Source organism: Trachemys scripta, chromosome 3, assembly GCF_013100865.1.
Source record: "Trachemys scripta elegans isolate TJP31775 chromosome 3, CAS_Tse_1.0, whole genome shotgun sequence".
In the NCBI taxonomy this organism is placed as follows: Eukaryota; Metazoa; Chordata; order Testudines; family Emydidae; genus Trachemys; species Trachemys scripta.
Genome location: NC_048300.1, coordinates 55320216 through 55391932, shown reverse-complemented (window position 1 = coordinate 55391932; position 71717 = coordinate 55320216). Strand labels below are relative to the sequence as shown.

The following is a 71717-nucleotide window of genomic DNA, read 5'->3' as shown; positions in this document are numbered from 1 at the left end:
CCTACTGAGAGTAAACAGCTGTCTTTCATCTGGTTGTTTTCTCTCAGTCTTGTTTCATTTACATTCACTGTGCTTGGAACACAACACATCCTGCAAGTGGCTTTGGTAATAAATGTTTCTTCTTGGAAATGAATTTGTAATCTTGAGTTGATTTTAAAAAACATATTTTAATGGGTGAGAAGAGAGATTTTTGACTGTGAGAGTCAAAGCATTTTGTGTAGAAACCTACTCAGAAAAATGTAAGCTTTGCTGGGGAAAGAGACCGATAATCAGGACATTTTGCACTCCTCTGAGATTTGCTTAGATTCACCTATGACTTTGGCTATCAAATCAACCTCTTGCAATTAAGTCATCACTGCATTTCTGCCACATAAAGCGGTGGGTTTTGAGTTACAGTAACTCCTCACTTAATGTCCTCCCGCTTAACGTTGTTTCACAGTTACGTCGCTGCTCCATTAGGGAACATGCTCATTTAAAGTTGTGCAATGCTCCCTTATAACGTTGTTTGGCTGCCTGCTGTGTCCTCTGCTTGTAAGATTCTGTGGAAGAGCAGCGACTTTACAAGGGAGCATTGCACAAGTTCCTCTTCTCTGCGACTTCCCCGTCCTTCCCAGCACTTCCCCCACTGACGAAGTGGGTATTTACCCACGAAAGCTTATGCTCCAAGATGTCTGTTAGTCTATAAGGTGCCACAGGACTCTTAGGGTACATCTACACTACAGCGGGGAGTCGATTTAAGATACGCAAATTCAGCTACGTGAATAGCGTAGCTGAATTCGACGTATTACAGCCGACTTACCCCGTTGTGAGGACGGCGGCAAAATCGACTTCTGCCGCTTTTTGTCGGCGGCGCTTACTACCACCTCCGCTGGTGGAGTTAGAGCGCCGATTCGGGGATCGATTGTCGCGTCCCAACGGGACGCGATAAATCGATCCCCGAGAGGTCGATTTCTACCCGCCGATTCAGGCGGGTAGTATAGACCAGGCCTAAGTCTAGATCTGTAAAAAGCAACAAACACGGCTACCCCTCTGATACAATCTCTTCTTTGGTTGTTCTAAAGTCCTGCTCAGTAGTCTGGATGTTCTGTAGGTTACAAAAGTAGCCCTCTGACGTGGGTTAAAAGACCTTCTGTTCTTTCCCCTTTCTGCACGTTTTAATTAGCCTTTTACTCAGCGTGGACCTAGTGAAACTAGACCGGTCAATTTCACTTTCAAACCACTGTCACTTTCTGGTTTCTATGCAGCAGTTCACAATCCACCCCACCCCATTCTGCTCAATCTGTAGTGATAGATCTTTCCTTCTCAAGAAAATATTTCTATTTGTGTTTGGTTTATACAAAGCCTGCTCCCCCTCCTCCTCCCTTTCATTTATTTATTTGCCAAAACATAGACCAAACCCTGCAATCTTTACTCTGGCAAAGCACCCATTGGAGTTCCAGGGAGCTTCTTCAGCAGGCTGCAGTACTTGGCGCCTTAAATGCTGGGCTTACATTACTTGATTGTGTCCTTTTAAAATTAACTTAAGGGTAGTTATCCCTATGATTATGTTACATTGCTATGCAGGCAGGAATGAGCTGAGTCTTTTTTTCCATTGGCGTGCCAGCTGGGGGCAAAATTAAATGAATATCTCCCAGATCTGCATTCCCAGCATGGAGTTCACTGCTCCACATCTATCTGTCAGTTTCCATCATAAGCCAGGGCCCTTGCTGGCCCCAACATTTCTAAATTAGCTTCCCTTTTTGGTGTTTAAATGAAAAGAGACATCTAATTTGTGAGCGAAAGCGTTTGTCATTTCTTAGGGGGATCCAGACATGCAGAATACAATTAACGTCTCCAAAGAACGTCGTACAGAGGTTCAGCAGCAGCTGACGGGGAAAATTAAATGAAAACAAATAAAATCAGTTGTTCTAATACCGTAACTCAAGTGGCAAGTGTAATCTTCTCTTTTTATCTGAGGTTGGAATTGCTTTCCGACAACAGCTTTCATTATGAAAATGTGGCACTTCTCAGCCCCAGAATATTAAGGCAACACATGCCCACAGGGGCCCAGATCATTTTAGCGAGGAACAAACAATGCAGAATGCAGCGTTTGTTTTTTTTTTTCAAGCTAACACCTGCTTTGCAGCAAATGAACAATTGTAATAAGTATTACAACTCACACATTCCAGTGCAATGCATCCCAGCCCAGCTATCTTTTCCTCTTTCCAGCCAGAGGAGTCTTCCTGCCAGCTCTGGCTTTTAGGACCCACAAAACCCATGGGCACAGGTAGATTACAGGGCCTGGTTTGTAGGGTATGTCTAGCTCTCAGCATGGTCCTGGATTCTTCATGGGACTGTGGGGGCTGCGTAAGCAGGGCTAATAGAGTGTAAATATATGGATTCCCTGCTGGGCCACTTGGAATAAAGGCCTGATCACATCATGTGGGGGAGGGGACAAGAGAGAAAAAAAGACTATCCACTATCTCCTCCTGACCACAGGGAAGGAGACAGTAAGTAGAGGAGCTCAGATGCAATGGTGCTGGAGCATAGTAGAAGACACACAGCAGAACAGAGACAAGAAGGAGGGAGTGTAGAGAATGAGGATTTATTGGTGGGGGAAAGAGGAATCCTAGAAATGAGCAATGGAAAGGTTCTGTTAATTATACTTACCTGTATTTCTTAAAGCACTTCACAGACAAAGGGAAGTATCTTTAGCCCCCATTTTACAGCTGAGGACACTGAGACATAGAACACTTAAGTGACTTGCCCAGAGTCACACAGTAAGTCAGTGGCAGAGCTGGAAGAATAATGCAGTGCTTCTAACTCCCAGCCTGCCCTACTGGAGCACACTGGCTGCCTGTTAGCCCCTCTCTAGAAGCAAGCTGGCTAGTCCCTTGCAGTATTCTCTGTGTTTGGCCAGTCTAGTTTTTACTAGCTACTAGAGACTGAATGAATGGGGTCACTGTGCCAGAAAAATTACTTCATTGGGGGCTCAACTAAGTTCTAAATCCAATCTTCTTCTCAACCCCTTTCCTAGCGGGTAAGCATCTGACATGGTCACTGGGCTTCTATGTGAAAATCTAAGTCTTGATATATAACCTCGCTCTTAAGATAGACTGTATAACTCCTATTGGAGGTAGTGACATGGTTTTTATGTGCCTATGATCCTTTAATTCAGTGGGGACTGTGCAGAATGGTGACACAGTGGCTCCCCAGAGATGAACATCCAGATACACACTGGAAGACCATAGTAAAAGCTACTAGCTTTAAGGATCCTACCTTTTCTCCAACAAGTCACCAGCCTTGTCTTGCCAGAGCTGGGAGTTACCAAATCAAATGGCTATAAACAGTTAAAAAGTGACTTGATTCCTGTGAAAGGGGGGGTTATAAGAGGACTGGCCAAGATAGAAAGACATGCTTCCTTCCTCCCTCAAAGCAGGGAGGAAGTGTACTGGTTTGAGTGTTCTGGGAAGAGATTGTCACCCAGGCAGAATGTGACTTTGCAGAGGAGTCCATAAGAAGTTATAAAACCAGGGTCCCCCCTGGGAAGATGGTTAGATAGCCAGTAAGCCAGACAAGCAGATAGCTCTTAAAATAATAAAACAGACTGTTTTTCTGTCTTCTGTTGTAATAAATAAGAGTTTGCTTTAGGAAGGCTGTCTGGTCACTGGGTACCACTGTCACTGGTCCCGGAGAGGACAGAATCGCCGGGGCAGTCAGATCTGCTGAGGTAATCACAGTTGATACACAGGGGCCTGTCACCCAGATAGAGGTAATGGCTCAAGGCCTGAGACGTGTGTATGGGTGGGCGGGTGGGGGAGGAATCTGCTCAATGAGACCAGGAGGAGTCAGAGGTGCAGTTAGCTTGGTAACTGTAACAGCATCAACATCGCTAAAGCACAAGTCTCCCTGTGGACCCCTGTTCAGCAGGCTCTGCAGAGAAGCCAAGGACTGAACGTGAGTGTGACTTATCTTCCCTCTAGGTTACGACTGAATCGTAGTGCCTAGCATGTTGGTAAGACAACAGCCATCACTTAAGTGGGGGCCCATCTGGGATTTCAAATGCTATGGAGCTCAGATGCTTGGAATTAGCGTCCTCTGTCCGGGTGAAATGTTACCCATGGGCCATTCTGTGTTGTGTGTGGACCCCCACGCCCCCTTATGTGCTTCATACACAGAGAATATGGACCTGTTACAGAAGCTGGCTCTTCAGTCCAGGTTGTAGAGCCATTCATGCTTCTAGCTCTGGAGTGTCCCCAGTTCAAGCCCCACCATTGGCCAAGATGGCATCCATCCCACTTACCTGCTGCTGTCTGTGCAGTACCTGCTCTGGAGATGAACAGAGGATTTCAATTGTCAGAGCTCCCCCTGCAGCACCTTTCAGTAGCATTCCATTCACTTATGAAAACAAAGCTGGCAGGAGACCGCAGTATAAGCTGTAGAGTTCAGTATGGAATATTGATATTGCTTTGTGCTAGATAATAAATCTGTATGCACCTTGCTTGGAAACCAAATGGAGACCTTAAATGGGATGGAAGAGAGCAAAGAGGATGTCACAATTCACATACACCCCACGCAGAAAGGAAAAAGGCCTGAAACTGACAAGATCAAAAGGAAATATAGAAGCCAGTGCATGGGAACTGACTCTGAAAATATGTGAAATAATTTCTCTGCCTCTTGGGCATTTTTATTTTCTTGAGTAATCCCACTATGGTTGGAGAGAACCAGGGAAACAGCAATACCTTTTTGTCGAGAGTTTTCTTTGTGCTTTTCCCTCCACAGGATCCTTGGAATGAAATCAAGACACTGCCACTCCCTCCTCCACAATCTCATATTCACACTCTTTAAAGATGCACTTCAAGGCATGCACGTGCACTCTCTCTCTCTCTCATTATTTATATAAATACTACCAAGTAAGCTAACATAGTGGAATCCAATTTTGCTGGATGAAAGATTATTGGTGATAACCATGTGTCTTCCTTTCTCCCTTCCTATCTCTCTCATTAAGTTCAGGAACGGGCATTTCCTGTTAGCAAATAGAATAATCTTTCCACGAGACAGAGGGCAATTTTTATTTAATTTCTGAAAGTAGCATTGACACTCACTGAAATTGTGTTTAAAGATCACCTGGTGAAATGCTAAAGAGGGAGAATGCCTATGGGAAATGGCAATCAGAGATTTCTCACTAGGGACTCTGAAGTGAGTTTGAAAAAAATAAAAACTCTCCTAAAAATTAACTTATTTCACTGTGACAAGAAGTTGATAACTTTTTCCTTTCCACTCCCTAACATGATGCATAAAAATCACAGGACATCTTAAATGTGAAGTGTTTTCTTCAATAAACAGCTACTACATACAGACCATCAAACAGGCTTCCACTCAGCTCACATTCCAGCTTTGTCTGTCTTGTTTGCCAGGGACCACAGTTTGCCTGCTATGCTATACAGTGCACAGACCCATGTAGTGGCTGAATAATATCACTGCAAGTAAATATTACAAATGCTTAACACTTTTTTCTTTTGATGTTTGTGTGTGCGGAGTCTGTGCTGGTGAAAACTAGCCAGACTGATATCTCTGATTATTGAAACCTCCTCTGTATCCAGAGAAAACAGGTTTAGTATGAACAGTGTAAGCTAACCTACACATACTGGCTGCCTCAACAGTGTCTCTCAATGCTGCTCTGAGGGGAGAGGGCCATTCAGTCTCCATTCATTCCTTGGCTACTCTAGGAGGCTGCCTGCAAGGGAGCCAATTAATGTTAATGATGGCAGTGAGGGTTCAGTGACGTGGACATTTGTGTATGAAGAACTGATGGATACTGTCAGAGCAGCGACATATAAAATCATTCACATAGCAGTGAAATCCTGCCAGCTAGTTAGAGGCATTCTGGTGTCCAGAGACAAGTATTGAAATTCCTGCTATCTAACCAGTCACAATAAGTATTTCTAATGTACCTATCACTGGGTTATACTGTGCTGATCCAGCAATGCCCTTAACTAAATGCTTAACTCAAAGCATGTGCAGAATCTCATTGAAGTAAATAAGACTGCTCACATGCTTATAGTCAAGCATGTACTTAGCTGTTCTGCAGGATCAAACCTTATGAGTGCTCAGCGCTAACCTTTCCACTGTGGTATCTAAGTGCAATGGATACGCCACTTCCTGACAATTCTCCTGGCCAGGCACCCCCTGTAGCAGACATATTGTCAATCACTCGAAATATAAGAAAAGGCCTAAGTTCCTCTGGCTGCTGTAAATGATATTTGCATCAATATTTGGCACCAGGATCTGATGATGACAGAGATATTGGATTCTAATTGTAGTGCCTTCCTAACAGCCTTTCATTGATGCATCAGGATCTAGGGGAGAAGAAAAAAGCTGCATTTTTTAGCAGACACTGTTAAGCACAACAGCAATGCAAGACGTTTCCTTGCAGGTTTCTGAAGAGACACACTTAGGGCTTGTCTACACTTACTGTGCTGCACTGGTCCAGCTGCACCACTGTAGTGCTTAGTGCAAATGCGACCTACCCTAAAGGGAGAGCTTCTCCCATTAGCATAGGTGATACTCCTGCCCAAGGAGTGGTAGCTATATCAACAAGAGAAGCTCTCCCAAGAGTCAGCTCGATATAACATCACTCAGAGGTGTGGATTTTCCACACCCCTGAGTGACGTACTTCTACCAACATAAGTTCCTAGTGTAGACCAAGCCCAAATTCTCCATTAACATTTATGAGAGCCCCAAAACACCTTGATGGAATTAGAGACTTACTGTTGGACTTATCGGTGCTGACTCAGTTACCCCAGGGGAGGGAGTGGCACTTAATCACTGCTCTTGAAGTGTCTTTTCTTCTGATGGCTGCCCTGGCAATGAAAGTATCGTGCACTTTTAGGTTCTCAAACAGCCACTTCTGAAGCTGTCTTATTTATGAGAACCACTTGGCAGCAAGTTTCCATTGGCAAAGCATGCCAAAACCAGAGCCATCACTTGGGCACCTCCATTCCCCTCAGTGCTAGTGACCAGTAAATAGCTCATCAAAGACCATCTTTGCCACCATTATTATTCCTAGAGTTTGTGGCTGAATTCACTACTTGTGACAGTGAAATGGGATAAGAAGAGTTGGTACAGTTATAGTGCTGACAGGTGCTATATACATTTTCACCATACACAATGTACACATTCCTGACCTCTGCCGTCCCTTGTTATTCCAGCTTTGGATACGCTCATGCTTCTGTCAGTACCCTTCATAGAATCATAGGAGATTAGGGTTGGAAGAGACCTCAGGAGGTCATCTAGTCCAACCCCCTGCTGAAAGCAGGACCAACCCCAACTACATTGTCCCAGCCAGGGCTTTGTCAAGCCAGGCCTTAAAAACCTCTAAGGATGGTTACCACCTCCCTAGGTAACCCATTCCAGTGCTTCACCACCTTCCTAGTGAAAAAGTTTTTCCTAATATCCAATCTAAACCTCCCCCATTGCAACTTGAGACCATTGCTCCTTTTTCTGTCATCTGCCACTACTGAGAACAGCCAAGCTCCATCCTCTTTGGAACCCCCCTTCAGGTAGTTGAAGGTTGCTATCAAATCCCCCTCACTCTTCTCTTCAGCAGACTAAATAAGTCCAGTTTCCTCAGCCTCTCCTTGTAAGTGATGTGTCCCAGCCCCCTAATCATTTTCGTTGCCCTCCGCTGGACTCTCTGCAATTTGTCCACATCCTTTCTGTAGTGGGAGGCCCAAAACTGGACGCAATACTCCAGATGCGGCCTTACCAGTGCCGAATAGAGGGGAATAATCACTTCCCTTGATCTGCTGGCAATGTTTCTAATAATACAGCCCAATATGCCGTTAGCCTTCTTGGCAACAAGGCACACTGCTGACTCATATCCAGCTTCTTGTCCACTGTAATCCCCAGGGCCTTTTCTGAAGAACTGCTGCTTAGCCAGTTGGTCTCCAGCCTGTAGCAGTGCATGGGATTCTTCAAACCCAACCTGCAGCAGGAGCCTTTCCTATGTCATACTTGAGCTACCCCAATAGCAGTCCCAGTGCCTATCAATCCTGATACGCAACACCCCCAAACTATGCTGCTCTGCCAATGCCCTGAGTCATCAGATCTTAAGCATTCTGGGAGGAAAATTGGCAGTAAAGGTTTTATCATGCCGGTATTCACATTTAGCTCTGTGACTTCATCTGCTACGATCACCCACATCTTTGATATGTATAAGCCTTAATCACTGATCTATCCCCATTTCTTCAGATTGTTGCTATGTAAAATATTCCCTGACTTCATAAGAGTAGGTCTTGCTTTAAGGCAACTCTGAACAGGTACAGTTCCCACCCTGCTCCAAAGAGTACAGCCCCATTTTATAAAGTCCATATTTACCCTCTTCCTGGGGTTTGGTCTTATTGGTAACTGAAATAACATAACTCATAACCTAACCTTCCTTAAGTGTTGCTGTTTTAGAATTTCCTTACCGGCCCTCACTGTCTTTGCCTCTCATTCCTTCTGCTATTAAGAGAGGGGGAATTCAGCCCTTCTAAATTCCTAGAATAGAGCTAATTGGACATATCTCATCTAACCTCAGCATGAGTCAGCAAAAATACCTCCACATCCAGATGTGTACTTACCCCCCCTAGTACTTACCCCCCTGTTAGAGATGTGTGAACACTTTTGGGTCTAGGCTCCAAACTTGCCATGGAGCATAGACAATATCAAGATAATGAAGGATTTATGAATCCAGACAGATGGCAGATCCATGCCTATGGGCCGAGTGCCAAGTTACAAAACAAATATCCTTCTGACCTGCATCTGAGCATCCTCACCTCCCATTCATTTCAGGCAGCCACAGCACCTGGCATGCGCAGGCCCTCAGCCAGTATCCTTCACACTAGGAATTCTGTACCAGTGGAACCCTCATGGGGGATGTGTCTTGGAAACACATGCTGCATCCACACAGGAGAACTGCAGCTCACCAATCCTGCAAAATTAAAATGAATGGCAAGGTACTGAAGGGAGAGGCAAAGGAATTACACTGGAATGAGCTGTAGTTACAGCACTGAAGGAGCTAAAGAGCCCCTGCTGATCTGTTTCATAAAGCTCATTTTTTAAAAGACACTTGAAGCCAGTGCACAAAAGTCGCTGAGGCTAGAAGAGCAATTTTGTTCTAAACATTTAAAGCAGGGGATCTTTTTTATTCAAGATTTTAATTTCTTCTCCAGTTTCTATGAGTCTCATCCTTTTGTTGGAGACTAGGGTTTGTTGAGGTGAACTGGTTTTGTCAGTCTTTTCCATCGGAAAATTCAGTCAGTGGCTAGACAGCCACATTTGTATTGTCTCGAATTATTGTCTGAAATGACACTGTATGAACTTGAGAGGTGGCAGCTGAATGGTCAGAACTGGGGGCCAGGCTTCCTTGGTTCTACACTTTTGCTGCTGAAAGCTAGGCACCTAAATCCATATTTAGGAACCTAAGCCAGTAGTCTGGTTTGCAGATGCTGCGCACCTATGGTTAGTGGGTGTTGTAGATACTCAGCCCCTCTGAAATTCAGGCCAAAACAAAGATTGAGATGCTGTACTCTCAATGTAACCCTCAATGGGGGCATCAAAGGGCACATACCTTTGTTTGGCTCTTTATGGTGCATAAGAAAGTCCTGAAAGTTGTTTTTTGCTTTGTTTTAAGTCACGAACCTTTTATTAAAGATTAACAAAATCAATATGGGTGAGATGTTTTACATAAAGAGTCCAGAGTTACAAGTACATAGGTTTCTTTTTTACTTCAAGTCTTAGGGGAAGATTCTATAGTTACTGGAGAATTAGTGAAATGATATCAAAAGAGGCCATTTAAAATTCTGCTGTCTGTTTTGTTAACACCCATTGGACTCCAGTCACTAATGATTGAGAGAGGATGTTTCTGTTAAAGGTCCAACATCACTCTCCCTTCAGTGGAGGGGAAAGAGTTTGCACTACGCACGCTCTGATCACCTCAAGATTTCTTTTGGCGAAGCCAGAAAATACCAAACTTGACATTCCTGTTGTTTCCAGGGTTAAAAACATAAGACCAAAAACAAAACAAAAGTAGGGTTTATTGTTTTAAAAAACAATTACTTTTATGGCCTTCCTTATCCACCATAAAAAAAAAAGGCAGAAAAAGGACAAACCTGACTTTTTAAGGAGTCCTTTCCTGGTCACCTCTAATATGTACCCAGCTTTGCAAATTTTGGCTAATACACACTCAAATTCACTCTCCGCCCACACACAGCATGGTCCTGCTCCCACTGAATGGCAACATTTTCTTTGATGCAATAAAAGCAGGACCAGCCCCAAGTAGTGGAACACCCCTAAGGCATTTGAGGGGATACTAATGGAGCTGTTTGCAAATTAAGATACTTCCTTGAATGGCATTTGGAAAGAAAATGGGGTGGAAACAGGACTCTCAGACCTTGTCTTCACTGCTAAAATTGTATAGTTTTTTTACCTCAGGCAAACACACACGAGCTATCCTGAGGTAAAAGCAATATTCCATTTTATCATGAGGCAAACTCACTGAGGTCAGCCCTATACACCTGCTTGGGGCTGACTTCATGGTAAAACTCAAGTGTCTTGTCTTCATGGCATTTTTCCTCAGGATAGCTCATGCACATTAGTTTCCAGGAGGTAAAACACGCAACTTTTTTAGAAGTAAAAACAAGGTCTCACTCATTAAGTCCACAGTAACATAGCCAAGTTGTTTGGCAAACTTTAACCCTTCCTTCCCAAACCCTCAGGACCAGACAGAGGGCGGGCCAGTGGTGCTGTAAGATCACTGTCTCCTTGCACTCCTTCTCTTTGATGGCAGTCTGAATGCCAGCTCAAGGCTGAATGGTGCTTGTATGCAGGGCTTGCAAAAGGAAGAATTTTCCCATGCCTGCTCCTGATTAAAACAGTAGTAGGCAGAGGAGACCAGGAAGGATTTGTTTTGCTGCATTTCCTCCACAAGAGGATGTGCCTTCACGCATAGTAGAGTTGACTATCCCCAGACCCTACTCCTTCTGGGATTCCAGCTGTCGTCCAGTTTCACACTGCATGGTATCCTGCACATCCAACTGAGAGGAGAATTGTTTATTTGCATTCATTACAGCAAAACCACAGTCTTTAGGCCCAGCCCAAGGGCTACAGTGGTGACCGCCATCTTCCTCACAAGTCTAGCAACAGGCTCCATGCTCTACTCGCACAAAGGCACAGAATGCTGCCTGGAGTTCAATCTCTGACGAGCGAGATCTGCACCAGGCCCTTTTTCAGCTCTGTCCTCCTCTGGGGGCTGCACTACAGATGAATAAGCCTCATGTATAAGCCAGGATTTCATGGTCTATTTCTCCTGGGACATGAGCTTGCCCAGCTGTATGCCTGATGGGATGCAATCTGCAGAACAGATCAGGAGGGAAGTTGGCAGATGAATGGTAGAAGTTCAAAACTCACCTGAGATGCAATCTCCACGCGCTCCTCAGCTGAACATAAGTCATCAGCATTTGATCTACACAGACCAGTGAATTATAGGGAACAGCTAGAGCATCCCCTGGGTGGAAAAACCCCACACTGGGAACTGGAAACTCCATGAGTTCTCCCCACCAGCCAGTGTGCCACCCAAAGCCCTCTTATAAGAGGAGTCCCATGTAAAGAAGGGACAAACTGACCCAATGGCACTGATCAAATTCCCCTAAATGAAGCACTACCATCATCTAAACCTCAGCCCTTCTATATGGCATCTTTCATTCAAGGGTTTCACAGCACCTCCAAATTTCAGTTTGATATTTAAGAAAAGCTTTTTAAAATGACATTTTTAAAATAATTGTCAGAAAAAAAATTGCTTCCCAGCCAGGTCTATTTTATTTATGAGAGAGAAAAAAGGCAGCAGGGTTTAGTGAGAAGTTGGATATGGCGGAAAGAGAAGAGTCAAATAGGACCCCAAAGCTGAGGTGAGGAGAGAATGGACTTCTCAACCGTGACGAAAAGAAGAGGAAGCAGAGGAGGACTACAGGAAAGGATGGGTAGTTCAGGGTTGGAGATGTTGAGCTCAAGGGGGTCAGTCATTCAGAAGGAGAGGTCAGAAAGAGCTGGGGATATAAGAGAGGTCAAGGGTGGAAAGGTAGATTGGAGAATCATTGGCATGGAGGTCATAGCAAAGGAAGAAAAAGTTGAGGGAGAAATGGACAGGCTGGAAACCTAAAGGACATCAACAAAAGGGGAAGACCCTTTAGAACATCAAATCCTCCTCTTTGCTTCCCCTCCCCCCCACTGGGCAGGTTCTAGCCCCAGATACCAGGCATCTTGCTTATTTCACCAACGCTGCAACTCTGCAAAAACTATCAATCATCAGCCTTGGAACAGAAGTGACTCAAAGCCAGGCTGCTCCCGCAGATGATCTTGCATCAGGAGGGTGGCTCTGTGAACAGAGGCTGTCTGCAGTCCAATGAATCTGTGTCCTCCAAAAAGGAGAGGACTGGGACAAACAAGAACAAAGCGCTTGTACCAAGGGATCCTATTGCACTTCATACCGCACACATCGCTGGGCCCAGAGACCATCAACACTCAAAGGGGTGACTTTCCAGCGGAGAGTCATCCCCTCCACCCCTGCCCCATCAACAGCAGCAACAGGAACACAGCACCGAGCAGACCCCAGAGGAGATTTCATCAGTGTGAATAATAATAAGGTAGTTTTCTTTCTTTCGGGTGTTTCCATAGCAACAAATGGAGGCGATTCTAATCTCCAGTTTAAAACCCCCACTGAAAATGACAGAGTTTTGGTTTTTTTAAACAAATTCCTGCACTGAAATTTGCCTCCTGTCTATAGGCTTGTCCTAATTCACACATGTGCAGCCAGTGCCACCGTGTGACCAAAGGCGAAAATTTCACCCCAGCCCCAAAAATGTAAAACTCAAGTGCCTCTAGCATCAGGTTTTAGGATCACGTAAAGAGATGGAGAAGACTTAGGGGAGCATTGAGTCCACACTCCTATATGGCAGAGCATAGCCCCATCACAGAGTTCTCATCAGATATTAAATGCTCTCATTTCTAGCAGGTTGAATAGTTGAGGCCATCACATATTCTAAAAGGCAGCAGAATCCTGTATTGCAAGGATCCCAGCCACAGATCCAGTGCCAGTGTTAGGATTAAAGCACTTGCCTCTAGGATTCTGACTTAGAGTTGCATGTAAAAGCCACTATCTTGATGTTAGCCGAGAACTTCATTTACCTTTGGCTCCCTATTACAACCCAAGGCTGGCCCCAGTTCAGCCACTGGTATCCCCGAGGGCAGCGTGGGGGAAACGTTCAGGAGGGGGAAACTGAGATCTCAGCATGTACATAATGGGAATGTCTCTTTGCTCCCACTCCACCATTCCCAATCAAGCATCCCCCAGACATGATGCTCAAAGTTAAAAGCAAAACTCCTATTGACTTCAAAGGGAGCACAACTGGGCTCACTGTTTTCATCCATTTTTCCCCATTAAGTGAGAGGGTATTAGGTTGAACCTGAGGGTAAATTGCTATAGTCCAGCTACTGGAGTAGAATGGCGTTAAAATCAGGACATGAGTTAGCTCCTGCTTCGGTGCCACTGTTCAAGCTGGGGCCTTGATCTGGTCTGGTGATTATTTTCTTCTTCCTAGGACAGAGTGAGGAGATTGCGAGGCTGGCCCATGAGTTGCTGAGTCAATACAGTGCTACAGTCCCAGGTTTAGGCTTGTGCTGACTGCAGATTTAGCATGAGTCACTTGTTTTGTGTCTGAGCAATATTGCCCCCCTTGTGGTTGGTCCAAAGAGCAGATATGGGACTTATTACTACTGTTGGCTAAAGGAGATCTTCTTTAGGCCAAGTGACAGAGCCCTTCACTTTTGTAACTTCCCTGCTTTACTCCACATTCTATTTTTAACTGTCTGATGAGGTCACCTAGTCTGAGCAATAACTCTTCCATCCCTCAATTACTGGGGGATCATCCTCCCCATCAGTCACTGCAATCCAAGCACTACTTACTCCACGATGGGACAGGAACGTGCTCTCTTCTCTCTCTCAATCGGCAGCACTAGCAGGCTAGCATGTGAGACAGGTGGCAGCCATGCCTGACTAAGGCTCCTTGGTGCTAATACAATAAAGAATAATAAGGCTTCTGAGGCACTGAATTGCTTATGCTGCAGAAGCAACAGAGCCCCAGTACATCATCTTAGGCTCACAGGGGCTAATTCTTCTGGCACTAATGTAAATTGGGTGGTACCCCATGGAAATGCACTGGAGTCATATTCCCTACCCTCACCCCCTTTTTCTATGGTGTTTCTAATGCCCACATGCCTACTCAGCTCTCAAACAGACAAGTGCTACAAACCACTGGGGCGCTCTCTGTGCTACAGCACTATTATTACAGCTTACCCAAGTTCAAAAGCTGGAGGGATGTTTACAGGGAAGCTTTCATTTTAACCCAATCCCCATTTCACGCCTTCCCCCCCCCCCCCCCACCACCACCATTCTGAAAATTTCACCTTTGGGACTGAAAATTCAAGAGATGGAATTTTTATTTTCTTGGGAACTCCCTTCAATAAAGTAAAAAGAAAAGGATTTGCATTTCAAGCCACCTTTTGCTCCCCTGTAACACAGCCCAAATTGCATATTTCACTTTTATACATTTTAAAAAATCATTTTAACTAAAATACCCTTCATCACCCACTAGACACATGCCTTAGCCTCAGCAATGAGCCTCTAATCAGATTTGTCCCTCCTCCCTCTGTTTTGATACCCATTCTCTTTGCAACTTTTAAGTTCTTCCAGGTGGGGAAATCTCGATCTTTCTGTAAAGCATCAGGCACATCTAAGGCAGCAAGGCTGGTCTTGAAGTTACGGTTCAAGCTACAGCGGGATTCTGAGCTGCATACAAAGGCTCCTGTGTAGGTGTTTGCAGGGAACCTTATATTGCCTCAGGCAAACCCTCGTCTGACATTGGTATCCAGATGGGAGGATAGGGAGAGCTTTCAAGAGAGAAAAGATTTGAGACCTCAGCATGCATTTTATATATATATATATATATAGAGAGAGAGAGAGAGAGAGAGGGACCCTATCTGAACTGCCCTTCCTCCATCCCTAATCAAAACACCCTACAAATATAGCATGGAGCAGGCTCACCCAGTCAATATCAATATTCACTATTGACTTAGACAGCAGGGCAGATCCCTGCCGAGACCAGAGCTTTGTCAATATTCTGCACTTTGACTGGCCATCCACACTATCACTCGCAGCCAAAAACAGAGGCGAGGAAGAACAGGCAGCCAGTGAAACTGGAGGATTCTGAAAAGGTTAATTCAGCACAGCCCTTTCCCAAGAATCAACAAAAATAAACAGTGGGAGAGCTCCTTTTCATGATCAAGTTGTTAATGCACCAATTCTACCATAATCTCACTATACCCATGGGGCTATGGACTCCTCAGACACAGCACTAGCTGCTATGAGCCCCAGCATGCATTAATGCATAGTGAAATCTTGTTTGATTCCTCAAAAGAGCACATGGCAAATAATATGGACAAAGTGAGGCTTGAAATGTCACTATTTTGTGCATGATAAATGTCTTTGTAAATCTATGGACTGTTCCAGGGGAATTACTTGCCCAGAATTTAAAGTTTCCATCTGTAAAAGAGAAAGAAGCACCAAGCAGACAAATGTCAGAAGCGACACTTAGTATAAGGGGGGGAGGGAGAAGATAAAGATTTTAATAGCTCAGTAGTTTGAGCACTGGCCTGCTAAACCCAGGGTTGAGAGTTCAATCCTTGAGAGGGCCATTTAGGGATCTGGGGCAAAAATCTGTCTGGGGATTGGTCCTGCTTTGAGCAGGGGGTTAGACTAGATGACCTCCTGAGGTCCCTTCCAACCCTGATATTCTATGAATATACTATGAATATACTTTGCCATCATTTTAAAATATACAAAGTACACTGGTGCATTTCTAATCTCTGCATAAACAACCCTCAAAAAAGAGAATCAATAGCACATCTCTGCCACTGCAGAATCAATACAGGGTGAATTTCCACTGTATTTAAATATACATTTGAAGCATGCAGGCCTGACTTGTTACAAAGTGTGTATTATGGGGGAAATGAGTGTGGAAGGGAAGCAAAATACAAAAACATGATTTAAAATGAGAGAAGTACGTGTACTTGGGCAATCTAAAAAAGCACTTATGACTGAGGTTTAAGAGATTCTTCTAAAGCTCCAGAGAGTGGCAGATACACTATTCTTTCATCCTTAGCCAGTTAAAAGTCCTGAAAACATTCAGTGGCTGGGGCTTTCCTTCCCCATTCCATCCAGCAACAATCCCACCCAGTTATAATAGTTCCCATAATACGTTTCACCAGAGTATCTCAACGTGCTCTATGGATATTAATTAAGCCTCACATCACCACTGGAAGGCAGGTATTACTTGTGATTACTTGTGCACTCCATATTGTTTATGGAAATATGCTTATGAATGATGTAACTGGGATATGCTTTATGCAAAAGGTCTCTTGTAAGGTATCATAACAAAGGTTATAACCCACTGAATACATTCCTCCTATTTGTATGCATGTATCATTCTTGTATCAAGCTAGAAATATGAAGTATAACTCTGAGGTCCTATTGTAATTATGCAAAGTGTGGGCCATTAAGGGTGGTTTAGAATCTTGATGGCTCCCACTGACTAGGACAATTGGTTGTAAATGGTTTATTTACCTGAAAGCCTTCCTGTGTACCTGTGGGCCAACCCAAGAAAAATTGAGACTAGGGGTCTTACAGTGACATGTGACCATGTCACGTATACTGGAATCCATCTTAAAACTGGTACTTTTCCATTTAGAAGGAGGGGTGGGGACCCAGAGAGACAAAAGATTCCTCCCTTGTACCAAAGCTATAAAAGGGGGTGGAACAGGATTAAGAAGGCTGCCAGTCATGAGAAAGACTCTGCTTACCAACTGAGATGTCTGCTTGAACTAACAAGAACTGTACCAGGGGAAAGGATTGGGCCCAGATTAGGAAGGAGTCTAGTCAGTGAAAGAAGCTTATTGGAACATCTCTGAGGGGGAGATGTTACCTGTAATTAGTTTCTTAATGTATTAGGCTTAGACTTGCACGTTTTGTTTTATTTTGCTTTATGACTTACTTTGTTCTGTTTTTACTTGAAACCACTTAAATCCTACTTTTTATACTTAATCACTTACTCTGTGTTTATTAATAAACAAAAGTGATTTTATTAATACCTGGGGGAGCAAACAGCTGTGCATTTCTCTCTATCAGTGTTATAAAAGGCAGACAATTCATGAGTTTACCCTGTATAAGCTTTATACAGAGTAAAGCGTATTTATTTGGGGTTTGGATCCCATTGGGAGCTGGGTGCTGGAGACAGGTAACTTGCTGAGATGTTTTCAGTTAAGTCTGCAGTTTTGGGAGCATGGACCAGACCCTGGATCTGTGTTGCAGCAGGCTAGTGTGTCTGGCTCAACAAGACAGGGTTCTGGAAGTCCCAAGCTGGCAGGGGAAACGAGCTCAGAGGTAATTTCAGCACATCAGGTGACAGTCCCAAGGGGGTCTCTGTGACCAAACCCATTACATTACTTTTCCCTTTTTACAAGTGGGGAAACAAAATCAGGGGGGGGTTGCATCTTCCCTAGGTTAGAGGAGTCACTGACAGAGCTGGGAACAAAACAAAGATTTCCCATTTCCCAAATTCTCTGTTTAACCAACCATGCTTTAAATATTTGGATAGTTCTTTAACCACTAGACAGAACCTTTAACATTGAGACAACAGTTTTTAACACTGATGTCCATGAAACTCTATGGCCACTGAGTCTTATTAGAAACACAGGAGAGTTTTATTTGTTTGGCTTCTATTTCTGTACAATGAACATGAAAAACAATCAAGAAAGAGAATTAGGGCCATGAATGGTATATGAACAAACAAAAACACTGTGCCTGGAGCTTGTTCTTTCAGAAGATTAATGTGCAATTGTAAGGACAAATATGAGGCTCAGTAAACCTCCCTTGAACCTTCCAATGGGTTATAGGTATAGAGCCGGTTTAAGCCAGTGTTTCTACTTGACTCATGATCATTCCAGCTTTTGTTAAGAGAGACACTCAATGAATCAAATTAAAAGCTCTGAGTTGAACATTAGCTGTGGATCCACAGAACAAAAATAATTATTGCTATCAATCAGCTGCACCATTAAAAGAAAACAGGAACCAAAACAGAAGCTATTTCAAATGTCAAGATAGCAGCTTCAAACAGGGCAACTCAGTTGGGTTGAAATTGCCACATACAATCCAACAAAATAAAGGAAACCATTTATTACCAGGGCCAGTGCTAGGTAAGGCTAATTGCTTCTGGTTCCACTTTGAGAAGCTCACTGTCAAGATGCAGCCTTGACTCCCCTGGCTCAGTGAGTATAAACAGCCACTGTCAACAAGACTACTAGCCTGCTTTCTCTCCCGCACTCCAATCCCGCCAGAGATCTGGTGACACTGCCACGTTTGTAGGATGGGGATGGTTCCCATTTTGAGTTCTCCTGCAATCTCGTGGATGGGGATGCAAAGCAGAGCCTAATGGGAAGAGGAGTCATGGGCAGAATGAAGATGGGTGGGTTGATGTGCACTGCAGATCGAACCTCACATGATAATTTCACAGACTGTTCCCCAAAACCCAGGGCCAGCACTGGTTATTATAGTCCCCAAGGTACCAAGGGCCCTATTGGCTCATTTCAAGTCACTGTCACACATTAGCAGGATTCGAAAGAAAAAAAGTCCTCTTCCCTTTCACATCTTCTTCATCTTCTTCTTGCAGCGTTGGTTGAAGACAGGCGAGGAGCCCATCAGGCTGTCAGGAGAATGAGAACCATAACTGCTCTCAGATCCATTGGGGCTCTGCGGCATCCCAGCTTCGCTCATGCCCGACATGGGCTCCTCAAAGACATCGCTGCCTAGGACCCCGTGCCCATGAACATTGCCCTCCTCACTTTCCTGAGGCTCCATTTTCACTTGAGCCAAGTTCCAGAGAGGGGAAGCATTGACCTCGGCACCTGGAGAGAGACAGAGTACTCATTAAGCACCAAGTAAAGAGTGCATGGGAACAGATGTACAGGTGCAAAGAACAGCAGGATCAGTGGAGAAAGAACAAGAGCAGGCTAACCCCTAAGGCTGGGCTCACGAGGCTGGAGACAGAACAGCTGTGAAACAAAAAAACAAAGCATATAAATGCAGTATTTCCTTTGATCACCTCCCTCCTACGGCAGGGGCTGACTAAGCCTGCACTGCCCCTCGCCTCTTTTCACTGCAGCCCTCTGCGGAATTTCCCAAGAGAATGAGTCAGTTTTAGAAGGGCCAGGCATCCTCCAAGAACTCAATAGCATCAGCTAGTGCCAAGAGCACAGGGGTCAGGCCAAGATGCCCAGGCCCTGCATGGAGTCCGAACTTGGAGGACACTGCAGTATCACCATGGGGTGATGCCTTTATGGCCTCTGTAGGCCCTATAGTGTTCTGGTCCAACCTGTTCTGTGAAGAGATGGGAAATGGGGGAATCCTCTCCTCAGTGACTCCCTGAGGCCGTAAAGGCAGCACCCTATGGAGATACTGCTGTGCCCCCCAAGTCCTAGCTCCATGCAGAACCAGGACATCTTGGCTAAACCCGTGATGCTCTTGGCACTAGCTGATGCTGCTGAGTTCTTACTTCCCAGTTAAGATGCTTTTTTCCCAGACAGTAGCCTCAGAGTCTCAGAACGGAGGGACATCAGAGCTCCACAAGTGATCACTGGACTTCCTGCCCTCCAGTACTTGACACCTGCAGGGACCTATCCCTTCTCTCCACAGGGCGCAGAGAAATCCTCATCACCACAGTGGCTTCCCAGCAGATGCTCTATGGTGGGAGGCACTGTTTGAGGGAGCTGTGGGTATAGTTTGTATTTATTTTAAAGGAACTGATAATTCTAGGTAGGTGCCAACTGGGGATAGTCTGTATAGAAAGAAAAAAACAACAAACTAGGCAGCAAAACCTAGGTCATATTTTCAGGGAGGAGGAAGGGCAGTTGTTAAGGAGCCCAGAAGTTCATAAGGAATTTTAAAAGTGATTGGATAAAAAAAGTTATAAACCTTCTTCATTATTATTGGTTATGCACATTATTCACCCATGCCACTGTGTGATGTTCTTAAAGTCACCTTCATCTTCTCTCCCACCCTTCCCTCTTATTGTTTGTTACACTCATTTCTTGCATCTTCTCTTCAGTTACACTGAGTGCTTCAGGTTAGGGACTGTGATGTCCTAAGTGTTTGTATAGCACCTAGCACAATGGGGTCCAAAGTCTATTTGGGATTCTTGGGTGCTGTCACAATGCAAAAAAAAAAAAAAAAGCAATAATTTCTTCCCAAAACTTAAACCAAGAACTCCTTTAGGAGGTCAATGAAAACTGGGTTAGCGGACTACCAAACCTTTGCCCATTTTTCATTTTTATGCCAGCTCTTCTGGTCCTGTCTGAAATCAAGTAGAAGAGGACCATTCACACCACATCCCGGACTTGACCAGAAGCAAAAAAGCATCAGATTACAAGCAAGTCTCTTCTCAGAGGCTCAGAAGATTGGACATGAGATATGGAACCTTTCACTTCTTGATCACTTGGTTCAAACCCTATTCAGGTAAATAGTGATTAAGCCATCAGTCATCTGATATCTGTTCAGTGGCCCATATGAAAGGAACTGGGTGGTTCTTAGTTCAGTTCATAGTGGCTAAATGTCCACATCGCAAAGCCCAACACTATCAAGAAGTTAGTTATTTTATTTCTATCCTAGGATCGATGTGCCTTTTGTGTAAGATTATATCCAAGTTGTTGTTGTTTTTTCCAAACACAGTGATGGGTGGATTTTGTTTTGTTTTAATTTTGTCCTTAAGAGGGATAATTATAGATTTTGTTATTTCTGCAAATTTATTTTGAAAGAAAAAGCGACTACCACAACTGATACTAATTGGACCCCTTGTTGAGAGTCTTAGCATAACAACGAAGAACTGAAGGGAGACTGAAATCTTCTCTCGCACCTGAAATTTGATCCCTGGAGATCAGGGTTAAATTCACATTAAAAATAAAATGCAGATACAAACTAAGAAGCCAGCCTGGGAGATTTCCAAACCTAGTCTGCAGACTCAAGAGGCTTACCTCAAGTTTGAATAAGCATCTAAGCTTCTGGGTGCTGAGCCAAACATTTTGTACTTCCCCTGTTACTAGTAATTATACAAAGAGAATCTTTCCATTAACATCACAACGGTGTTTGCATTGTAAACCTTCCACAACTGCTTAGCCCAAACCAGGGCTTAGGGAGACCCTATATGGTGGGCAGCAGGCAGCACAGGCTGTGTTGATCTAGGAGCTAGACAGCCAGGAAGAACTACAGGGCCTATTGGTGTCCAGAAGCCTCACTAAAAATCCCCATTATGTTCATTACAAGTGAATCTATCCTCTTCTCAACCATGAGGATACATCATTAACATTCTATCAGGCTTAAGGCTACAGTCCCAGTCTAAACAATAATTGGAGGGTTTCCTTCTTTCACCAATTTCTCTTCACCATTAAGGCCTATTCCCTTTAGCTCCCTTTGAGTGTTTTCACCAGTGAGTAAAACTACTTAACGTTTACACAGGACATTATTTCATTCAGAGCACTTTAACATCAAAGCACATGACAAATTAACGTATTAATCCTCACAACACTCATGACATGACAACGAAATAGTATCCCAATGTTTGTCTAAGTTCCCCCATCTGCAAAGAGATGAAGTGATTTGCCCATGACCACAACACAGGACATACTCAGAAGCAGGATTAGAACTCAGGAGCCCCTGGCTCCTAGTTTTGTGCTCAAACCACTGGACATTGCTGTCTCCCTAATAGGCTAATTCCCATTTTGAAGATGCCCATATTCTAATTCCAGTTGCTTCCTCTCCCTCCATCTGATGTTATGCACTCAACATTGCCCAGCTCCACAGTGGGACTCCTTTAGAGAGAGATGTGGTTTCCAGCACACACAGGCCCTTGTGTGAACAGGGATCTTCAGAGAGGAACAGAACACGTCTATTCATAATTAGAAAACATCAGTCTGATATCAGAGGCGCACAGGGCATTTAATATACAGCTAGTATGTTATCCTCTGGGCCTCTCAAGTGGTAGATGCTAATAGCAAGCTTTTCGGATGAATCAGTCATAATCCCTTATGGCCCAGGAGTAGTTCACCATTCCCTCCCACACAAAATAAGAGCACTTCACATTTCAGAGGCACTGCAGAAAACAATACAAGCTCCCAGCAAAACATCTGAGCGATTTGTGTTTTTTAAAACTCAACAGCGTGTTATTCTTTAAACAACTAGTAGACTCTGACATCTAGTCTCCCCTCAGTGCACATGTAACTTGGATTAAGGTTAATAGAAGAGACCTCATCACTTTTAACTGGGTTTCTGAGTGAAACACTTATTTCTGCGTGGAATGGCTGAGTTCAGGTGGTTGTATATACGAATCAAAACACACATTCTTTGAATGTGGGAGTTCTTCATAATTTTCCAGAGAACTCAGAGTCTGTGCATGGTGCTGACTTCATAGCCATAGAGAGACTGAAATTTGTATATAGATACAGAACAGGTACAAACACAGGTGGTAGTGGTACAAGATTCTCCCACCCCATCAACCAACATGCCTCAATTCTGACCTGGAGTGATGACTTCTAGGAGCAAAAGAGGAGTTCAGTCTCCATGGCCCAATCAGTCCTTGCTGAAGCTGCTAATTTAGTGGTGGTTTTGTGATGTGAACACTCATCTACTAGAATGGGACGGAGAGCTGCCAGCACATTTCACATAATTGATCAAATTGTCATCACCTTCTGATGGCTATCAATCACTACCAGCTTGGGCCAAATTCAATCCTGGAGGTGAGCTCTAAGTCCCATCAACCAGTTCCCCCTTCCCTTGTTATTTGGTTCTTGCTCTTATACCCAGGTCAAAGAATGTGAACCACAATTTTTCGATTACATGAAAGTTCTGGCCTTGAGTCATGGGCTACCTGGCTAGTGTGTTCAGCACTGTAAAACTTCACAGAAAACTAACAAACTAGACAGTCCCCCAGCAGCCAGCTGGCAGAACTAAACAAGCCCAAACTAATCCAGCAACAGGCATCCTCAGACAAGCTCCTCATCGCAAGTGAAACTATTTCTGTGCTGATCATTTTAGGAAGTGGTGAACTCCTGGCACCACCTCAAAAACAGAAAATCAACTGGATTCTTTTTGTAACTGTTTATTCATTAGGAATCAGAATAAAAAGCAGCTTTTTTGTGTGTTGTTGCTTCATATGCAAAAGGAAAGTCCGTTGGCCCTCCTCTTATACACATTTTACAAGTGTTCAAAAAGTCTTTTCCCTTTGTTATACTGGATTGGCAGAAGGTTACCCTTATTCAAACATATATGACCATAATTCTATGCTAGTAGCAGCAAACACTTGAGTAATATTATTGTAAGCTGCAGTGCTTGAACCATTACTGTAGAATGGAACACCATAAGGGCTTAATGCTTCCAGTGACTGCAGCCATTGCTGTAGAATATTTTCTACTGTATACGTTTTATGCTAACACAATGGCTGCTATCATTAGAGTAACATTAGTGCAAACTCTGCATCTTGCAGTATTACTGCCGAATACTCCAATCTATTTGTATGGGGTAAGTCTCTAGCACTTCATTGACTACATTACATTTTGCTCCCTGTTTTGTATCTTGTATTTGTGCAAGGTTTTAAATAAACTTCACTGCTGCTTTTTAATTTAAAACAGAACCTTCCTCCCATGTGACCAAAACCAACCCCCCCCATCAGCTGTAGCTTTGCTAAAGTAAAATACAGGAGGCCATTTGGAAAAGCCGAGGGAGTTTACAGCAGAAGGCTGCCCCTTACCTGTAGCCTGTGGGGACGCCTCTACTTCCAGATTGGCAGAAAAACGCTCACTCTGAGCTCCAAGGACTCCCACAGGCAAAGACTGGTCACCAGATGCCAGATCTCCCTCCAGCTCCTCACTTATGGGAAAGGTGATATCACTGACTGGCTCCTCCTTAATCTTCACAGGTTTTGTGTCTTCTGCTGCCTTTTCGGGGTTGACAAGCTTCTCGTACTCTTCGGAGAGCTGCTTGCTAACCTGCCAGTGATCATTGGAGACAAAAAGGCTGGAATTTTCAGACAAAGCAGTGAAAGCAACTGAGTTGCAGTGTTCCCTCTCCCCAACAGATCACTGGTTTCTAATCAAAGGAAACAGGTACTCAGGCAGATATAAATTATACACATTAATAATAATAATGATGTTTTGTCCTTTCACAGCTTCTGATGACTTCAAAGGACTTCAACTGGGTTAATTCATTAAGGCTTCAATAAGGTTAATGCACCCCTGTCTGGTGAATAAGTATCAGCAGCCCTATTTCATAGATGGGGAAACAGGGGCCCAAAAATTAACAAACTCACCCACCCAAGATCACATAGCAAGTCTGGGTCACAACAAGAAATAGAACCCATGTGTGTCCTGAGTCCCACTCCTAAACTTTAACTACTTAACTTCTGAGCTATCTGTCACCATTTTTAATCACAACCTACAGAACCTGGTTATCTTCTGTTCAATCAACAACAGAAATACAGTGAACATTTTCTCCAGCCATTTGAGTGAAATGAATATAGGGATGAAATTCAGCAGCACCTCTAGAAACTTAGGTTCTTATCAACCATACATCATCAATGAAGTGAATTTTGCAGTCGAAGTCTAGCTGCTACTAGTGCTTGTCTGTACTGCACATTTCTGTAATGTTCAGTAGCCTTTTGCTCTGGATAGGCCCAGGTTAGAATTACAGTGACTGTTACAGGTCTAGACTGAGGTGCAGTGGCACAGCTATTTTAAAACAAAACCTACTTTCTCATCTAGACACACCCCAAAATAGCAGAGGTTACTGCAAGTCAAGAGTTAGCTGTAGTGGTACAGCTATGCGGGAAACCCAGACCTCAAAACAGCAAGGGGTGCTGTAGGTGGGGACTGAGATTACTAGCTAGAGTCTGTTTTATAAACATTCAAATTGAACAAAAAGTATTCATAATGCAAAAAGAGTCTATTTTAACCAAATACAATCTTCATTTTTGAACAAAAAAATCTTTTAGTGAAGAGGAATCCAGATGATGTAGCTTTTTAAAAAAAAAAAAAAAAAAAAGATCAGAACCACTCACAATTTATATGCCACTGACATTTGCAGGTCTCTGATTTATGCAAACTCTGTGCAAGTCCTGCCATGCAGGAAGAGTGTGGAAGTGCAACTGAGCTGCCCCAAAAGTCTCTCAAATACCAAGGTAGGGAGCACAGAATAAATCCCTAGGAAGATCAGATGAGGCAGATTTTGCCTCAGGTCATGGACTCTACAGGGGGTACAATTCTCTTCTCAATGAGCATCAATATTATTCTCCTTCACATTCATAGCATTTACATGAGTCCATGAAGGGGAGAATATCTTTATATCTATGTCACTAAAACAATATGCCAGCGTTTAACTCTGTGGAAAAACTAGTTCAAAAGAAACCAGTTCCCTGCAGTGATAACATAAATTTATATTGCATTTTTCACTCCAAAGAGCTTTATCAAATCCAGAGTTGTTTCACCCTGAACCAGGAGTTGTTTCAGCATTCACTGAAAAATGTAGCCGCTTCTGGGAATAGGAGGCAGCAGCTGTTTAACAGCTCACAGAAAGACTACACGGCAGTGTATTCTCAGACTGAACTTTCTGTACAGTTTCAACAAACCACCTCATTTCACAAGCTATATGTTACAATTAGGTTGGTTTGCGCGCTCACTGCTTTACATTACTAAAATACATCGGAACATCCCAATGACCCACAGAAATAGAAATCAAGTTGATAAATCAGTACTGACTTTTTCCTTCTTCTGAATTTTGTTTTCCTTACATGGAAATTGTTTCACTTGTATGTCAAGCTGAACACTGTTTAACTCACTCAGTCATTCTGACAAATACCAGGGGCTTTCTAGTACTATGCATATCTCCTCACTCACTGCATGATTACTATTCTATTCAACTAGACTCTAGAGAACATTAGGAAATCAAAGTATCCTGTTTCTGTTGTTGGGTGGTTTACACAAATCCATGGAAGATCAGATAAATTATGGATCCAGGATGCTGAAACAACTCCTGGTTCCGGGTGAAACAACTCTGGATTTGATAAAGCTCTTCGGAGTGAAAAATGCAATATAAATTTATGTTATCACTGCAGGGAATTTTAATCACAAATTCTCTGGTTGAATAGGCTCTCTCTGTAGAAGAATTTACTTGTTTGATCATCTATTTTCAAACAATAGAACTCTTCAATATTAAACAAGTTGTGGAAGCTTCTGTTGGAGAAAAGAAGATGGGGAAGGTCCAAACAATTTTCCTTTCTTACCTCCTTTATTGGGCTGACCCACTTTTCTGGACAGAAACACAGCTTCCTCCCGGGCCAACCATCCACATATTTCTAGATCGGCAAAGGGGCAGACAGCTAAGGGGTTTCCTCCCTTAAAGGCCAGGCATGCTACTACCACAACACTCCTAGCCTCGCCTTCTGGTCGTTTTTACTAAAACCCTCCCTGACCCCCCAAAATAAGAGATCTAGTTGGACATTAACTCGCTGATCCAGACAGTTCTCTGTACAGCAACAAGAGATTGCAGTGGGAGTGTCTTTCATTAAGCAGCATTTTTTACATCTCTATCCTTACCTGCAGCATGTAGCTGTGATAATCCTTAATGCGGTGCTGCCAGAACTTCTGCAGAGAGAGCACGCTGCCAATGCCCACTTCGTGGAACACCTGTTCCATTACGTCTGGGAAAGGCGTCTGCCCAAGCCGAGCTTCTCGATCCACAGTGAAGCGCAGCAGCTTGGTGAACTTCAAGCAGTACTCATGAGCAATGTCTGTCAGGGTCTCCAGGACGCTTTCATTGGCACACTCGAACCCCGCATGGGCCAGGATGGTGGCCATGGACTGGTAGAGAAGCTGCCGGCAGGAGGTCCAACTCAGCTCAGTTACTGGTTCCCCTTTCCCTCTAAAAGCAGAGAGAACAACATGAGCAGGCCTTCGCGCACCTCAGGAAAATAGGGAAGAGGAAAAAACTGTTGACTGTTAAAAGATCTGTGCCATTAATTTAGCAGAGGTGACCTGCAAAGGAAAAGCTGTTGGGTTTGGGTCCTTTAGGGCATCTCTTTTATGTATGGAGGAGGCCTAGAAGGTTTATTGGCTGCTTATTTTTTTTCCTGACAAATATCAGAAATGTAGACTCTCATCTTTCTTTTTTATGCTGGAAGACTCCTTGAGTGACTCAAATGTGGACTGAGCTTTCTCAGCCCTTAGTTAAACCAAGAGCTTTTCTCCCAGAGGTCTGAATTAAACAGGTGCTAAACACACACACAAACAGGAGTTTTAACAACCTGAATGCAAATCTCTTCCCCCTCAGTTAATCAGGTTTCACTTCCTTGTTATCTCTAATGTCACAGGCCTATTAGCTCTCCAGTCATCCACAGAGGCTTCCAAGACAGACAAGATGTAAATTTGTAATGTTAAAAAAAACAAGCAGAGCACACACACTTTGTTAAATCATGAAGTATAAACAAAAAGGTACAAGCCCATTTTTTCCAGGTCACCTCTAAGCAATGCACTTGGTGCTATAGAAGAAGCAGGAAGAGAGAGACGGTACAATTTGCAATGTAACTCAAAGCATGCTGGGAGATCCAGAGAAAGGCGCTATCTTAGAACAGGGATTCATAGCTTAGGGGTTGTGACCACACTGCCCTTCCTCATATTGAGGGTGATGGGGTCCTGGATGGGAAGCAGAGGGTAGGAGAGGTATGGGAGAGGCTGAGAACCACTGGCTTACAACATTTACAATATTCTTGTAATGAGTGGGTGATAATTTTTTACTGAGGTGGGTTAGTATTTGAGAGTTTCACAGGGGAAAGAAAAGTTTAGAGGAATTTGAAAGACAAAAGAGCATATGCCTGGCCCAACAGACTTTAAAATTCATAGTTTCTGTTCACTTGGTATGTTTTTTGTTTGCTTTTTAATACTTCACTCAGTTCCAGCAGTTAAACTAGACCAGTTAATTTCACCTTCAGTTTCTGATCAGTTTCCTTTTCTGATCTCCTTATAAACCCAACTTCCTAATTCCTCACCTCCTCCACAAATACTTGCACCACTAAATGTTTCCAGTAACTTGCCACCACTTGATACCTTACAGATATCATCTGCTAACTGCTTAGTGGCTTGCTTAAGATGAGAGGTTGGTCTCACTGCAATGCCTAGAATGCAGATGTCTACATCATAGAACATACCATCACAACTGGCACCTTTCAGTCTCAGAAAAAATGCATGGACCTCAGAGCTTCAACTCCCCTCTGATCCTTAAAGAGGGCCCCCGCAAAACAGGGCTGAGCCATGGTATGTGTGTGTCACATAGTGAGAGGGAAGCATGCACTATTGCTATCGGTACCAAAACCCTTCTGTGGATACCTAGTAGAGGGTTTCATTTGCCAGGCTCTCAACTCCACATTTTTCACTCGAATGAAATTCTTTTAAATAATAAAGTTAAAGTAAACAATTAATAGTACAGGAAAAGCCTCAGATCAGGGTATTACCTGGGGAAATAAGAATAGCTGTGTGGACCCCAGGTCATTAACTCCTCCTAGTTATTAATCTCTATGAAGTGACTCATCTGGATTTTTATTTAATTATGCCATCTGCCTTAGAATGGAGAAAGCAGGTGCTCTGATACACCAATTGAAAGATCATCTGGTTTCTCTGTAGCCCAAGCATCATCCATGCTGTTTTGTACCCTTTTTGTATTGCCATACTCTTCAGTAGCTCACAGAGAGCCCTATGCCTCTTACAATATCAGCACAGGGGGACTCGTTCTCCACTTTCTTCCACAGCGGAAGAGAACCACTGTCAAAGCCAGGGACTGGTCCTTTCTTTTTAGGTGGGTAGAGAGGCATGGTTAAATATAGTTAGTAGCTGTCAAATGAGGCACTTTGCAAGCTTAAACACTAGAGACATAATTCAGTTAGCCCATTTGAGATACACCACCACCTCCAGCTACTGATTAACAATGCACAGCAACATTTAGCAGCAAAGAAGAATGCTGGAAAAGAACCTAATTACCATGTGACCAGGACACTGAGGTCAAAGGAATATAGTCAATATAAAATCTAATCCATTTAGAGAGCGAGAGAAAGAGACAGAAACAACAGTTTCCCAGGTACTGTGCCTCTCTCTGTCTCTCCATCCCAATTTTTGTAGTTTCGTGAACACAGTTTCCTGGTTGGTTTTTTGTTTGTTTTTGTTTTGGTGTTTTTTTCCTCACAGGAACAACAGGAGAAGGTGATTAATGAATTAGTTATACAGGGGAAACAGTGAAATTTCCTATACACAAAGTGCTGTCAAACGCCCCGTGTAAACAGACTTGGGGGGGTGGGGAGGGGGAAGAGAGAGAGAACATTCCCCCACTCAACTCCTTTGAGCTAGCCTCATATTTGCCAGTGCTTGTATCAAAAGAAAAACATTTTCAGACAGAAGAGCGAATTTTACATTGAAGGTGTCCTTGTAGCAACAAACCTTTGCAAAAAAGGCCATAAGATTTTTTTTTTCCTAAATGACCATAACTAGTAAGAACCTTGGCTTTACACCTCATTCAAAGTTTGGCATCTCCAGAAACACAACACATCCCTACTGACTTTGACAGCAGAATGCCACTTCCTACAGCTTCTAATGCTTTCCAAGAAGTCTCCCATCCAGCTACCAACCAAACCTGAGCCTGCTTAACACTTAATCAGTATCATGTAGCTATGAATAAACAGAAGAATCTTTACCCCTAAGATTTAGTCACCATGGGTTGGCAAGTCCCAGACTTGCAAGTGCGTAATTTGGTGGCTTAGATTTCGATCATCTGTGCAGAAGAGCATCCGGGCTATTTTCAGTTACCATAAATACTATGAGATACTGGCCCATTTGACAATAATAGATCCTCATTTACATCATAGATCTACATAAAGATCTATGAACACCTCTACATCTTTATGGACCACCACTGCGGTAGACGATATGGAGGAAAAACCATCTACCCAACCTAAGAATATATAAACTGAAATGCTGTTTTTTCCCCACCCCCGTCAATGGGCCCGAAATGTACAGAATATCACTTTAGCAAATTGACAAATCTGCCAACTCAGATCAATCAAACTTAGCCTTCAGAGTAAATGAGGTTGCCAGCCTCATAAAATGGCACATTTTCTGTGGCAGTCTCTTAACATGACAGCATGCCATCTATCTACTGCCCCCATATGAAGCAATCAGAAGCATTCTTGTGTCCAAGCCGCTCTCTAGCAAGGCCATTTCCTTTAAAGGAAGGAAAATCTGGTGGGCCATTTCCTGTTTAACTAGCATGTTAAAGTGAAGGTAATTGGGCCAATTCAATCCGTGGAGCAACAACTGAGGTTGGCTCATGTAAAATAATGGAAGGAAGTCATAGTCTGCCAAAGGTGAGCACTGAACTGGCATCAGGTCTAGGGAAAGAAAAGATTATTTTCTCATGAGCACTTCAATTTTATGAAACATTACACCACTGAGCTGATTTTTACCAAATGAGGTGCAAAAATTCCCATCACTTGAGAACCATTTTCCCCCCATGCAAAAGAGCAAAGGATGATGCTGGAAAAACAAGGTTAAATTAGATACAAAGTGTGCTGAAGCAGTGGTTCACAACCAGAGGTTTTCCGGGGGGGGGGGGGGGGGGGGGGGTGTATCAACTCCTCTAGATATTTGCCTAATTTTACAACAGGCTACATACAAAGCACTAGCAAAGTCAGTATAAACTAAAATTTCATACAATGACTTGTTTATACTGCTCTATGTACTATACACTGAAATATGAGTATAATATTTATATTCCAATTGATTTATTTTATAATTTTATGGTAAAAATGAAAAAGTAAGCAATTTTCAGTAATAGTGTGCTGCGACACTTTTGTATTTTTTAAGTCTGATTTTGTAAGCAAGTAGTTTTTAAATGAGGTGAAATTTGGGGGTACACAAAACAAATCAGACACCTGAAAAGGATATAGTAGTCTGGAAAGGTTGAGAGCCACAGAGCTGGAGAACACAATGATTACAATAAGGAGAGCTTTGCTGGGCAAGGGGACTCTTAAGAACATAAGAACGGCCATACTGGGTCAGACCAAAGGTCCATCAAGCCCAGTATCCTGTCCTCTGACAGTGGCCAATGGCAGGTGCCCCAAAGGGAATGAACAGACAGGTTATCCTCAAGTGATCCATTCCCTGTCACCCAATCCCAGCTTCTGGCAAACAGAGGTTAGAGACACCATTCCTGCCCATCCTGGCTAATAGCCATTGATGGACCTATCTTCCATGAATCTATCTAGCTCCCTTTTGAACCCCGTTATAGTATTGGCCTTCGCAACACTCTTTGCCAGAGGGTGTTGTGAAGGCCAATCCTCTTTTTCCTTTCTGAATACACCTCTTTTTAAGTGTCTCCATTGTCTTTCATCTGCCTGCGCCCGGTTGTCCAGGGATAGCCAGGAACTGGTATAATTAGTGCTGATTTCACCCTTGGAAAAAGTTCCCAGGTGGATTATACCTAAACTGGCTGGGATTTGAGGATAAGATGCTGTACTAGTCCAGAGAAAGAGAGCTGATCTGCTCTGCATCCCCCAGTCTCTACTATCAGAAATCCTGATCCTCAGCACATTCTCCCCATGCAAGTTGCAACTCCATTGGAAAAAAATCAATCCCTAACCATTAGTGGGTACTTCCTGCCTGCTGCCACTCCCCAACCTGGGAGGAGTGTGGCACCTGCACCTGAACCAGAAGGTCAGGGAGGCCACTAACAGAGTCATAGAGAACAGCAATGGAGGTCAGCTAAGAAACCTCTATCGGCAAGTAAGAAAAAGTATTTGAGATGCTTTGGGGGGGAAAAGAGTGAGGGAGTAGGTTGTCTCTCTTTTGAAGATGATTCCATGGCCGTTGGAGGCAGACAGAGAGAAAACTAGCAGTCATGTTATGGTAGAAGTCTCCAGCTCAGACGGTAATTATAAATCTGCTGTACATTAAACTTTCAATGCTGAGAACTTAACCCTCTGTTTCCAGTTCCTACACCAATGAAAACCTGCTAGTCTTTCTTTTTGTAAGTATATACACACTCTGTTTCCTCTAGAATGGGAGTTATTACAGTGAATAAAGGAACTGGAATAGTTCAGTCATCCAATTAGTCTGATACTATGTCTCTGGCAGTGGAACACAATGGATGCTTCAGAGGAAAATATAAAAGCCAACCGTATCATAAAGAGGAAATGTCTTCCCTATCTCTGTTTATGATCTTACACACTGAAGAACGAGGGCTGACAACCTTTGTACTTTTATTCTAGCTAGTGTAACTGCAGCTGCTATTTTTAGTCACATAAAATGTCAATTCAACACAGAGATTTTCTCTATTCTATCCTAGAACTGAATAAAAACATACACTACATGGACCTTCAAGTTCCTGTCCTGCAAGAGTTTAAAACAGTTTAATCTGTGAGGCACACAATTAAACCATGTTTTGCATTAAACTCCAAATTCATCACAGCCCATTAAAAACTCCCTCTTTGTAACCCACAAAACATGTCACTCCCAAGTTGCACTGCACCAATTTTTCACATTTCTGACCTTAAGCTTTCCTAGGTGGCTAACTGTTATAAATATTGTTTCCCTAGACCAGTGGTTCTCAAACTTTTGTACTGGGGACCCCTTTCACATAGCAAGCCTCTAAGTGTGACCCCCTCTTACAAATTAAGAATACTTTTTAATATATTTAACACCATTATAAATGCTGGAGGCAAAGCGGGGTTTAGGGTGGAGGCTGACAGTTCGCGACCCACACATTTCCTCCCCCGCCCCCCAATAGCCTTGCAATCCCCTGAGGGTCCTGACCCCAATTTGAGAACTCCTGCCCTAGACCATCTTCAATGACTGTAGTAGACAAGGAGAGGGTTGAGGTTCTGTTTTTATCAATAACTATCTTAATTACTCATTCCCTCTAAACATGAAAGGGATTTACAACATTTGTCTAAACCAAAGTGAAATCTGATCAAAAACATTTTGAACCTTTACAGTGAAAGCGCAACTTAAAAAAAAAAAAAAAAAAGCTTAACACATCCATGAAATGAAACAAGTTAGAATGAATTAGCTATGCAAACTGCATGCAAAGTTAAACAAGATCCAAGTAAGCCTCACTTGACTTCTCATCTTAAGTACCTGAGAAGGTCTGAAAAAGGAAGTCAGTAGGGCAAATGCATTAATTGCATCTAATGGTTAAATTACATAACTACAAGTCATGATCTAGGCCAGGGATCGGCAACCTTTGGCACACAGTAAGCCAGGCCAGTTTGTTTACCTGCTGCATCCACAAGTTTGGCCGATCGCGGAACCCACTGGCCGCAGTTTGCCACTCCAGGCCAATGGGGGCTACGGGAGGCAGCGGCCAGCACATCCCTCAGCCCAAGCCGCTTCCCACAGCCCCCATTGGCCTGGAGCGGCAAACCGCGGCCACAGGGAGCCGCGATCGGCCGAACCTGTGGACATAGCAGGTAAACAAACCGGCCAGCCCGCCAGGGGGCTTACTCTGGTGGGCTGCATGCCAAAGGTTGCCAATCCCTGATCTAGGCTCTATGACATAGCAGGGAACATGAGTTTTTGAGTGACCTTGGAAAAGCTACTTCACCCATATGCCTCTGTTCCCCATTTGTAAAACATGGATGATGCCTGTTTTTGCAAGAGTACTACAAGACTTGATTCACTGATATTTACAAACCACTATGAAGTCCTGAGGCAACATACTGAAGTACACATTACTATTATTATTTTAACTTGATGATATAAACAACTATTTTCTGACGTAGTTGGCATTCCCAATCTTATCTTTATACTGCTGACCTTTTCTTCTTTACAAGATGATGTTTTTCTTTCAAAGTGATTATTGAAACAGTGCCCCAACATGGTTCACTGGCAATTTAAAATATTGTTTTGGGTTGAACCAAAAAAAAAAATTATTATTTTTAATTTTCAGCAAATCCAAACACCAAAAAAACATTTCAAATTGTTTGGTTTCAACAAAATCAAAATATTTTGTTTTGATTTAGACCATTTTAAACATTGGACTTAGTTTTAATTGTTTTAAATAACACAATATTGTTCTGAAAGTGCCGAAACATTTGGATTTTTTCTCATTTTTGTATGTGTTTTGTTGTTGCTTTTAAACCAAACAATTTGGCAAAATTGATACAAATTAGCAAAACATTTTGGTGTTGCCAAATCTGCATTTCTCACTGGAAAAGGTTTTGGCTGAAAAGTGTCGCCCTGCTCTACTTTCAAGTGAGACAGAAAGTAGAATTCCTAGCCATTTGTGGTCATTAAAGATCCCACAGCAGGAGAAGAAAGGGTGTTAACCCTAAGGTCCTATCCAAACTCAATGGCTAATCACTTTATGTTGACCTAAATTCCCCCTATTTCAATAGAAGTTATTCTTCTCTCCTACAACACATATGGAGTGGCTACCTTATTCCACCTAAGAGCATACTGTATTATAATGGTGAGACAGTGATTTCTGTAAATAAAACAATACAGTCGGTAAAGGACCTCGGCATTCTGTAGAAAACGCACTCTCTTGTTAATGTAATACTGGCAAAATAAAGATTGCTGTTTGAAAACCCCAAAGATTGGACCCTGATTTACCCAAAGAACAGGTGGAGCAGAGGCAGAAGCAATGCAAGTTTCCTACAAACTGTCCCACTAGCCCTCAGTTGGAAAAGCCAGTTTTAGGGAGAAGGGAATTCAGTGTCCATAACCATACAATTCTCTAAACTGGATTTGAATCAGCAACTGGATTTAAATGAGAAATCTGAAGATCAAAAACTATCATTGAACCTCTACAGCTCCTTCCAGCAGATGTCAGAACACATTTACAAACACTAAGCCTCACCCTGCTGAGAGACCAATCAGAATTGCTAAACACATTTTTACGGATAGCAAATGAATACACAGGCAAGAGTAGAATTCAAGATTTCCGACTTTAGTCTCCTTCTCTAATCACTATACCTTAGTCTCCCTCCCACCTTAATGATCCTCTGAGACAGCCACTCCCTGGAAAAGGATCCACCTGACTGCCTCTGTACATATAAAGTTGCGTGCAGAGACTTAATCCAAAGTGACATCAACACACCTATAAAAGTCGCTCTCTGGATCACTGTGCCTTAGCTGAAATGGCATTTTGGGGGTTTTGCTATCCAGAGGAAGCAGGTCATCAGGGAGGGGTGGGGAGGCAGGACAGGATGGCAGAGGCTCGCTCTCATCTGTCTTTATGCCCTCCACTTGCTGCTGGTTCTGGGCCTGAGCCATGGCAATGAGGCTGCGCAGACGTCTGTTGTGCTGGATGAGCTGAATAGTGTGAATGGTGAGGCTACAGGGCTCCGAGGGGATGTCCAGCATGGTGGGTGGCCTGGGCTTGTTTGCAGAGGGCTGATGTAATGGAGGATCTTGGACTTCCACAGTGCGAAACTCACGCTGAAGCAAATCAAAGGAGCTACGGTTGGCCTGACTGGTCGACACTGGAATCTCACCCCAATATCGCAGCATTTTGACACAAGTAAGGTATAGCACCTAAAGTGACAGAGAAAGGCTTTTGAGAAGACGATGGGCTTTTGATAGAAGAAACAAAGGAGTTAGGAAACTCCAAGCACCCTTCCAGTTATCAACAGCAAAAAATTCTCATTCAAGGACATGCTGAGAAGAAGTATGATCTTCAGAACACTTGCAAGAGGGTGCTGTTCTTAAGAGATTACATGGCTGCTGCCCCTAGAGAAAAAGAAAAACAGCTGTAAGGTTGTTTCACATTTATAATGTAGAATTTAGTTGTTCTGTGAATTCTTTCTTTAGGTGAGGGAGAACTGACAACCCAATTTGCCTTGTCTAGGAGAAATTTCAGAAGTTTACAAGTCCAATGGGTCCACTGTGTGTATGGAATTAGCTCCTGGGGGTGTTCAGTGATCAGTCATCTGAGCACTCCACACAGATCTTTCTTCAGTAAATCAGAGCAGTAAGAACTCAGAACAAACCATATGACTTACTGCTTTAGTTTACTCCCCACTCAGCCGCCGGAACTGGTCTATAACACCCCCAGGAGATGGAACCCCAGACTGGGTGCAGAGGCACAAAGTATTATTCCCAGCAGCGCCTTGCACTTGTGCAGCGCTTTCCCCCGCAGGCTCCCACAGGCTTTCCAGACCTTAGGGAAGTCTGGGCCCCTCCTGCGGCTGCACCGTGCTGGAGACAGCAGCCCCCAATTGCCGAGAGGGGACAGAGCAGGACCACGCAAGGAGTCAGTGGCGAAGCCGGGAGCAGACCCCGGAGCGGTGAGCGCTGCGGCCCGGCTGGAGGGGAGTCAGGGAGCGGAGACACACCGGCTCGGGGGGAAGCGCCCGTAGGTCACGCTGAGCCCTGCGGGCAGCACAGGGGGAGGGACCGGCGCAGAGGATCCCGCCCCGCCCTTACCGAGCCCCGGCCCGCAACAGACGCCGGAAGCCTCATGCTGTTGACACCTCACCACCGACGGATTCCGATCACCCCTGAGCTGCTGACCTCTGACCCGGATGTAAAACGATGTTCCGTTGGCGAAAATGGTCCCCCCGGAGACTCGCGCTGCCTGGAGGGTGGGGGTGTTCGCCGCGCTCTTCCTCTCCCTCGCTGTTTGGTTCCGGGGCTCGGAGCCCTTGCGGCACTGAGACGTGGGCGGAACCCGAGCTGCCGTGGAGCAGGTTTCGGGGGGGATTGGTTTCGCGGGACCCGCTAGGCTGGTAGCGGCCGAGCCCAGAGGGATGGAGCCGGTGGCCGAGGGACCCGAGTTCGGGGCCTTCAAGAGACCGGCGCTGCCGCCGGCGGTCCCGCTCCGCGGCAAGGAGGTGGGCGCCGCTCCCCGGGACCCCGAGGGGGAAGCAGCGGGTGGGGAGCCGCCGGCGGAGAGCCCGCCCCAGCCCCGGGCCCCGAGCTCGGCCCCTGGCCCCCTCCCCGCCGCGGCCCCGCAGCCCCGCTACCAGGAGCCGCCGTGGGGCAGCGCTCCCCCAGCCGAGGCCGGCTACGGCCTGGAGACCCTGAAGGGCGGCGTCATCGTGGGCACCCTGCGCTTGGAGGGCAGGAGCTGGTTCCTGGTGGGGCGGCTGCCGGGCTGCGCCCTGGCGCTGGAGCACCCGTCCGTGTCGCGGCACCACGCCGTGCTGCAGTACCGCGGCCAGGCCCAGCCCGGCTTCTACGTCTACGACCTGGACAGCACCCACGGCACCTTCCTCAACAAGGCCCGGCTCCCGCCCCGCACCTACTGCCGGGTGCGCGTGGGGCACACGCTGCGTTTCGGGGGCAGCTCCCGCCTCTTCCTGCTGCAGGTGGGTGCGGAGCGGGGGCGCTGAGAGCCATTGACCCAAACTGTAAACCCGGTCTATGGTGGAAACCACTTCAAGCCAGGGGGTGCGGTGCACCCCGCGTACCAGCCCCTATGGTACGGGAGGCGGGGTTCCGGGGGGCGCCCTGCCTGCAGGTGGGGTCAGCCTGTCTCCGAACGGAGAAATGTGACTGTAAACCCCCGAAACTGTCCAGGGGCAGCACCTGAAAATGCCTCTGAAAGTGGGGCTGCACTTGCAGTGATGTGCAGAGTACAGACTCTGTGCCCAGTTATCACAGGTATAAACAGCAGTGTAGGCACTGCTTAAGGGAGTAGAGCAAAGTGCCCTATGTACCTGAACCTAGGTACGTTGCCTGCAGGGCTCTACCCACCCAAACCATGCCTCTCAGGTCTATGCTGCTGCTATTGCTGTGTAGCATCCTACTGCCACCTTTGTAGCTACACACCATTTGACAAACATGGATGCAGCAGGTTCCGTGCACCTAGTCAGAAAGACTCGATTTAATCATGGATTTCTACAGAAAAGTGCATTCTTGTTGATTGTTATAACCCTAATACATATTCTTCGCAACTCAGAGATAGATGTAGGTTTCATTTTTAGAAGCTACACACTATACATTTTTAAAATGAGTTATTTTGAAAAGTTTTCAGATTAGTTTTACACCTATATCAGAAAATGAATGATTGTTTGGTTATTTAATTTACCAAGGTAATTGAAGCAGATATTTATGAAGTTGTTGGGAGGTGAACTATCTCCAATTCAACAGGTTAATCATTAATATTTTGAGGATTTTCTTGCCATGCTGTATTAGGAGGAGAACATCATCAGACAGATATTTACATTGTTTTATTTAACTAAAACAACAATGTTATGTATTCTGGATTTTTTTCTTCAACAGCAAACATATAATATTTTAACAAGCATATGAATTTTTGAATTTAGTTAAACATTCATGTTTTTTAAAATCAGGTTTGTTTTTGTTAAAATTGTTTTTAACTAAAATAGTTAAATGAAATATTTAAAAACACAAAGCAAAAATTAAATCGACTACATCAGCCAGGTCAACATGAGAAACTTAAAATATTGGCTTCTGCAGCTAATTCAGTCGTCTTCATTTTCCTGTTTGTTCATAATCTGGAAAAGAAAAACAAGCTTTCCTGTTTTTTCGGGTGCCAAACGATTTCTCAGTTTGGAATGAATTAGTCCAAAGGAAGAAAATACTCTTTCTACACTGGCAGAAGAAGCTACTGCTGTTAAAAGTGAGATTATCAATTCAACAATCTCTGAATCCAAGAGCTTAAGTGACTTCCGCCAGTTCACTGGTGTGACTTTCTTTAAAACATCATCAGCAAACTTGTATTTCTTGAGTGGTTCACCCTTAGCTCTGAAGTTTATTATAGTTGGCATTATGGAGGGATGATTGCTGGATGTCCATGTCATAGCCAACTCCTCTTCTTCAGCAGTTAAGGTTTGACCCTAATACCGAGTATTGAGAATATTTGCAAAAAAATGAGCTGGAGATAGTGCTTGTTCCATTTGTTTTTTTGCTTGTAATTTAATTCTGTCATTGCATATTTCTCTTTTAAGATCTCACTCAGTTCCTTCCAAATTTCAACAGCGTCATCAATAAAACAGCTATTTCCCTGCATTTTGTTCAAGGCTACAGAAATAGGCTTCCGGGTACTTAGCATGTGTTCAACATTTCTCTTAAGCCAGTGTTGAGAACTCAGGTTTATCTCCAGATTTCCTCTTGTCCAGATCTATTCTGCCCTAACAATCTTCTATTCATTGAACTTTTTGAAACTTTGCGTTTTTAGAGAGAGGTAAGGGATTGATTCTGTGTACACAAATTTGTGAGGGACAATAGGGTTGAGGTCTGTTATTTTTCATCTCTCTCTCATATATAAAAACATTTTTGCTGTTAACAAGCATGTTATCTCCAGAGACACAAATCCACAGGTATCTTCTAGACTGAGCACTGAGTCCCATTGAATAGCTAGAAAGATTAACCTAAATAAATCTATATAGAAGCCCCTGGAACCCCATAAAATTGGATCCCTAATCCATGAACTATTGGAACTTATTTACAAAACTTTTCTTAAACATTACATTAATATATTGTTTCATACTATAGAATTTGAATTTATAATCCCTGTTCCAGGATGAGATATCTTTGAGCTATAATGTATTTTAATTAAAAACTATCTTTAGATAGGTTTTTTCCTCAAAAAGCATTTTATCAAAAAAATCTGATTTTTTTTTTTAAATCATTGATTTTTATCCACCCTGGGATGCAGCCTGCCTTTCACTGTAGTGGGTAGTTATTCATATGGTTCCTGTGCTCTACATGCTTCCGTAAGTGTACACAGAGTCTGACTCTTATCTTTGCAGTCACAGCTGTCTCAAACCCATTTGTTCAAAAATCATAAGTTAAGCCCTTGAAATTCATGACTTTGCAAAAATATTTGGGAGTCTCTTGGTCTTCTGGCTTCTCAGCCTTTGTGGGTGCACTTGGGTCACATTTTCAGGCATCGCTTTGCAATCGTGATGGCAAGAAACTCACTTTTTAAAAGAGCTGAGAGTCTTTCACATTCACGTGATTCCAGGAGCTGGAGCATTAGGAAATGCACTAGACATTGTAAGAACATAAGAACAGCCATACTGGGTCAAACCAAAGGTCCATCTAGCTAAGTGTCCTGTCTTCCGACAGTGGGCAATGCCAGGTGCTTCAGAGGGAATGAACAGAACAGGTAATCATCAAGTGATCCATTCCCTGTCACCCATTCCCAGCTTCTGGCAACGGAGGCTAGGGACACCATCCCTGCCCATCCTGGCTAATAGCCATTGATGGAACCTATCCTCCATGAACTTAACTAGTTCTTATTATTGGAACCTTGTTATAGTCTTGGCCTTTATAACATCCTCTGGCAAAGAGTTCCACAGGTCGACTGCGTTATGTGAAGAAATACTTCCTCTTGTTTGTTTTAAATCTGCTGCCTATTATTTCATTTGGGGACCCCTAGTTCTTGTGTTATGAGAAGGAGTAAATAACACTTCTTTAATTACTTTCTCCACACACGTCATGATTTTATAGACCTCTATCATATTCCCCCTTAGTCGTCTCTTTTCCAAGCTGAAAAATCCCAGTCTTATTAATCGCACCTCATGTGGTAACTGGTCTGTACCCCTGTTCATTTTTGTTGCCCTTTTCTGAACCTTTTCCAATTCTAATATATCTTTTTTGAGATGGGGTGACCACATATGCACGCAGTATTCAAGATGGATTTATATACAGGCAATATGATATTTTCTGCTCATTATCTGTCCCTTTCTTAATGATTCCCAACATTCTGTTCGTTTTTTTGGCTGCCGCTGCACATTGAATGGATGTTTTCAGAGAACTATCCACAATGACTCCAAGATCTCTTTCTTGACTGGTAACAGCTAATTTAGACCCCATCATTTTATACGTATAGTTGGGATTATGTTTTCCAATGTACATTACTTTGCATTTATCAACATTCAATTTAATCTGCCATTTTGTTGCCCAGCCACCCAGTTTTGTGAGATCCTTTTGTAGCTCTTCACAGACTGCTTGGGACTTAACTATCTTGAGTAGTTTTGTATCATCTGCAAATTTTGCCACCTCACTGTTTACCCTTGTAAAAGCTATGATAAAGTTGCAAGAGTTAGCAACCCTGAAATTGACCAGCTTTCAAACTGACAGCATCCTTTTAAGGACACTATTTCATGTAGCTTAACTTATTTATTCAGCAACTTAAGAAACTAAGTTCATGAGTTGTGGGAAATGGGCAGGAATTTGTTTTACCACCCATAAAAATGCTCTATAATTGGGTTGGTTGATTATTAACTGGGGGGAAAAAAATCACTCTTTGAAGCATGATGTACCTCTCACTGCTGGGAAACAGCATCAAACTAGATGGAACATTTTTGTTGTTGTTGTTTTAGTATTTGTTTTTTCCAAAGTGACAAATTAGCTATATGGTCCTGTAGTGTAAATTACATGAGGAATGCCTTTCTTGTCTTCATCGTATGTTTAGTTCTTGCAACATAATTTGCAGTGGAAGAATTGGATGCATATCATTTTTGCAGAAAAGCTTGCATGTGCTGCTTTGGCAAATGCAGAGTTTATGAAAGTAATCTAAATTAAAGAATCAAATGTAAGAGTTCAAATCTGTTTTTGTTGGGGCGGGAGGTTGTGTTTTTTGCTTTAAAGGAAAAAAGAGCAAACGCAATCAGTTTCACTTTGAATTCTAGTTTAGCAGTATCGTATTTCTAGGAGTTAAAATACTAATGCCTAACAGCCCAGGAAAATTTTTATTAAAAGTTGTGATAACAGGCTCTTTCGAGGCCCTCAAAGCGCTTAATGAGCATTAGTTACTCATACATCGCCACACCCTTGTGAATTAAAGGATATAAAGGGGTCACCTGTCCTACCATTAAAATACAGCCACATCTGGGATTGAACGCTGCATCTGTATGTTGCTCTTCTGTAGACAGGAAGTGCAAATTACTGTGTCCAGTAGCAGGGGATTTAGGGATGTGGAATACAATCAGTAAAGTGAACTTTTTATTAAAAAAACTATACAGAGAGGTTGACGGTATCATATAATAATTTCCTTTTCTGTTACAAAATGGTATCTTTTCCAGATGCACTTTTAAAGGTATTATCTGTGTCTTGTGCTGCAGGGACCTGAGGAGGATCAGGAGTCTGAGTCGGAACTAACTGTGACTCAGCTGAAGGCTCTGCGCAAGCAGCAACAGGAAAAGTTAGAGAAGACAATGTTAGGCGAGGACTCGGATGAAGAAGAAGAAAAGGAAGCGAAAAGAAATGAGAGCAGTCAGAGTAACGATATGAGTTGCTCGTGGGGAATGGGTAAGAGATATTGTACCTCTGAATGAAGTTGGTAAAATAAGAGCTTAAAGTCTTTTGAGCGGAAACTAGATAGATGAAAACTAAGCATTCAATTCCAGCTGCAGTGGTGTATTATGAGTGAGATTTTTTTGAAGACAATAATCATTTTCTTTTTACAAAAAGGTTGCTGGTGTAAGTAAGTTTGTGTTTGGAAAAGACAAAGGGAGATCTATGCCCCCCAAAAAACCCAAATCCCACAACTTTAAGGGTCTGACTTCAAACCAAAAAGGCAAGAAACTAAGAATTGAAGTTTACACTCTGTCCTTAACTTTTGCTATGTGGTGCATATTATTTCAACAAATAGTTGTAGTGTGTACAATTGCTTGAGACCCCTACACAGTGGAATTAGTCCTAACTGAATTTCTTTGCATCTGTGTGTTTGGCCATAGGGTTGGGTTTTCTAATTTTTGTGGTTTAATTCTCGAGAAAACCGAACCCCTCAAGTCAGCATATCAGAGCTGACAAAGTGGACCATAGTTTTAAATAGTTCCAATACTTTAAAGTATGTCTTTAAAATGATAAACTACTATTATATACTTACCTGCCTTTGGTTAGTAAGGTTGAATCTGTGAGGGTAACTTATCAAAAGAATGTAAAAGTTAAGCAAAACTTGTTATACGGAGATTTTTCTAAATTGTGGCTCATATCTTTCACACTGATGAATGCTGAATTTTTCTTGCATCTCTTCCAAACCTCCTTTCCTATTTCATCTGCACTTCTGTGTATGCTTTCCTCCAGGGGAAGATGCCGAGGAAGATGAGGTTGAAGAAAATCCTATTGCCATCGAATTTCAGGAGGAGCAAGAAGCCTTTTATTTGAAGGACCCTAGGAAGGCGCTGCAGGGTTTCTTTGACAGGGAAGGTATGTGTATTGTGTCTATCCTTTATCAGCTGAGGATTTCCCCATAGTGGTGCATGCGGTGATGCCATACTTGTCACACTCTGTCTTGTATTTGGAATGTAGGAACTGAACTTTTCTGTTCTCTTTTAGTATTGTATCCATATGAGGAGAGATTAATAAGACTGGAACTTTTCAGCTTGGAAAAGAGACAACGTAGGGGGCATATGATAGAGGTCTATTAAAATCATGACTGGGCTGGAGAAAGTAAATAAGGAAGTGTTATTTACTCCTTCTCATAACACAAGAACTAGGGGTCACCAAATGAAATTAATAGGCAACAGATTTAAAACGAACAAAAGGAAGTATTTCTTCACACAACGCACAGTCAACCTGTGGAACTCTTTGCCAGAGGATGTTGTGAAGGCCAAGACTATAACAAGGTTCTAATAAGAACTAGATAAGTTCATGGAGGATAGGTCCATGAATGGCTATTAGCCAGGATGGGCAAGGATAGTGTCCCTAGCCTCTGTTTGCCAGAAGCTGGGAATGGGCGACAGGGGATGGATCATTTGATGATTATCTGTTCTGTTCATTTCCTCTGAAGCACCTGGCATTGCCCACTGTTGGAAGACAGGCTACTGGGCTAGATGGACCTTTGTTCTGACCCAGTATGGCTTTTCTTACGTTATTATTGAAACTCTTGTCTCTGGATCCAGGGCCTTAGTTCAGAGTTCAATCTTTGTTTCTGGCTCCCAGGCTAGGAATTGTGTAAGCACCTTGCATCATTCCTGAGTGACACCCCTTCTACAACCAGCTCTCAAAAGTAAAGTTTAAGGGATCCAGAGGCATCATAGTTCAGACCCATCTGGTTAGGGGATGGTGGTTGTGATATGAGGTTTTATGGGAAAGTATTATAGAGCAGCAGTGACAAGTTGACATAAATTTAAAATCATTGCTGGTAAAGTTTGCAGATGACTCAAATATTGGTGGAGTGTTAAATAATGGCAGCTTGGCTCTAAAGAGAGATCTGGATCTCATTGTAAGCTGGCTTATTTTAACAGCATATGTTTTAATACAAGTAAATGCAAGGTCACAAATGATGAACCAAGAATACAGGTTGCTCTTAGGATGGGGTCGAGGGGAAGGGGGGACTGTGTTTGGGAAAGTCATGACTCAGAAAAGAACTTAAGGTCACAGTGGATAACCAACTGCCCAGGATGATGTGGTGGCTAAGAGCAAATCCAATCTGTTGATGTATAAGCAGGGGAGTATCAAGCAGAAAAGGGGTTATTTTCCTTTTAATTCTCACTGTCGTCCCCTACCACAAGTAGTGGTTGCTGGTTATTACAACGTGGGCAGCTGCATCAACTTTTTTCTCTATTTCCTGTGCAGGAGAAGAACTAGAGTATGAATATGATGACCATGGACACAATACCTGGCTCTGCAGGGTTAAGTAGGTATATTGTGCATTGACTTTCTGAAATTAGAGGCTTTCCTTTCAGTTTCACAAGCAGAAGCGGAGAAAGTAATTTGCTTGATTGGTACATCTGCAGCTGAGACCAAAATGAGATTAGGCTTAAGCACTGAAATTGAAATAGAAGGATGATAGATGGATCACTTCCCAGTTTACTGTCTGTACTCTTTTCCCCCAGTCTTTCTTGCTTTGCTATTTTCCATCCTTCAGGAACATCAAATTGTGACAATGCTTTCAATTGTCCCTGCTATGAGAAAGGCAACTATTTGAAATATTATCTGAGGAAGAATTTAGCTAGCAGTATCTCACAAACCAATGGAGATAGAAATTCATGCTTTATACTATTTGAAATCTGATTGCTGCCTTTCAGTTGGTATAAAACAGTGGTTTCTAGCTTCAGGGGTTCTTCAGAGAGGCCACTAATATCATGTTGGTGTTGGGGAGAGGAAAGCAAGATAGTACTTGGAATGACGTGTCATTTAAGGTCTGATATCTTATGACCAAATAGAATAGCTTGGAATGGCTTATACCATTTTGAGAATCTCTACTCCAGTATGGCATAATGTTAATTTCTAGCATTGGTAATTCGCAAGATACAGGTGCTTAAAGGTACTTTGGAGCCTAAATTAGTTCCTTTTGGCTTGTCAGTGCTGTTTTGCCGTTACCTGGGATTGGATGTAGGAAGTCCTGTTCCTCGGGCTAGTTAAAGATTTGCCTGAATGTTTTGTGGAAACTAACTGGTTTGACTAATGTTGTAAAAAAATGTAATATGAAAATATTTACCAAAAAAGAGAATAGGGTGGGATGGAAAGAATGATGTCCAACGCAAAGAACATAGGAGCCTAGTAGTGTCTCAGAGCTGTTGTGTAACTCGGAATTGAACAGGTTGCCTGTGGATGATGCATCAGGGAAGCAGCTGGTGGCAGAGGCTATCCATTCAGGAAAGAAAAAGGAAGCAATGATACAGTGCGCATTGGAAGCTTGCCGAATACTGGATGCTAGAGGTGTGCTGCGGCAAGAGGCAGGTTAGTAACTGGTCACATTCTTTTGTAACTATTTAGAAGATGTTCTCTGAGGGAGGGCTTCTAGTTGCTGAGAAAGCTTGAGCCTGCTGCATAAGCCTAGAGTTAATTTAAACAATCTTGCATTCTCCGGTGTGTGTGTTACATATTTGGTCAACTGTGTGATACTAACTAGACCAGCTAGGCTTAAATCAATGATGTAAATGACTAGCTTCAAACCGTTCTCTTTTTCAAGAGCTTTAACTCTTTTTTGCTTCCTTGCCTTTCCCTCTCACCCTTCTCAGTATCCCGGAAAAGGAAAGCAAAGAACTGGGAAGAGGAGGACTTTTATGACAGTGATGATGACACCTTCCTTGACCGAACTGGGGTTGTTGAAAAGAAACGACTGAACAGAATGAAAAAAGCTGGAAAAATAGAAGAGAAGCCGGAGACTTTTGATTCACTGGTAAGAACCACCTCGGGTTAACAGCCAGACAGGGCATTGTTGGCTTCAGGCTATAATCAGTCTTGCATACACAGTTGCTGGAAAGAAAGATCAAAGGGATTTTAAATGTCTCTGTATTAGACAGTGCTCTGATACCATCTCAGGCCTGTAATTACCAATTGATCAGCCTAGAGTGGAGTCAGTAGGGCTCAGTGTCCATAGAACAAGAGACTTGGAGGGTTGAAGATTGGTGTTGGTGTATGCATGGAACCTTTTGACTCCAGCACAGGGTGGAAGCGTCAGAAAGCTGCTGCTACCAGCACTTCAGTAGCATGTGTGCACTTAGTTGGTGGTCTCAGTCTAACTGAGTGAACACAGAAACTGCCACCACTTTTGGTATAACTTAACTTCTACTAGCAGCCTCAGCAAAAGGGAGCAGGATTGATTGTGCATGGAGAACAAGCCTTCTCATCCTAGAACTGTTCCTGCTTAAGGTTGAGGCATATAGGGAAGGCAGTACTGCGGAAGTTTGCTCTGCTGTACCTACTCTGTGGATAGAGGACTTCAGTCCCCAGGCCAATCAGTCATCCAACATGAGCCCTAAATTCACACATGCAAACTAGGGGAGGCAAGAGGAATTTGCAACTTCATTGATCAGAGCTGTGAAAATAATTTTCATCTAATGAGTTACCAGAATGTAGTGCACACTCTTTATTCTAGGGAAATGTACTATATTGTGCTTGCCTGTGCAGCTTTTTTTTCTGCTTGACAAGACAGTGCAGAGAGGTGGGTGAATTGAGTATCAGAACAAAGACACACAAACAGCTTCAGGCCATCACAAAATAATTTCCAAGTGTCAAAAGTGCACGTGGTACCTCCCAAAACAAGATGATCCGATCCCCGTTTCAAAGACCATACAAACTGGATTGAACGTGATTTAACAAGTTAGGGTCATACTCAGACAAGGAGGGTGAGAAGGAAAGACAAGGGTGACAATAATATAACATGGTTACCCAGGCATGTGCACATCTTGATGCTTCAGGAGGAAAATGAGATGAGAAATTGTTCAGGAGCAGAGTCAGTCCTTTGAGCCAGTAACCTCCTGGCCAAAGATCAGCAGTGTAAAGACAGGATAATGTGGTAGAATATTGGTTTTAAAAATAACTTATTTTAAAAACATCTTTAAAATGAAAATGTTTTTTAATTATGTGGCTCTTTGTAGGTTGCAAAGTTAAATGCAGCTGAAAAAGAACTTTCTGAGATAACAGAGAAGCTGAAGGTTTCAGGGAAAGGTAAGGCACCAAGTATCCCTGATTGAAGAGCTTTAGAGAGCGCTGTGCGGGAGAGGGCAGAGTTCGTACACATGTCTTAACATACAGTCGCTAAATGAAAATGGAGGAGTGGAGCCTAGAAGCAGGCGGACTTGCAGGTCATTTTGCTGGCTATTGTTTCACCCCAGTCCCAAAGAGAGTACCTAATCCAGTACACAGGATCCAACAGTATACAATATGGGCGTAGTTTCCCTGCATTTGTTATTAATGAGTATCTTAACAGTACATAACATCTAAAGGTAAGGGGTGGCGGGTGTACTAGCTAGATGAGTTTAACAAGGTAAACTAGTGCTCATCGGTGTTAACCATGTTTGTAAGACCAACCCTATTTGAAGATAATTCTTCCACAACCTCCAAATCCTTTTGCAGGAAACAAAAGACTAAAGGCTTCTGCAATTGCAGATGATCTCTATTCAGGTCATCTTTGTCACTGCAGATGTAAAAGTTTAAAGGAAATAAAAACTGAAAAGTACACAGTGAAAATACTTGAAGTTTAGGACCCTGTGTCTGTCTGGTGAATTTGCAACTTGCTGCCATGTGAGGTCAGCGTTTGGGTTCCAGACTTGCTCTTCTGGAGTGGGTGGGGAGCCTCTTCTGGGTTGGGTGTGTATTGTATAGGGGAAAGCTACCGTTAGGTGAGATGGTCATATTCCATAACTTGAGTCAGATCTAACCTTCCTCGAAGAGAGGAGCACTGTCAGGTAAAGCTTTTGAGACTCTGTGGGGAATAGGTTAGGGGATCCTAGAGAGCTTTCACCAATCCCCTCATCCCCTGCAAACATATTTGGAAACAAAAGGTTCTGTCTTCAGGGTTCCTTGTGGAATGACCCCTGAATATAGGTGTATGTAAGTATGTTAAATTTGTCTGCCAATCATGTGCTCTTGCATTTCAGAGAGGTAGTTAAAAGGATGCTGTCACTCAAAAATCCTACTTCCATCTGCAAATTTTATACATATATATAAACTTTTGTTATAGTAACTGCTATGGTTACTAGAATGAAAGATCAGAGGGGAAAGCATATTTTTGTCTTTTTTTCAGATTTACTTTGTGAATTTGACAGCACTTGTTGAGTAGTCAGTCACATTGCTTTCTAATGGTCAGTTGCATCACTCTCATGAGATGTTGTAGCTGGGAGGGAGAAGATTATACTCTTCCACAGGCTCTGCAAGCAGGTATTTATTGTTAGCAACAGCTTAAAGTGAAGAGGCAGCAGGCAGGTGCATTCCCAAGGACATTTGGTGGCATTGCTCTTGGGCCCACTCAAAGACCCTGATAATGCAGCAAGGAAATGCAAACTCTCCTCCCCTCTTTTTTATCAAAAAGGAATTTAAAAATAAATATCTTTAGTGAACAGCCTTTAAATTGTAAGCTGAATTTCAAAAAATTCAAATTGACTGTCTCTTTAAACAAAACAAATATTGGGCACATAAAACGTCCACCAGAAAAAGTTGAGACAAAATGTACTTGTAGGCTGTGTTGTGTGGCCAGGTGATATCTGGGGGAAATGTACTTAGGTGTGTGTTTATACATTTTCTACCAGAAATAGTTTGCATAAACAAAGAATGGGGCGTCCCTGTGTGAGTAAGATTTCTCTGAAAATTGTAGCGTCTTCCAGGTGGTAATATATTTCAACTTATGGTAGCTGTACTTCTATGTCTGCGTGATATGGTCAGCTATTTCCTTTCGGTAAATCAACCCAATACCAGTGCTAGTTTGGATCAACAATTTTGTTTCTGGTCATTTGTCCAGGACCATTGCTTGGAAAATCTGTCTGAACCTGAAAGCATTTAGTACTGTTAATTCTGGCATGTCATGACTCACTGAGGTGGATGTGAATCCTTTATAGCCCTGGAAAACTGGGAATGCCAGCATTTATTGCTAGACCTGTCAGACTGCCAGGTATCGGACCTTACTTTGAAACAGTAGTGGGGCTACTTTGGTACCTCAGTTTAACAATGCCTTCCCCACATAGGGCCAGGATAGACTATAACTAATCTTGTATCACTTGCCAGTCTATTTTAATCCTTATATTGCTGCTTGTTTTTTTCTTTGTAATTTAAATTGGTAGCTCACATTAACCATAAGTGCTGGCCTACAGCTTCTTAGAGCATGTACACTAATGACAGGTGATTTTTTTTTATCATTGTATTGATAGTCTGTCAATACTATTACAGCACGTAAGGTTGTGAAACCTTATCAAGCTTTGGCTTTCTCTAAGTGATTACATGCCTGGCCTCTAAGAGCAGCACTCCAGAAGGATGGATGAGTGAGTGACAGGCTGAATTATTACATCTCTTACCCAGCACTTGTAGGGATTAAGTGGTTGTCAGAGAGACATCAATAGAGATTTACAGATTGCTTCCTAAACTCATTTTGAACTAACTACTGATGAGGAAGCTTGATAACTCTCTCATGCTTCGGTGCAGCTGAATGAAAATCAAATACACAGAGATTTTCAGTTTTATTTTTTGTTAGCAATAATGTTCTTCATGGACAAACTAATAGTGAAGTAAATGGCCTTAGAGCTTTTGTCCCTATAACATAAAATACAATATCCATGATTAATCCTGCTCCTAGTGAGGACTAATTTTAGTCTCCCCAGCAATTTTCTGTGCTATTGCAGATATCACATCCTAAGAAAGACTGTGAACTGCATTCAATAGCCTGAGCTTGGGAAATCTAGTCCCTCCCAGCAGTGGGGTAGAGATTCTCTTTGTGATGCTGAGGTAATAGATCCTACTGTGGATCTGCTCACCAGAGGAGAGACTGGTTTGTCCAAAGCTGTATTTACCTAGGATACGGCTGCCCTCTGTAATTGCCACCCAATGCTGAAACTGCCAAATCCACTTACACATTACTGAGTCTCTATGTTGAAATGGTGGCAGCACTTTAGGCAGAGACAACTAATCCATTCTACTTTGGGGCAGGGTTATATGTATCCATTTTCTGGGCTGGTCCATTGTGCCCAACTTCAGGCCCAATCCTGTGAGGTGCTGAGCACCTAATTCCCATGGACTCTTCAAGGTTTTTCCCAGGTCAGGATCTTTTTGAGTCTAGAGCATGCCTATTCGCTGGCTAACTTTAAAGTTCAGATACTTAATCTGGTGGTATGCTAAACATCTCTCTAAGAATGGACTAATCCATCGTATAGTGCAGAATGTGTGTAAGTCTCGTAGTAAAAGTGCTCTGTGTGTGTGTCTATAATACACACTTTTAATTCAAGGTTATTTTGTAGGCATAGTAATAATAAGGGAGAATATTGACATATGGTATCTCTATCTTTTAAAAGGTTCAAACAGTCAGTTTGTGGGTAGCTTTTGTCCTGATTCACACTCTGTGTAAAGTTATTAATTATATATGAGAGAAATAGACTTAATGAGAGCTCCTTTGGCTGGACTACTTACAATACAATTTTATTAATGCTGATATATCATCTTCCTAAGGGACATTAGGGCACATAGCATACCAAGTAATAATAATTCCTTGCATCCTATTAAATAAGTGATCTTTGAGTAATTTCTGTTACATGCTGCTACAGCTTTTGTGTGTTTGTTAACCGTGAAACTGTATTTTCTTCTATATCAGAAATATCCAGTTTATAAACGGAGGCCTTTTGTAAATGTTTGCATAACTAGAAGAAATGCTTAATAGTTCCTTACAATCACTTTCAAACAGATACTCATCACAAAAAAATTAAACAAAGCCAAAAAAAGAAATCATCTTTAATTACATTCAACCAATTCTGATTTATAATTAAGGCTGAGTTAATTAGGGCTGGAATTTAAAATACTTAGGGCTGGCTTATAATTAGGGTTGGGATTTAAAAATTTGCAAATTACATAATTGTGTACAGACACACGTACATATCTACATGCACACTTAATCATACAGATACAAAGATTTAAATTTGTGTGAATTTTAGCATAGCGTATAATAAAAAAAAAAAAAAAGGCAGAAGTTCTTACCGGACAACAAAGGGCTCAGAAATTCTGACAACACAGAATTAGTTCTCTTCATTGTCTGCCTCTGACATAACTCAGAGGATGCAAATTGTGTAGCATTGTCAAAATCCAAGGAAAAAACCCCATATCTTTTATTTTCCCAAATATACATCAGCCTTCCCAATTAGAAAACATTGGCAAAGTAACAACAGTATGTAAGGTTGTCTGAACAGGAGTCACAGATGAAGTAATTTTTAGGTAAGATAGGAAATACTTACAGACTTCAAGGGGGTGATTACTTGAGTTAACATTCACAAATTCAGAAATGGGTTTACACAGACTAAAATGTATTGAATCAAATTAATCCTTTAGGGAACTCCGTTGAATTCTTCCCCAGGGACAAATTTGGCCCATTATTTAGCTGAATAGTGAGGAGGGTTTTGCACAGAGGGTGGTGTATTGGCTAGTTATCTGTCTTGGGTACTTATATGGCCCCATCACGCACTTCGCAATCTTTTAAGGTTAAATTTGGTGGGTATGAGACTCATCTTTTTCCTTTTTTCCCCCTTCTACCATGTGCATTTTGCAATCATCTTGCCCAGCCCAACCCCAGCCGGCTTCTCAGGATTCCTTGGATGAATTCATGACTGAAATAAAATCAGGCTGCTCCTTAGACAGCGTAATGAGGAAGAAGCTTCATTTGCGGACCTTTGAATTGAGGAAAGAACAGCAGAGACTGAAAGGGTTAATAAAGATTGTTAAACCTGCGGAACTGCCAGAGCTGAAGCCCCAGTGAGTCAACATCAATAATCACTGTATATTGTCCATATGAAATTGTCCTGGTGAGTGGAATGCTACCAAAATGTAGAAAGAGCAAAATATACAGTGGGTACCATCTCTTATGCTATGTCTGAGATGTCACTTTGGCATGTCAGTGTGCCATTATGCCATTGCCATGTTAGAGGAATGCTACAGAGAGATGCAGCAACAATGGAGTTAAAGCAGTAAAATCAGCACCTGCTTTGTGTATGTGTGCGCGCGCACAGTGGAGTTTCTTAATAACCTTTCATGTAGAAGGATCACACAGCACAGGTTTGAGTTCTTGTTCCATAACATCACCTTTGTTCCGCAAATGTTTCTGTTCTTAAATAGAAGAGATTGATGCCTAGGTATTTACTGTAGGCTTTGTATGTGCTAATCGCTTTTCTTTGTATCTAATTTTGTTAGGACTGGGAGTCATGGTCTGGAACTAGAGAGCAAGCCTAAAAAGCTAACGTTGCCTCTCTTTGGTGCAATGAAGGGAGGAAGAAAATTCAAACTGAAAACTGGAAACCTAGGGGTAAGTATGATTGAAGAGAGCAATTTTAAGGTATTCCTTGCTTTTGTTTCCTTAGGTCATTGGCTTCCCCTTCACTTTCTTTTCTATTCTTCTTGGCTTTTTAGTTAAATTCAAATGCATTATTGGTTTAATTCCCAATATGACTATCTATCAAAAAACTATGACCTGCTCTCCTGGGGACAATGACTGTATGTCTTTTCACTCTTAATTTTCACCTGCACCTTTCCTTAGGACAAAATAGCTCGTCCTCCGTTTAGTGGTACTTTCCTAGTTCTTCCTATGAGTGGAACATGCATGCTGTTTTGTCCTGTCTTGTCTGTCTGTGGCCATTCTGTATCAACCTGTCTATATATCTTAGGGTTTTTTATAGTACTCATCACCAGATTGCCTAAGCACTGCTACATCAGTTTGCTTTTACGCCACAGAAGTTGCCTGTCAGGCGTCCAGATATCCCTGAAAGCTTGTTAAAAATGAAAGATGATGGGCCTGAAGTGGAGGAGGAAGAAGAGGATGAAGATGAGGAGCAGGAAATCAAAGCAGCAAACATTGGGACACAAAAAACAGAGACGAAAATGGCAGGAGAAGAAGTAGAACAAGAGACGAGTCTTCCTGCCAGTTCTCCTAGTAAGAATCTAGAACCTACCCATGGTAAACAGTGACCGCTTTTTTTCCTTTTCCCTGCATTAGGTTATGTGAGTATAAACTACTGGATTTTTCAGAGTTGCACAAAACTATGGAGACTTGCTTCACAGATGTTCATGTGACACTTTGCAGATTTCCTTTTCACAGCTTTGTGCCTATGAGTTCAGCATTCTGGGCACAAACAGATCCAAGACACAACTGAGTTTCACCTGGTTTTGTATTAAAGCTCTGCACAACAGCAAATTTCCCATCGTTTTGGGATTAAAAAAGAAACAAGAAAAGAAATCTTTCTGTATTGTGACGGGCCATATTGTTAACCAGGGTGTGCAGCACTTGAGTGTCTTACAGTAGCAAACTAGTACATAGCATTGTTGGAAGGGAACATAATTAAAAAGAAAACAGATTTCAGAGTAAGAATACCTTTGAAGGTTTATAAACTGAGGAGGTAAAATATTTTAAAAGCCATAATGGCCAGATCGTGACTGTCTCTATGGAGCTTATATCCAAATTCAAAGGCTTTTGCATTCACCAACTCTGTGCATGTGAAAACTCAGCCATGACATTGCAGTAAGTTATTTTGTTCCCTCGTATCTGCAACTCTGCCTCCTTGCCTTAATGTATAGTATCATGTGCAATATGGCCAAGTTGTTAGTTTAAACTGGCTCTATGGGTTAATTAAACTCCTTTCCCAATGTTGCATTGAAATAGTCTTTCTACGTTTTAATCTCTTTGGGTGTTTATAGAGAATTGTCCCTTTATTTGAATATCAGTGCTGAAATGAATGCAGCTAAGTTTTCTCTAGTGTCTTGTGTTTCAGTGATACTAGTGCTCTACTTCTTAGGATGCCTGATAAGTGTATTCTGTAGACTTTTTGGCTGTTTTTCACAGGGATTGGTTTTCAGTCTCAGCCCGTCAGCAAGCAGTTAAAGACACCAGAGAATGAATATCAGGTGGACCTATCACAAGAGAAGTCTCAAGGTGAGCAATGCAATGTGGGGCTCAGCAATTGTGCAGGAGATTATGGACTTTAAAAATGTATCCACAGGGGCTATGGTCTATGCAAATTAGCAAAAGGAAACAGCATTGACTAGTTTCTGAAGCAGGGAACTAGGAATCCAGGGGGATGTAAGGGCTATTCTCAACTCTGCCACAGCCTAAATATGTGACTTCTGGGCAAGTCACTTCACCTCTGTTTCAATTCTCCTCGCCCCTCCAAATCTGTAAGGCGCTTTGAGTTCCTAGGATGAAAGACACTGTGTAAATACAAAATCATTTTAATGCAATAGAGTGACAGCAGGATCTTGTGAGGCAGAACCAAGTGTAAAAAATGATGCCCCCTTTTTCTCCTCCTTGTCTTAAGAATTGGTCAGAGGGGAAGTGCGTGTGAAGACTTGTACCCATACAAATCTCAAGTAACATATGGCTGGCAGTAGCATGCACTCTGAGCTGCTCAGATGTCGCCATGCGTTTTACAAAAATCCATCTGATCCTCAAGATCAAGGCCTGACTTGGCAAGCAAAACTTTTGGAAGAGATCTGTATGAATTCTTTTGCTCTGCTCTCCCACCTGACAGTCTATGGCAGCCTAAGATTCCTCAGGGAGACTGTCCTCTTATTGTCTCATGGGGTGAATTTCGATGTCGCATGAGATTGAGATCTTGAGTCATTTAGGTTAAATGATAGAGAAGTCGAGGCTTTTCATCTCACATGCTCCGTCACTGTTCTCTTTCACTAACTGATATTCCTGTACCCAGTGAAGTGGCATTTTTGTATGTTGGTTCCATGTATTTCCTAAAGTAGCTTTTGGTCTTCGTGGCCCAATGTATAGACCCTTGATGGCCAAAGTCCAAGATTTCCATGCTCCAGCTTCAGTATTATATCCTCTTGTAATCTGCAGGGAGACGATTGCTTGACTACTAGAATTTATCATTATAGTAACTGTAGATGGAAAAGACCTATTAGATCCTAACCCCTTACAAGTGTGGATATATGGAGTGCCAGCTAGAGGACTGAATACATTTAAGTGACAACTGTAGTTTAATGTATTTAATCTCAATAAATTAATAACCATAAGATCCTATTCAACAGATAAAAGAACTGAATTTTGGTACAACAAGGTTAATTAATCATTTCCTTTAACAGATCTATTTTTAAGTGGGCCTTTTGTAAACTTATTTCTGATAGAGCTGCTGGTTCGTGATGTAGGAGCAATACGGTGTGCTATAAAACAGATCTTGTTTCTTCCCAGCGTCGGAGAGAACGTGCAGGACATTTGAAGAGAGCCCCAAGAAAAAGACGAAAGTTAATGGCCCAAGCAGGGTAAGTAATGATACCTGAAGCTCTCTCACGCAGAGGAAGACAGTCCCTGCCCCAAAAAGTCAACAATCTAATTTAAAAGATTCCCTCTGAGTGAAATGGGCTGGTGACTTGGTTGGAGTACTGCTTTGTGACAGTGATGTCTCTTCCATGGTGTATGAGACTAGTCTTCTAATGCAGTGGTCTCTAAAGTGGGGTGCGCAAGAGCATCCTTTGGGGTGCACAGCAGGAGGAGCGCCGTCAGAGCAGCACCGCTTTGGCAGTTCGGGCGGCCTTTTTTTTTTTGCTTGGGGCGGCAAAAATGGTAGAGCCGGCTCTGCGGTGTGGCAGAGGGCGCATGCTCCAAAATTTTTTACTGATGGGTGCGCGATCAAAAAAATTTGGAGACCACTGTTCTAATGCACTACTGCTGCAGTAGGCATAGAGAGCTATTGCAAGTCACCAAGGAGTGTGCCTGCTGAGAAGCTATGAGCTAGCATTTCAGGAATGACAGATTTGTAAAAGCTACAAGCAAACTAGACCACCAGTCTATTTATCAAAGCTTTCTTTCCAACTGTATTGATAACACTTTGTGCTGGGTCACAGTGATGTGGTCTCTCATTCACTTGTATGTGCTCCAACTTGCCTTAAAAATTGGCATGCTTCAAAGCCCAGACCTGTGATTGTAGACCTTTCTTGTTGATTAGCGTGGAATGATGCCCGCACTGGTTTACACAGCAAAGGTCTTAGTCTGGAAAATTTGGGGACCACCTCTCTAGTCCACGTGTCTTGCCTTTAATATAACTTCATCCTTTTGGGAAAGGGGCCATTATTAGTGTTGTGGAATTTACTGTAACTGGGACCCAAGGTGTAAGTGTCCTTCAGTGCATTCACAAGGAGGACAGAGTTGTTTCTAGGATAAAAATCTGTAAAGGATATAAACCCTCCATGTTTTGGGGCATAAAGATAACCACTTCTGCCTGGGGTTAGAAAGAACGTTTTCCTGGGTGCATATTACTGCATAATTTAGCATCATGGGGGCTTGTACCTTTCTCTAAACCATCTGGTACTGACCATTGTTGGAGACAGGGTACTGGACTAGATGAAATACAAGTGTGGCAATTTCTACACAGCACATTCTGGTTGTGGGTTTTGTAATTGATGGAATGCTATGCAAATACACTGCATCACATAGCAAAGAGGCATAATGCCCATCAGCCACTAGCAGGATCTGCTAATCCAAAAAAATACTTCCTTTGGCATTAATTGATTCCATTGTTAGCAATCCCAGCAGAGGGGCCAAGAACTGAATGGGAACATCCTTCAGAGGTTGTCCCTCCGTAGCTAGGTTGAAGCATATTAGTGAGGGAAGTGTCAATAAATTTGCACTGCTACAATCTATGCTGTACCCTTTCTGTGGATAACTAGAAAGTATCAGTCTCCAGGGCTGTCAAACCCAGCACCTCTAACCAGCACTAATTCACTCCAAGCATTCTAATATTATAGCATTCTCATAATATTAAATACCTTAGATTATCTTCACGTTCCCATTACAAATCACTTGTTGCACATGTTATCTTTTTAAAAGTCTCCTTTTGGTTGATATTTTCCATAGTGGGTTTCAGCCCAAAGGTAGCATTTTTTTAAAAAGTTGGAGGAACAAATCTTTTTATACACTGTTGAGTCATGCAAAACTGGAAAAAGTCTTTTCTCCTGAAAAGATTTTGACTTTTTTGTGCACAAGAATAAAAATAGCTGAATTTTACATGCTGACACTTTTCAGGAGGCTAGATCTTCTAGAGGTCTCTAATCCAGGTTAATTTTAGAAAATTAAACAGATTTGAGGGACTGAAAAATTGCTTTGATCATGCTGGTATATCTGTATTAAGGTTTTATGTTATAACCAGTACATAAATTCAGTGTTTAGTAAATAAAATATAGACTCATAGACTTTAAGGCCAGAAGGGGACCATCATGATCATCTAGTCTGAGCTACACACTGCAGGCCATAGACCCTCACCCACCACTCCTGTAATAGACCCCTAACCTCTGGTTGAGTTACTGAAGTCCTCAGATCATGATTTAAAGACTTAAATATAGGTGGGGAGGTTTTTAACTGTTTTCAGTATTTCACTATGGAGTTGTTAGATTTTGACTACATAATTGTGGAAGTAAAAGATGAAAGCAGTTAAAAGATTACTGCTACAGCCCTAAATTTTCAACCTGACCTTAACTTGCTATCTCCATATTTAGACCTTGAGATAGCTCAGTGGTTTGAGCATTGGCCTGCTAAACCCAGGGTTGTGAGTTCAATCCTTGAGGGGGCCACTTGGGGATCTGGGGTAAAATCAGTACTTGGTCCTGCTAGTGAAGGCAGGGGGTTGGACTCGATGACCTTTCAAGGTCCCGTCCAGTTCTAGGAGATGGGATATCTCCATTAATTATTATTATTATCATCCTGTGTTTTGTATTATCTGTAATGCTGTTAAGTGCAACAGAAGTTCTGCCCTCATTAGTACACTCAGCTCCTACTGACTTCATTGGAGATTTCATGGCTGTATCGGAGGGTGTCGTCCTCCTTCGATCTGTGCTCTGAGACTTGCCCCGTTACCTGCCCACTGCACTGCTGTTGTGTTTCCTCGTTGACTCTTCACAATTGGAAAACTGCTCCCACCTTTCAGTAGCTTTTTTTTTTCTTCCACCTCACTTCCATGAGCTTAAAACGGACTGTTTGAAACCCTTGGAACCTTTATGCTAGGAATGCTGTATTTTTAAAAATATCTGCTCAATTTTTATTTTTTGCAGCTCCAGCAAGCGCTTTCCTCCTCGCAGTACCCAGAAGATGACCCAGACTACTGTGTGTGGATGCCTCCTGCAGGTACCAAGCAATTTCCTCTAACTTCTTACGCCAGTAAATCAGGAATCCATTTGCAAAATAGTTCTGAGGTCACTGAAGTGTGGCCAAAAAAAAAAAAAAAAAATCAACCAGTATGGATATTTCACACATACGTGGTATTTGGGATGGGAGGAACACAAACGTGTACTTTTCACGCTGTTATATGTGCTACTAATTGTTCCTGCAGTTCTATATCGGCTTCATTACACCAAGTATGGTGGTGGTTTTATTATTTGAAAGGGAGATCAAAGCCTGTGTGGTTTTGAGCAGCCTCAACTTTCACTGAAGTCATTGGGACATTCAGCAACAAATGGGATGGTTCTCTAAAACTTCTTGAAGACTCTTTGACCAAAACTTTGAAACACAAACCTTCCTACAATTCATATCACATGTTTTGGAGAGACAAGCCTTATTAACTTCTTGTGGCAGAGATATGGAATGACTTTTAATAGGGGCACAAATCCAATTTGTGTGGAGGGTGAAAGGTAAAGATTAACTTTTTTCTAATTAACCTTCAAATCGTTTTGATTTAACCTTCTCTGGTTATTTTTAATGATGCAATGAATTTTCAATTATACTTTTCTAATAAGAGCATGGCTTATGCATATAGCTTTTCATATTAAGTGCATAGATTAGATTTCATATGGTTTCATGATACTCTTTCTCAAAATTACAGATAATTAGAGGTTTAAAACATTGCTGAGCCTCACAGGGAGGGAGGAGAGCTCTAACCCAGAGCTAAGTGAACAAAAGGACTGCACTCCATTAGCACTAGTAAAATCTAGAGCAAAATTCCTGGCTCAGCTGACCAGAAGACGGGCTGACCTGGGTGTGTCTAGCCAGCTTCCTTTTTTTTTGAGGGAGCTCTCTTTTCCTGTCTCCAGTTGCTAATGGGAGGATTTGTCTCCTGTCTGAGCTGGCATAATGGGAACACTGGAGGAACCAAATAAACAGGAAAGATATTATATAGTCTTGTAAAGGCTTATGACTCCCAGCTGTCAGGAATTACGTATCAAAAGGAGACTAGTATTTTAGTATCCATCGTGTGGGTTGGTATACTTTTCCGTCTGTTGAATGTATGCTCTGTGTTGTAGACAGTTTCATTCTTTGCTCTGAGTCGATCTTGGAAGAGCACGTGTGTGTATGTGTGTGTGTGTGTGTGTGTGTGTATGTGTATGTGTATATATATAATAATATATATAATAAAATATGTGTATATATATTTTTTTTTTGTCTCTTATCAATCAGGTCAAAGCGGTGATGGCAAGACTCATCTGAATGAAAAATATGGCTATTAGCTTCACAGGCCCCAGGCAGTGGCTCTGAGGACTAAGGGAGCGTGCTACTTTGGACAGCTTCCTGCACAGAGTTGAGTGAAGGTTGAAAGAGTTGGCTTCTCGGATGCTGTTCCAGATTGAATGGCATCAGCACCAATTCAGACGGTTATCTCAAGCATTGCATTTGTTCTTTGTTTTTAAAACACTTCTAAGGATTCCTGAGCCTTGCATACAAATTTTTCCACCTCTTCCTTCTGCAGTTGGCCTGGTCGTTGTATTCAGTGTAAGTATGTTAGACTTGCAAGGGCTTTATGTTTATAAGCTTGATGAGGTGAGATCAAGCTGGTTTTATCCAATAAAAATGAGTGTTTTTTGCCTCCAAATTATACTTAAAATGGCATTGTCAGGGCAAATGTGACCCAAAGTTCAAGTTTTATAAAAACATTTTATTTCAAAGGAAATATATTTTAACCACCAAAAAAAAAAAAATCCTTCGCAACCTTTGAAACTCAAGCATTTCAGCACTGAATAGTGCAAGAAAACCAGAGAATGAAATTGACTGGAAACCTTGAGAAAAATGCAATAATTAGAGGCATGGAAAAACTCTCATATGAAGACAAATTGAAAATATTTGGATTGCTTATCTTTCAAAAGAGACAAATTTGAGGGGACATGATAAAATCCCCTAAAAAATGAATGTTCTAGAAAAGGGAGATAAGAGTTTCTGTTCTCCTTGTGTCGTAACACAAGAACATTGGGACATTTGATGAATTTGAAAAATGATACATTCAGAATTGATAAAAGATGATGATAATTCTCTCAGTGCATAATTAGACAGTGGAACTCATTGCTACAGAATGTTGTTGGAGCCAAGAATTTAGTGAGGACTAAAGAGGGATTCGACCTTTCTATAGATAACAAGAATATCCAGAATTATAAAAATTAATGCTGAAAAAGAGTATTTGAAGGATCTAATACTTAATTTATATATAATACGAAACCTGCTGCTTAAAATAATTCCAAATTATAAGAGATTAGGAAGAGGCCTTGAAGGGAGCAGATTACCCTACATCTGCCAACTGTGTAGTTTCTTCTAAAGCAGTGGTGGACAACCTGCGGCCCGGGAACCTGGCGAACTGCGGCCACCGGGAGCTGCAGGGGGCCGTGCCTGCGGACAGTCAACGTCAGCAAAATGCCTCATGGCCCGCTATCAGATTACCCTGATGGGCCGCAGGTTGCCCATCACTGTTCTAGAGCATTGATGCTGGCCACTGTCAGGAGACAAAGATACTGGATTAAATCAACCATAGGTCTGAGCCAGTCCAACATTTCCTATGTAAAATAGCTCTATAAAATGCTATAGTGGTGCTTGTATTATGCATAAGGAAATTCTTCTTTAAAAATATGGATTTTATCCTGACCATGTCTCTTCACCTTCCTCTTTCATCAGACATGTTTCTAGGATGTCTAGAATAGTTCCGGCTTTTCTGTCTTTTCAGCATCGTGTGTTTGGGCAGATGCGTTTCATATTCCCCTATTCAAGCCACCACTTAGTTGAGAGTATTTCTCCCTGGTAACCAAAGTCCACTCACATCAGTGTCCTCTTACCAGTTCTTTCAAAATCATAATTAAGGAGAAAATACCTGCAGATGGAGCTAGCGAAGCACAGACAAATGCTATGTCATAGGCCTCTTCCATCTATGAGCTGTATTATGTCGAATTCCTTTCCTCTGGACCTCTGAAGTGTTCCCTTCCTAATTAACCCCCTCCCCTTAATAAAGCTGAAAATTCACCCACACTTATGCCAGTGGCTTTAAAATCAAACCCTGGTGTAGAAGAGTGATTTCATACCCACCCAGCTGTTGAGAGGGGTCTCTGCTTCTGCAGTAAGCTACAGTATCCACATACTTGTTCTCGCTGCTTGTGCCAACATTTGGCCAGGATACAGTGCTTTCTCCAGCATTCAAGGACCAATTGTCCAAAGCTGCCATTTCCTGTGCAGAGCGCATGATTATTGTATTCTCTGCCACATGTTACTTCATTGTCATAGTCACTTTCCCTTGCTACAAAACTTCCTGTTATGTATTCACCTGTTAAATATATTTTAATTTATAGGGCATACCCAAAGCCCTCAAAGCACGTAATATCTGGCCAGCTGACTTCAAGATCTTTTGGTTTGGAGCTCTGTGCGTGAAGCAGTTCGTTTGATAATTTGCATAACACATTCTGCTGTTTCAAGTCAAACAGTTACACGTTTAATATAGTTATATAAATGCCCTAGGTTTTTACAAGCTTTTACATTCTAATTTAAAAGTGTGACATTTAGCGTTAGATGCTCTCAGCATTGTGATGAGAGAAATTGAGTGCAATGAAATGTCAAAAGTTCTCTTTTTCTGATATCCCCGTGTGTGTGCCTATATGTATATACATGTGTATGTATACTCTCCACCATGAATATATTGCATTGTTTCTGGGTTCTGATGACCTGTTAAACCTAGGTTCAGTCTCATGTTTTCACTAGACATACTCAATAAAAATGCAGCCTAATTGTAGTTCAGCGGACTAGTCTTTCACTTGGAGCCTGGCTTCAAATCTAGTCTTTGATCGCAAGTGAAAATAAGATTGTTCTCCCAAACTATCCTACACTTTGACCCACTCTGGCACAACTTCTCAAGAATGTCCTAGACTAGAATAGTGGAACTGCAGGTCACACCTGATCTGCACTGGCGGAACTGTATGGAGGGAGCCCAGGACTTCAGCAGTTGTGAAATTCCAGATCAGGTGAAACTTGCGTAGTGCTTATCTGCACTAATCTGACTAGCCCCTCACTTTCATAGGTACCAGGTTCTCACTCCTAGAGACAGGTGTAATTGACACATCTCAACCCTTAACACCCCCTATACAGTTATCAATATTATTGTGTAAATATAGTACAGATGGTTTCTGAAGAGAGAACATTGCCTGTGTGAACTGTCTTTATTACATCTTTATTAGAGGGAAGATGTTCTTGCCTTTACTCTGCAGTATAGAAGTGGGTACCCTCTAGGCACTCTAATTGAAAATAGCTTCTGATTTCCTTTGACTCTGCATCCCATGCTCCCTGCCAACTCCAGAGCACAGCTACTAGCTTCGTCTCCCTGATCTCCCCTGTCACAGCACCACCCCCTTGTCTTTAGATCAAGTTCAAGCTTTTCATCCTCCCCTCTGAGGCACAGCACAGTTTTACCTTACCAATATCTTTGAGTTTACTTCCTCTTGCAGTCGGAACTCCTGAGGTTTCCTCCTTTCATACCCTTCTCCCGCTCCCCCTTTGCGTATTCGTTTTATATCTTTTTATATCACCCCTTTTCTTTTAGTATATCCTCCCCTTCACTCAAATTATCCTTGGGATGCACTTTTCACAAAGCCTTTCATCAGTGATCCTTCAAAGCTGCCCACCCTGCTTTGTGATGGTAACCTATCAGCTGATCTGTAGTGTCTGTCTGGTTTAGGGCCTGGGCCTGGAGCTAACTGTGTGGGCAGAGCCCTGCAGCTGCCTGGAGTCAGTTGCAGGACTGGAGTCTCAGTGCAAACTCCTTATAGGAGGGGCCATGTCTGTCTTTGTACAGAGCTGTGCACACTGCTCTATAAATAAAATTGTAGTAATGTGAAGTGAAACAATACAAGAAGCTATGGTGATCTACTAACGAAATAGTTCCCTTTTAGAATGGCCGTGCATCTGTTCTGTTTTTGGAAGCAGCAGCATATTGTCCGTGGGAATTTCCTCAGAAAGTAGTTGGCAGTGCTATAAGCCCATGATAGGAAGTGAATGATGTTTCTCTGATGTCAGAACAAAATGGTACAATGAATCTGTAAGGCTTGTAACTTGCTTATCAACCTTTTGATCCCCCTACCATAAATAACCTTCCTAACAGTCTTTAAGAAACATCAACCAAGGCAGATTCATAACAGCAAGCCAATAACACCCCAGCAGCTCTTACAGGCTATTGTATGTAATTATGCTGGGGTCTGTGTTGAAATGCTGATTTATTTTCCAGTGTTGAAAGCACAGCTGTAAGCACCGCAGACCATTTTGTTCTTGCTTCTAAAACAGCTCCCTTAGCTTCAGGTGTTTCTCACCACAGAACGGATACAACCGTTTTCTTTCTGAAAATTAGCGGCTCTGCCTGCAAACTGTGTTTTCTGGCTTCTGTTTTTGAGAAGCAGTCATACAAGGAAATGTACTGTGATGTGTTGATAGTTGATAAGCTGCAGTATCTCTTCTGTCTTTCAAGTCATTCAGATAAGTGTGAGCCAGTGGCTTAAGCTCAGGCCTGGGTATTAGTAACTCCTATATTCTGAACTTGACTTCTATTCTCTCTCTGACTTCAGGCACGGGAGTCAAGATCAGAATGTAGGCATGAGGAATGCCCAGTTAGTGGGAGTTTTGCCACTGATGTCGAGGGGGTCAACGTTCCACCTGTTAAGTCTCTCGACATCTCTGCAAAGAAGTTACTTATCTCCATTTTAATCACTGTACCTCTGTTTAAGGCTATGTCTACACTACAGTTTGTGTTGGAATAACTTATGTCACTCTGGAGGGGTGAATAAATCACACACACACACACACACACACACACACAAGTGACATAAAATACATTGACAAGCACCGGTGTGCACAGTGCTATGTTGGCAGGAGAGCTTCTCTGCTGACAGAGCTGCTTCTGCTAGCAGGGCCTGGAGCAGTTAAGTCAATGGGAGAAGCTCTCTCCCACCAGCTTAGAGCAGCTACATGCGAGAGCTTACAATGGCGCAGCTGCATTGGTGTAGCTGCGCTGCTGTAAACTCTCTAGTCTAGCCAGGCCCTTAATGGGTGAAATCTTGACCCCTGTGACATCCATGGCAAAACTCCCATTAACTTCAATGGGGCCAGGGTTTCATCTTATGCTTGGAAAGTGCTTTAGCATCCTCTGCTGAAAGGTGCTATGTCAAATGTATTATTAGAGCAGCAGAGGAGGGTAAGTATGGTTGAAGGGCAAATGGATCTCTGTTGTCTAGAAGGAGGAGGAGATAAACCCAGCAGCTGAAGCTACCGTCAGAAACCAGTACTGAGGACTAGGATGAGAGCATAAAAAGGAAGTGGCATGAGGAGTAATGTGGCAGCTGGAGAGCATGGAGATGCTAGGAAGAATAGAGCAAGAAAGAAGAGAAACCTGAATGCATTATTATTATTTAGAGATCTGAAGTCAAACCATGAGGAGGCCTAGCACCTCGTGATCACACCCAAAATCTGCATATATTGTTAAAAGTGGTGTGAACACCCATGCAAATAGGGAACTAATCCAATGAGAGCTAGAGTATCTGCCTAGACAAATGCAAGCTGGGCCACTTAAGGGAAGAAATATGCAGGCTAGCAAAGGGGGAGCAAATGGGTGAAAAGCAGAACTTGGAAAGCGGTGAAGGGCCGACGGTAGACTCCAAATGGGTTGGGTGTCACATTTTGGGGTTCAACTCAGACCAATGAGAGACTGTACCACCGCCTGCCCTGTAACCCTGGGTGCCTTAAATGCTCTGCTGCTGTGGCTCATAGTCCGGGAACAGCGAGCAGGCAAGCAAGCAGTTCCCTGAGTGGCTGTGTGCTGCACAGCCCTGGTTCAGCACTTGGACCCCAGCAGCCCGCCCCCAACACCACAGCCCCACTCTGGTCTCCCCCAGCCTTGGTTACTACTTGCAGGGTGACCCCAATGCTCCCTCAGTCCCTAATTTCCCCAAAACCAATTGCACTGAAACATCTAGCCCTCTCCTGTAAGATTCGGAGGAGTAATAAGGTCCATTGTTCCTTAAAGAGACAAAAGCACAGCAGCTTGTTGCTTTAACTGGAGTTAACAATCCCTTCAATTCAAATACAGCACTGGGTTGGTTTGGATTAAAGGTAAAACAAGTTTATTAACAAAAAGAGAGAGATTTTAAGTGAGTTTGAGCACAAGGGGAAAAGACAAAATGGTTACAAGCAAACAAAAGTAAATTCTGCTTTCTAGTGTCTAAGCCTTAATCAGCTGCAGCTGATATCTCACCTACCTTTCTTTGCAGCCATGTCTGACTTTCTCTGAGTCAAGACCTTCCACATAAGTAGAAAGTGCTGATTCTCTTTGTCATCTTAAGTGAGAGATCTTTGCAGGTTTGTCACCTATCTTCATTTCCCAGAGACTTCAACCCCCCAGGCTGAAGGACCCATCTTTCTCAGTTTGCAAGAGCTGTTGTCCCTTGTGTCTGTCCAGTGATTAGGGCCGGCTCCAGGGTTTTTTGCCGCCCCCAGCAGCAAAAAGAAAAAAGAAAAAAAGCCGTGAGCGCGATCTGCGGCAGCTCTACCGCCCGCTACTTCAGTCTTTGGCAGCTGGTCCTTCGGTCCGAGAGCGAGTGAAGGACCCGCCGCTGAATTACCACCGAAGAGCTGGACGTGACGCCCCTCTCCGTTGGCCGCCCAAAGCAGCTGCTTGCTGGGCTGGTGCCTGGAGCCGGCCCTGCCAGTGATGGAGCCAAGATGGCTGCTTCTGTCTCTTTAATCTTCCCAAACTCAGTCTTTCGTCCCCAGACTCAGCCTGACCTCATGCTGTTCTTCCCTTCCTGTGGACTGCCCATCCCCCTGTTGATTTGTATGTAAATAGGGTTTCCATTGTTTTTGGTCACACCTAGCTTAATTTCACTGGTGACAGGTAAATAGCTTCCTTCCCTCCTGTCTGGGAGGAAACCTGTTTATCCCTTTGGTCATATGCTTTGAAGCATATCATCAGTGAGTATTCATAGTTCCTGATGCAGTGTTAAGATGTACATTTTACAATGATATTAATCACCAGTGTGTCATTAGCTTTCATATAAGATTTTACCTGATACTTTTATAATAGAGTACCATTGTATAAATCAGCTGATTCAATTAATTATCATTTGGTTTGCTCTTTTTATAGTGCAGTACATCTCTGAAATGTATTCTCAATTAAAGTTCCTTTTCTCTCTTCTGGGAAGAGACGCCATGTAGTCGGGTGAAGACTTCCTTCGCTGCTGGTGATAGTTGAGTCCTTACCTCCTCTCCTTGTTAGCTTGATGTCTTTGTTTACCTTTTATGTAAGTGCACCTTCATTGTCTCTGCCTGAAGACCGGCTACTCAACCAAGCAGATACACATTCTAGGGCAGACTGGGCTTATGCATTGCTTGCCAAACATTTTAAGTACATAATTCTAGCACACATCCATAGTTCTTTGTACACACATCATGCAAGGCATGAGTTACTAATTTTCCAGTAATCTGTTACATGCTGCCTTTTGGGTATGTATATCATGACACCAGTTTGTAAGGTGTAGTGAGTATGTCCAGCCTGACAAGAGTTGCTGACACAGAATAGTGAACCACAAATGGGCGTCTCTATCACAAGGGGGTTGCAGTATCACTGCCAAAAACACCTGCCACAAGTATCCTGTCTAAAGGTAACAAGCACCATGGTAATGGAGTTCCCTGATAACAAATATAGAGGTTGTCTTTTAAAAATCAAAAATAAATTCTACAGACTACAGCTCTGTTCATTTTTTAAAATGCAGTACAGTTGAACCCAAAGAAATCCCTCTAGCAGAGAAATGGATATTCAGCCCACTACCTGCACATGGGAGAAATTCCTCCATCATTCTAACATTATAACTACCACCCAAACCAGCTATCACGTATGAACTCCATCCACCTGGTGTTCTCTAATCTTCCATTCACAAGCTGGGATCACATGAGCCAGTGTCAATCAGTGAACGGAGACTGTCAGAAATCAAGAATGATGCCTTCCTCATTAAGAGATCAGAGTGGCAAACTACAGGTTTTCCAGTTTCTGTTCCAGTTCAGGAAAGAGCAGGAGGTTTCATTCCACTTAGGGACCTAGACCCAAATCCACCCAAACAAGAACACACACTACTTTATCTAATGCATTGTATGCAACCATGTTCTGATAGCTTGTCATTGCCATTTGCCACATCTGTAGTGTTCTCAGAAGGTGACCACTATATAATTAGGATTATAAACAGTTTTGCAATCTCATTTGAATAAAAAATTTCATGCTCTAGGGCATAAGCCAACCTCTAACTGATGGGGGTTAGGAAGAAACCTATGGTGGCTCTAGGCTTTAACCAGGAGTAGCTAACATGTTTTAATCATGACTTGCCTGGGTCTGTGTTAGGTGCTAAAATGTGCTTAACGCTGTGTTAGTGAACATGTTTTTCAAGACAATCCCAGTGTGGACATGGCCTGAGTTGATTAGAGAGGGTTTTATCGGTGAATATTTGTTTAATTTGTTTTTATATCTGTAGGGTTGAAAAAGTGTCCGTGTGTTCAGAGCCATGAAGGGGCGTGTTTTAGATAAATCTAAATAAAGAATACAAAGGAATTGAGGGGCCGTGCAACACTGGAAAGAGGCAAACACCAGAGTTATTCATCCATAGCAAGGCAGACTCTATAGACCAGGATTTCTCAACCAATGGATCAGGACCAAAAATTGGTTGCCAGAACATTTTGAAGAGTCGCGTGGCAGCTCCTGGCTCGCGGGGCTGGCTGGGCTCGCCTCCCTGCTGCAGGGCACTGCAACATTGGGGGTCCTAGCGCCACTCAGGTTTGGCCCAGCCGTCATGATAACAAGAATCAAGGTAGGCCAAATTTGAGTGAGTGACCCTGCAACCCCATGAGGCAGGTCATAACTCCACTCGCACAAATCTGATCCAGTCGGGGGGCAGGGCCAAACCTGAGCAGCACTACAACCCCAGAGGTTGCAACGCCCAGAGCGGAGAGCCAAGCTTTGCCAGCACCAAAGGGAAGGAGTTGCCACTGTGGGGTGAGTGCCAGGCAGGACCCAACTCCCCTGAGGGGCAGGACCCACTGAAACCACCCCAGGACCCCACTCCAAGACTTATTTACTGGGTTGTGATAGGCCATAAATATTTACAAATGGGTCCTGAGCCCAAAAAGTTTGAGCACCACTGCTATTGGTTGGACTGTCTCCTCAGGGAAATGGTGGAATCCCCATTGGTCCTGATCCTGTAACATGCATGTTAAGTAGTATTACTCATGCAAATAGTCCCACTGAATGCAATGGGGCCACTCCTGTAAGTAACGCTACTCATTTGTGTGTTTGAAAGGTCTGGCTCATAGCTAGTCATGTAACAGCAGACTGGAAAAAGCAGGGGAGAACATCCTGTAGGAAGCTATCCTGTCCTGGTAGGAGTGGATGGACAAACTAATCTTTCATGGTGATTCTATCATTCAGTGCAATCTTCTGGCCAGATGTGATGAAGTGGGAATGTTCTTAATGTTTTATCAAAACACTGTGTGTATGCCTCAGTTTCCCCTATGTGTTACTCAAGTATCTAGGTGGTGGGACAAGGGTGTGTGATTGTTGCAGAGACCCCAAGAGGGCAGGTGTGATTGCTGTCTGGCTGCCTGGGCACAGACAATGGCTGACACTGTATCCTGGCAGCTGATTTCTCGGGCCCATCCCCTGCAAGAATCAGCTGGAGGTGTTGAAGGTGCAGGCCAGGTGACCTATTTGCCCGGGAAAGAGACAAAGGATGGAGACGGGGCAGGGGGTCGTGACTGAGGCTGGGCTGCTGGAAGCTGGTCAGTCTCCTGGTTTGGGACCCAGGGGCAGAGCTCTGCGCTCTGGATTCTCCCCTTTCCCCCAAGATGGACTTTGCTGTAACGTCCTGCTTTCTGTGCTAACAAGATCTGTTCTGCATTGTGTTCCCGATGACTAATAAACCAATGCTGGCTGAGAGTCACTGCTGACTGTGAAGTGGGGTGCATTGCCCTTTGGGGGGGGGTGTAATGCTTCCCCAGGTGTCCCATTCCGGTGGACTCCTTGCGGGAAGCTCATGTTGTGACCAGGGGTGCTGAATGCTCCAAGGTCAGACCCAGGAGGCACTGAAGCTGAGGAGGCTTCTTGCCCTCATGAGAGTGTGCTCTGAGGGGAGACATACTACACTAGCAGGGCCAGCTCAAACTTTTTTGCTGCCCCAGGCAAAAAAGAAGAGCACAACCCTCCTGTAACACCGCCCCCCCCCCAGCGCTGCGTCGGGCTGCTGAAACCCCCCCAGTGCTGCGCCAGGCTGCCCAACCCACCCGCCAGCGCCGCGCCGCGCCAGGCCGCCCAAACCCCCCGTCCCAGCGCTGCTCCGGGCCACCCAAATCCCCGGAGCGCTGGGCTGCTCAAACCCCCGGAGCACCGGGTCACTCAAACCCCCGCCCCAGCGCCGCACCGGGCCGCCAAAACCCCCGAAGCCCCGGGCTGGGCCGCCCAAACCCCCTCGTTCCCCCCCCCCCAGTGCCTCACCGGGCCAGGCTGCCCAAACCTGGCACACACACCCCCAACTCCGAGCACCGCGCCGGGCCGCCCCAACCCCCGCTCCCCGAAGTGCCAGGCCAGGCCGGCCAAACCCCTGGAGCGCCGGGCTGCCCAAACCCCTGCCCCCCTCCAGCGCCGCGCCACCGAAACACCCCTATGCTGCCCAGCCGAAACGAAACAAAAAAAACAGAAAACCCTCGAGCGCCCCCTTCCACCCCAACATTGGCCGCCCCTTCTGAAGTGCTGCCCCAAGCACGTGCTTGGTCGGCTGGTGCCTAGAGCCGGCCCTGTACACTAGAGTCCTGTCTGACTTCATTCTGAGCGGTTCCAGAGCACCGAGACTGTGACTCCGTGACACCAGTAGATGGTTATTACGGTTTAATTAAATGATCAGCTCTCTGGACTAGTTAAATGATTCTCTTCTGTTGATAAAAGAGTGTTAGAAATTAGCACTGAATGAGGTAGAAAGCATTGTTGCCCATTTAACTCCCTTTTCATGAGATCCTGGATTTGGCCTTATTCTTCCTTTTAATTCCTGTGACCTTTTGCACAGAAACATAGGGCATTTCTGAATTCCCTTCAGCCTGAAATAATGTCTCTTCATTTATAGCTCTAGTTCATCCCCTTGTGAGTGGGTGCGAAGCTCTTATTTCAGAATCCTTTAAATAACCAGAGTAAATGCAAACTCCAACACACACACACCCTTTCTAAACAAGCAAATATTTTCCCTAAGAATAATTCCTAGGTAACCTTTTGTCAGGAAAACATGAACGTTGTATGGTGATTGAAAACACTTCTCTCATGTTGACAAAAAGAAAAAGGCTGTGCTTTAGAATGGTTTGGGAAATGTCAAGTGGGCGACTGCACAGCATGAATTATAAAAGCCAGTGAAAGGCAGAGAAACAACGTGTGAACAATTATTACACTGAAATAGCTGGTAATTCATTGTGTACATAACAAATCCTTCTGTCAAGCTGCGAAATGATCTTTAGCTTAATTTAATTGCATAGTCAATAGTTTTCTATGCAATGGGTCGAAATCTGATGGGTCAACCTCATTTGGTCAGCGGGAGAGTCCAGCTGTGAACGTGGCTTGCAGCCATAGTTCCTCGGATTTTGAGCTCATGTCAGTGATTTGCACTAGCTCTACCTTGAGTAGATTTTGCCATGTTCTGGGGAATTTAGGCTTCTGTTATGCAAAGAATTGGATTGTTAGGGAAACCAGTATTTGTGGTCCCATGAACTGGGGAACAGTTCCCAAGGTGAGGATCTCTAACTATTGGCTTCCTTTAACAGTGAAATCCAGTGCCGGTCTAAGGTTAGTAGCAAGGTGGTAGCATTTGTCTGAAACTCCCCACCCTGTGAGCAGGGATTAATCCTTCTTGGAAAGAGTTAAGGAGGATCTGCTCACTGAGCGAGGTAGGTG

General features: G+C 43.1%; 2 protein-coding genes across 3 annotated transcripts; one reads left to right on the top strand and one right to left on the bottom strand.

Moving 5' to 3' along the window:
- Positions 1 to 17810: 17810 nt before the first annotated feature.
- Positions 17811 to 36720, bottom strand: SUPT7L (SPT7 like, STAGA complex subunit gamma). The gene is made up of 5 exons (XM_034764791.1): positions 36631 to 36720; positions 35303 to 35934; positions 26761 to 27085; positions 23922 to 24159; positions 17811 to 19032 (listed from the first exon to the last, which is right to left on the bottom strand). Exons 2-5 carry the CDS (start codon positions 35713 to 35715, stop codon positions 18770 to 18772), a joined length of 1239 nt encoding a protein of 412 aa, XP_034620682.1. The 5' UTR covers positions 35716 to 35934; positions 36631 to 36720; the 3' UTR covers positions 17811 to 18769.
- A 58-nt stretch (positions 36721 to 36778) lies between these two features.
- Positions 36779 to 62501, top strand: SLC4A1AP (solute carrier family 4 member 1 adaptor protein). Of its 2 annotated transcripts, none has more exons than XM_034764790.1 (14): positions 36779 to 37514; positions 42243 to 42429; positions 43207 to 43329; positions 44701 to 44761; positions 45668 to 45807; positions 46089 to 46249; positions 47451 to 47520; positions 52104 to 52293; positions 52729 to 52840; positions 53266 to 53464; positions 54371 to 54460; positions 55730 to 55800; positions 58582 to 58654; positions 59921 to 62501. In XM_034764790.1, exons 1-14 carry the CDS (start codon positions 36954 to 36956, stop codon positions 59968 to 59970), a joined length of 2088 nt encoding a protein of 695 aa, XP_034620681.1. In that variant the 5' UTR covers positions 36779 to 36953; the 3' UTR covers positions 59971 to 62501. The 2 variants fall into 2 exon arrangements, with proteins under 2 accessions (XP_034620681.1, XP_034620680.1); XM_034764789.1 differs by having other exon boundaries at positions 53266 to 53488.
- The last annotated feature ends 9216 nt before the right edge of the window (positions 62502 to 71717 follow it).

Excerpts from the sequence above, each read along its gene's own strand:
- SUPT7L (XM_034764791.1), bottom strand. The coding sequence starts at position 35,715 with ATGCTGCGATATTGGGGTGAGATTCCAGTGTCGACCAGTCAGGCCAAC. Across the intron at positions 24,160-26,760 it reads ATCACAGCTACATGCTGCAG|GTTAGCAAGCAGCTCTCCGA; the intron begins GTAAGGATAGAG and ends GATCACTGGCAG. Across the intron at positions 19,033-23,921 it reads GGCGTCCCCACAGGCTACAG|GTGCCGAGGTCAATGCTTCC; the intron begins GTAAGGGGCAGC and ends GTCTCTCTCCAG.
- SLC4A1AP (XM_034764789.1), top strand. The coding sequence starts at position 36,954 with ATGGAGCCGGTGGCCGAGGGACCCGAGTTCGGGGCCTTCAAGAGACCG. Across the intron at positions 46,250-47,450 it reads CGGAGACTTTTGATTCACTG|GTTGCAAAGTTAAATGCAGC; the intron begins GTAAGAACCACC and ends GGCTCTTTGTAG. Across the intron at positions 52,294-52,728 it reads CTGCCAGAGCTGAAGCCCCA|GACTGGGAGTCATGGTCTGG; the intron begins GTGAGTCAACAT and ends TAATTTTGTTAG.